Source organism: Emys orbicularis, chromosome 10 (genome assembly GCF_028017835.1).
Source record: "Emys orbicularis isolate rEmyOrb1 chromosome 10, rEmyOrb1.hap1, whole genome shotgun sequence".
NCBI lineage: Eukaryota > Metazoa > Chordata > Testudines > Emydidae > Emys > Emys orbicularis.
In genome coordinates, this window is record NC_088692.1 from 51,809,754 (window position 1) to 51,881,452 (window position 71,699).

General features: G+C 47.7%; 2 protein-coding genes across 2 annotated transcripts in view; both read right to left on the reverse strand.

Annotated features, from left to right (window-relative positions):
• Window positions 1–5,662: 5,662 nt before the first annotated feature.
• Window positions 5,663–56,124, reverse strand: PTPN9 (protein tyrosine phosphatase non-receptor type 9). Its single transcript, XM_065412421.1, has 13 exons — window positions 56,075–56,124; window positions 31,308–31,451; window positions 27,333–27,422; window positions 26,228–26,352; window positions 20,754–20,859; window positions 19,249–19,359; window positions 16,672–17,000; window positions 15,767–15,860; window positions 13,454–13,523; window positions 9,062–9,140; window positions 7,454–7,604; window positions 6,600–6,807; window positions 5,663–5,877 (listed from the first exon to the last, which is right to left on the reverse strand). The coding sequence occupies exons 1-13, from the start codon at window positions 56,105–56,107 to the stop codon at window positions 5,663–5,665; spliced, it is 1,755 nt and encodes a 584-aa protein (XP_065268493.1). The 5' UTR covers window positions 56,108–56,124.
• A 5,804-nt stretch (window positions 56,125–61,928) lies between these two features.
• The window catches only part of SNUPN (snurportin 1), a 10,393-nt gene continuing 622 nt past the window's right edge, over window positions 61,929–71,699 (reverse strand). The window contains exons 2-8 of the mRNA XM_065412038.1: window positions 71,110–71,251; window positions 70,412–70,516; window positions 69,934–70,030; window positions 68,268–68,365; window positions 67,983–68,060; window positions 66,497–66,577; window positions 61,929–62,953 (exon numbers count right to left, since the gene is read on the reverse strand). Of these exons, the coding sequence (XP_065268110.1) occupies window positions 62,624–62,953; window positions 66,497–66,577; window positions 67,983–68,060; window positions 68,268–68,365; window positions 69,934–70,030; window positions 70,412–70,516; window positions 71,110–71,251 (931 nt within the window). The 3' untranslated portion in view covers window positions 61,929–62,623. The remainder of the gene's footprint in view (window positions 62,954–66,496; window positions 66,578–67,982; window positions 68,061–68,267; window positions 68,366–69,933; window positions 70,031–70,411; window positions 70,517–71,109; window positions 71,252–71,699) is intronic.

The window sequence follows — 71,699 nt, forward strand, 5'->3', positions numbered from 1 at the left end:
TATGATCGTGTAATTAAGGCTGGGGCAGAGCTAAGGCTGTGGGTGCCAGCTGTGTGCTGGCGTTCCCTGCCTTTGGAATGCCTATCTGTTGCCTCCTCAGTGTTCTCCAAACAAGCTTTTTTTAAAAAAAATAGAATTTCTTAGGGTTTATACAGAAAAAAGCAGCACTTGCGCCTCCAGCCCTTGGATGTTCTGCAGACTTTCCAAAACTGCAATTAGTAAATATCAATCCCCTCACTGAGAAATATGTGGAGAGACCCCACCTGAATGCCCCTGCCCCAGGCATCCTAGGAGGAGGCAGGGTTTTCACCTGTGCTCCACAGGAACTCTGCACCCAGCTACTGAGTTCCCAAGGTGAGCCAGAGCAAGCATCCCTGCCACACACCTTGAAAATTCATCGGAGCTCTGTCCTCGCCTGGACACCGTAGGGAGTCCACAGGTGGTGAAGGGGCTTTGAATTTTTATCATTGACACAGCTGATGAGATGCATCAAAGCAGGGCTCCCTCCTGCACACCTGAGACAGGCTGCAGGGCTCTACTTTGCAAGTTCTACAGACGCTGTGGCAAGGAGCTTGCATTTGCCTCGGCCCCCATGCACTTTACAAGAGCTCTTTTCTCAGCTCGAGTTCTCCCCGCCAATTTCAGCGACAGAAGACTTGCCAGGACCTGACGCAGCTGTGCACAGAGCAGCCTGCTTCAGGTCTGCACTTCAGGCACAATCCAACGCTCACTGTAGTCAAGTGCAAGATTCCTGCTGCCTCAATCAGCCCCTTGACATCAACGGAATCTACTTGTGTGGTTAAAGTCAAGCATGTGCAAAAGTGTTTGCAGGACTGGGGCCCTAATGAACTTAGTGAAAACAACGTACAGCATTTGCTCAGAATGTGAGTTTCAAACGCTCATAACACAGTTAAAATCAAACCCTGTCACCTTTGGAAGAAGGCTGCACACTACTCCTCACTTAAGGCTAGTTCCAGACCAAATTTCAACATTCAAACCTGTCATTTTGACGGCAAGGCTGTGTTAAACAAACAAAAAGTTGCAAGATTTTTTTTTAGAATGGGAAATGTGCATTCCCCTCCTTGTACTCAAACCCAGTGGAATGGGTATTGCTCAGTTTAGAGACCACGCCTAGAAAATCTCAGCCCTAAAAAATTATGAGCAACCGAAAACGGGGCATTTGAATGGAAACTCTTCTGCAACCTTCACTCTGATAAATCAAGAGCAAAACCTCACTAGAATGTAACACAAGAATAGGTGAACTCGAAGGAGTCAGGGTTCTGATAACACACGGCTACTAGGCCCTTGTGTACTCCATTTGTAAATCAGTGGAGAGATCCGGATGCCCAAGGATGGCAGAACTGGCTTCCAAGTTCCATGATATCAGAGTGTGTAGATATGTAGATTTATCAAGCTTTGCAGCTCACTGTTAACTGTACATGGTGCCTGGACCAAATCCTGCTCTCTGTCACGCTGGTGTAAATCTCAGGTAACAAGTGAAGTCAAGCGTGTTACCCCACATTCACACAGGTGTAATGGGGAGCAGAATTTGGTCCTGCCTCCGTATAAATGCACATGGCATCAGGAAAGGAGGCATCCAACTGGCTGGAGGAGGCTCTGGCTGCTCTTGTAACTGTCCAGCTCTGGGTTTCTCTGAGAATGCATCTCCTGGGGGTGGTACACCCACAGAGCAGAAAAGTTTTCTTACTGCTCATTTCCAAGGATCCCAAAGGCTAAAGCTGTTTTTGCAAACCAGGATTTATCTTACTCAGTGGGCAGCCAGCAGCTGCAATCCTTCAGCTGCCTTTCCAATCTCACCTGTGAAGGGAAGAAGGAGGGACTAGCAAACAAAGGGATTTAAAGTCTCCTATTTTGGACTGATCCAGTGTCCATTTCATTTCAACAGAATCATGAGCTGACCAACTGCAGATGGAGCTACTGGTGCTCTCTCCCTTTCCATAGCAAAGGGGCATTGGAATGGCAAAAATAAGATAAGGGGCGAACATCCTGGCTCCATAGACTTCAGTGGTAAAACACCCATTGACTACAATGGGACCAGAATGTCCCCTAAGCTGTTTTGGCTTTTTTAATTAATGAATCCCTTGTGCGGTTTAGTGCATAGGGCACCAGATCGGGCCTCAGAAGACGTGGGTCCTGGTCCCAGCTCAACTACAGAGTGACCATGGGCAAGTCACTTCCCCTCCTGCTGCCTGCCTGGCTTGTTTCTTTACATTGTACACTCTTCAGGACATACATCCAAGTGAGCTTCTTCCTGAGCTTGCTTATTTTTTGGGCTCCTCGCTACACAGCCCCCTCTGTCCCTGCCCCTAGTTCCCTCAGCCGTAGGGAAGGGCTCAATACCTGTATTCTCCTGAGTTGGAGCTAATGAGACCCACCTGGTCTGGCTGTCAGGCTGCAGAATGACTCTACAGCTCTCTGCAGGGTCCTAGCACCTGTTGCCCTGGTGGTGACACAGAAACGGGATTGAACAGGCATCAACAGCGAGCACTGGGTTTGCAAAAAGCAGCTACAGACGTTAGAAGCCTTAAATTAAAGAAACAATAGCAGTGAGGGAAACGCTTGGAGGCTGTAGTACCTCAAATGGGGGGGAGGGATGGGGGGCAGAATTAAAAATAGTCACTTTAAAAAATGTATTTCTAACCACCCTCCCACTTAAAGTATTTAAAAAGGTGAATAAAAGCAATATGGACCTTCAAGTAGCATGGTTATACTGGATAGCAGCAATTCAATGGTTGAAGGCCCATGGCTGACACTCTCCCAATACGCGTGTGTCTGATGTTTATGCGGACACAATGGTCTATGTGTACGCACACCTCGGCATACTCCAGTAGGTAAGCATATACCTTTATGCATCTGTATCCCACCTTCTGCATCCAAGGAGAACAGGTAACATTAATCCTGTTGCTTTCATTGGACTGGGTGCATAAATACACTGGTAACACGTGCAGCTCTTTGACGTCATCTTTCGGGTGGCCATTGAGGAGGGAGGCTGTGCGTGCCTGCATCAGATAGGCAACGTGCTCCAATGCATAAGGCACTAGACAGGGCCAGGAGATCTGGGTTCTAATCCAGGCTCTGCCACTGCCCGGCTGGGTGACCACGAGCAAATCACTTCCCTTCGCTGTGCTTGTTTCCCCTCCCTTGCTGTGTCTCGTCTGTTTCAGTTATAAACCCCTCCGGGCAGGGACTATGTATGTGTTCAGCACCTAATGCAACAGGACTCCGATCATGGGTGGGACCCTCTAGGTGCTAATATAAAGGACATAAATAATGGGTGTCTGGGTGTCTCTTTATTTACCTGAGCAGCTCAAAACCCTGCCCCACGTTTGTATTGAGCCTGAGTGATCTGTAATTAATTGTATAATTGAGGCTTCTGTATTAAATTGTGCAGAAAAATCAGCAAATGAAACCCTTAAAGGGGCACACACAGATTACAGAAAAGAGAGCTAGCTTTCTTGAAAGGAAAACCCCACCAGCCACACCCAGATGAACATCTGTGCCCGACCTCTTTCAACAAGGCTATTTAGCGCAAAGCCAAACAACGGAAAAGTAAGAGGAGACTCATTTACCTGTGATTTTTCTGGCTGGCTGTGGCCCTAAGTAACGGACATCCTGAGGGATTATCTGGGCAAGTACTGTATACATGAGAAGCACAGTAAATTAATCCATAATTAAAGCATGCATAACCAAAAACAGCAGCCTGGTTCTCTCTCTGCTACCACAAAAGTTTGTGTGAAGTTCTACCATTGAGTCCAAGGTCTACCTAGGAGGTCCTTCTCCCATGGAGCCACAAACTCCCGCTGAGGCCAACAGGAGCAGAAGAGAGGTCTGCACTGATTAACTCCCTGCAGGCCGGATGCTGCCCCCACTGGACTTAAGGACAGACTCCCATTGACTTCAGTGGACACTGGACCAGGCCTGGGTCCCCCTGGACAAAGCTACATTTCAGGCTGTCAGACCCACAATCCTAACCCAGTCCCCCTTTCGCTCTGTGTCCACAGACTCCTTCACTTCAACTCCCCCTTCCCATCCCCCAAGCGGCTGCATTGACGAAGCTAAACGTACGGATTGTCTGTAGGTATATTTATACGTAAATACAAAACCGTCTCGCCATGCGACAGCGCATAGGAACATTTACAATGATTTCCAGCTCTGGCTCGATCAAGTGAACGTTAAATACAAAACCAAAAAGGCTGTAAAAATAAGAATGTACACATTCAGAGAGCTTATTACAGTATAAAGTTACTGAGGTCTGCTCAGCTGCCAGCCTCACCTCTCTGGGAGGGGAAGGAGGGGCGTGATGGTCAGATATCCCAGCAGCACTTGGGAGGGCTGGGGTTGCGCAGTCTGTGCGTTGAATGGCAGGCCGGGCACCGCCTGGGCAGTAAGGAAGGGGTAAGCAGCTGCTCCAGGTTTTTGGCTTCTATACCTTAAGGTGGTCTTGGCTTGGCACTCGGCAGCCACAGCTCATCCTGATGATGTCTGCCTGGCAGAGATAGGCGGGAGGGGGACTCCCTGGAAAAGCACAGCTTCTAGCGCAGAAGTAAATTAGCCCCATCAATTGAGTTCAGACTTCCTTGGTAAAGCCCAATTACTCTGACAGCACTTCACAGCCCTCTGCCTTGCAGCACTTCGTACCTACTGCCACCCATCGCTGCCCCCTAGTGAGCAGGTGAGTCATCTCCATCCTGGGAAGGAAGGGTCCTCTCATCACAGTGAAGGTCTGCAACTCCTCACTCAAAGGAAAAGATCAGCCCCAGGACCCCTCCTCCAAATAAAAGACAGGTAAGACAGTGTAACCCCTGCACGCCACCCCTGGCACGGGGATGTAGCATGCGCTCTGATCTAGCTGGGCCGAGCGTAGCTTCTCCACACCACTCCGATCCAACAGGAATGTATCAGCGCAACACGCGCCGTGGTCCGTACACCGCCGGGCATGTATACTAGCGAGCGTGCGTCTTCTACAGCTGCAGCAGAGGAGTGAAAAGAAAAAAAACAAACAAAACAGAGCCAGTAACATCACAGCGCCATTAACAAGGCAAGGCTATAACTCGCCAATGGAGAGATCACAGCAGTGAGACAACATTACAACACTGAGCCCCAGGAGCAGCCAGACCCAGGTGCGTGTATATATGTATCTATATAATACTTACGTAGGCTAGACCTGAACAAATGGAGTATATATTATATACACACATACAGACACACACACCTCGTGGCAGGTAAGACTGACGTATGTGCCTTTTCTAAGCCCAAGGCTAGGCTGGTACTGGAAATGGATATTTCTTTAAGTCAAGTCCTCCAGGTGGATTTCAGGTGGTCCCACAAAAACGAAATCATATTGAGGAGCAGATCCTCTTCCCACTTATCTCTAGTTACCCCTGGCAAGTGGCAGCCACAATTTGGTTTGAATAAGGCACAGTTCAACAGCAGGTGCTAATAGTTAAGACCACGAGCCGCTAGTCAGTGGCTACTAGCTGCGATTCATCAGAACCAGCTAGCCAAGGAAAGGTTGGAGCCCTACGACAAAGGAGTTTGGTTACTGAAGGCTCTGCTGAATCTGGACTGGTCGTGAAGAAGGTGGGCTGGTCGTGACTGACAGGAGAGCCAGTCCCTGCCATCGGGTTGGGTTGCGTCCCCATTAGCTCTTCTCCTGGCCTGCCCGTGTGGGAGTGGAGAGCAGCAGGCCCTCTCTCTGCACATGCTCAATGATGGCCGTGTAACAGAAATAGTACTGCTCGGGGGTCTGGATGCTGAAGGCTCTCTGCGTTCTCATCCGCATCACCGTCTGGTACACGTTCAGCGTGCCCATGTCCTGCAGCTGGGAGAGGCAGATGTCCAGCGCGCAGAAGGTACCTGAGGGATGGGACAAACAGGCAGTCCATCAAAACACTGCCTCTGCAGCAGCCCCACCCCACAGAAATGCCTGACAATCCTGCTCCCCGCTGCCACTCGTAGACTCCCAGTTACCGTCCTAAGGAATCCTAAAATCTCAGCTACCCTTGGGGAACTTCCTGTCCTAATGCCACAGATTAACACTGAATTCTTGCAAGGGGGAGGAATTCCATCCCTGATGGACATGCGGGGATTTAAGGCTCCAAGTGTGCGTGTCCTTGTCAACGTGCCCAGGCGGATCCCACAGAAAGGAGTTCCCGTGTGAGTCTCCCATGAAGGACCAGCCCAGTGAAGAGCAATCTACCATGTCAAAGAGCCGCTCTCGGGATCCCAGCTCTCAGGCTGAAGGTACATGGTTCCCCCCGGGAAGGGACTAAGGACTGCCTGAACCGGAAACAAATCGCAGCCAGCCCTCAGTGTGTAAAAAGCCCCATGGGGCGCAGAGCTGGAATTGGAAAGTACCGGGGGAGGGTGACAGTCTCCGTGGCTTCACAGTGGGTCAGGAGAGCATCCCATGGGGGAAAAAATACAGTAAGCAGAAAGAGGAGCTATTTTCCTCCGAACTATGGCGCCTCCTAGGGGTTCACTAGGAGTGACACCAGCAGGGTTTCACTCTGTTCTCTCGGTCTCCTATTTACAGGGGCTCCCCCAGCAGCCTGCTCTGTGGAGTTGGAGAGAATTACCTGTCCTGCCGATGCCAGCGCTGCAATGGACCACCATAGGCGGCCCTCCTGCGTGACCTTTGAAGCGAGGCCCCAGGGCACTGGCCGCCAACCTCTGCTGCTGCTTGACCGCCCCCAGGAAGTCGATCAGAGTGGCAGCTGAAGAAGGAACGCCATAATCCGGCCAACTCAAGTACTGGAAATGGGACACCAGTCGCCTCTCTCTGTGCTGTGTGCAAAAGCCCCACCGTCAGTGCTTTTCACTTCCATTCCACTCCCCTGCTCCCGTCCTCCTGGGAGTGCCCCTTTCCTCCCCATGTACAGCGTGGGACTCCAGGCATTCCCTCTCTTCTTCCTGGAGCAGCTGCACACCAGCCATTGCAAGCCCTGCAGCATGGGCCTTCCCTCACCCGCCCATCCCCTTCTGTGTCCCCGCCCCTTCCTTCTGTCACATCACCCGCATACAGCATTCCCAAGGGTCCCGTCTCCCAACCGGGGATCAACAGGCTGCCATCAATGCCAAACAACCCAGATGCAACCTCTCTCCAAGCCAGCGGAGTTCATCAGCACAGTGGGGTCCTGCGGCAGCTCCCGAGCCCAGCTGGCCCACATCACAGTGCTGCTGAGACACCATGCTCCACCCCGCGTCTCTCCCTTCCGCATAGATGGCCGTACCCCTCTCCCCGTGCAGCTGAGATTCACTGGCATAGACCATCCCGCCTCCACAGGCAGCCGAGCGGACAGCAGCTGGGGCTCACCCACGCTGCCTGCTCCTCCATAGGCACCAGTGAGGACGGCATCCTCCTTCCCCCATGGAGCCTAGTCCTCTGGCCCCTTTCTGGAGAGGTTCCTTGCAGCGAGGGGCGGGGGATTACCTCAGTGTTATAGATCTCCAGAAGGGTTTTCTTGTAATGGTTCAGGTTCTCCACCCCAAGGTTGGTGACGGTGAGGGATCCGTAGCACACCTGGAAGTCTTTCTCCAATGGCCAGTACTGGCCACACTTCCTCCTGCCTCCCTCCTCAAGCCTGTAACATACGAGGGGTGGGGAGAAGGGTAGGTTCTTCATCGCCTCCTCCCTGAAGCAGATTGGGGAGGTCATTCCATCCCGGCCAGGCCACCTACCAACCTGCAGGGCAGCTGGGTCACAGACGTGCTGACGGGCTTGCACCTGCCCTGACCCTACACTCAGACCCTGCTTGGTAACGGGAGAGGAGGGAAATGGGGGACAGAGTCCTCCCGTGCAGGAGGGGTGAAGGATGAGGCGAGCCAAGCACCTTAGAAACAATTGCCCTGACAGCATCCCCCAAATACTGGGCGGACACATGTCAGACTGGTAAACACTGCACTGAGACAAACTTAATCCATCGTTACAGGGGCCATTTTGGGGGTGTCTGTCAATCTGATAGGTCATTTCAACATACACCAGAACTCTGAGGTTGGGGGTCACAACCATTCTTCCTTTCTTGTCTTTTAATTAAAAATAAATAAAAAAATAAATTAGCTTTTCAGCCATAATGGTTGTAGAGGGAACCCTGTAAACCTGATCAAAGCGTAATTGGATGCAGTGAGTCCTGCCTGACTGGGCGGTTAACAACAGTTCAGGGGCTCTCAACAGGGGTGGTGGACACCAGCAAGCATCAGGGGTTGAAGTCATCCTGCCCTTCCAGGTACGGAAAAAATGGAGACCCACTGATGTACGCTATTCCCCAGAATGCTAAAATCAAACTCCACACTTAAAATAATGATATTGCTTTGCACATCTTCAGTGTGTTTCACAAACATTAAGAGACTCAAAACTCCATGGAGGCTGATATTAATAGACTGATTTTACATATGGGGAAACTGAGGCAGGGAGATTAAGTCACCTGACCAAGGTCACAGAAGGAACGGGCTTCAGAAATGGGAAACAGGATCCCAAAGTACTATACAATCTCTCTCTCTCTCTCTCTCTCTCTCTCTCTCTCTCTCTCTCTATATATATATATATATACACACACACACACACACACACACACACACTAAATATATATATAGTGTGTGTATGTATATATATAAAATTTGTATGGCACTTTGTATATGTATATACACACATATGGTACATCCACACCCCTACACATATACACATGAACTTTTCATATACATATATACATGTATAAATTATGGCCACCAACAACCAAAATGCAGCCACTTCTTGGGCAGAATGTGGCAGATGCTTTAACAGTGCACAACACCACTACAAATGTTTAGGGCAGTAAGTGAAGAAAGCAGCAAGCTATGCCATATCCTGTGCTGTATGCTGAAGTCACAGGACGTGAGACTTAAGGAAACAAAATGTGGTTATCCAAACCGGACTTCAGCCTGCACCATGGCACTAACTCTCATTCTGTGAAAAGGGACATAGGATCTTGAACGTCCCCAAGTGACCAGGACCTCTCATCCAAGAGGCTGAGTGGGTCTCTGCTCTCTGCGCACACACACTCACCTGGTTGTCATGACAATCACCAGAACGTTTTGCTCCCACACCATGCGCCAGAAGTCACAATACGTGTTTTCCAGAGGTCCTGATGTGACAGACCACACATGAGAAAGGTCATAGGTGTTGGACACATCAATTCTCATCCAGCATCTCAGTGAACGCGGGGATACACAAATTACACCGCCCGCTGGATTGCTCAAACCAATCCCCTCTGGCCACACCCTCAGGAACAACCCAAGAAGAGGGTAGCACCTGGACCATGGGTGTATGGCAAATCAGCACCTAGCAATGACAACAGACCATCTAGAGCTGCCTCATCAAATCATGTGGATCGCTGAGACGCTACATGGAGCTTCTAAGAGTATTAGTAAATGCACATATGGTAGCACCTGTTTTTCACTGCCCAGCACTGCAGTGTGATTAATGGTTGGGTGGTTGGTGTTAGTTCCCTTCTCCTCCCAGCCACATTACAGTTGCGGTCACTGGTACCAGAGCCAGCACACACGGCTAGAGAACATGGCTAGAGTAGGAAGATATTGAGGAGAGATGACCCACTGTAAACACTACACCCATTCCTCCTGCAGACCAAACATGATACAGGCCAAGTGCTTAAAATGGCCGACAAATTTCTAGCTGGCTATGTCTGCCACAGATTTGCACCCCATTCTTTTGGCCCCGCTTAGCTGCTGACCATGTCTCAATTGCATGCCACCAGCCCAGGGAGGTTTGTGAAGAGCAACGTGGTGACATGAAAAGCTTTTGGGTAGGGCTGGAGGAAAGGTTGTGAATTTGCTGTCGGCCCCAGACCCTGTGGTGGTTTTGTGTAAAAGCTGAGAAAGGTGTTAACAACAAAACAACAGCTGAGCCTTCTGTGGTACAACCGCTGCCTCAGGGCTGGGCTGGCCCCTGTAAATGAGGCAGGTCCAGGGCCCCTGTGACAGAGCAGTACTCCCAATTGGCCAATTAAGAGGGTGGGGCAGCACCTGGAGGCTAGAAAAGATCAGGGAGAGACCCAGCGAGTCAGTCAGGAAAGGCCAGGAGACTGGAGGGGATCTCTAGGGACAACTGCCGAACACTCTCTGCAGGCACTCCTTGGGAAGAGGGAGGAATTGGCTAGGGGCTTGTCTACACTACGCAGCTTTTAGCCACAAGGCTGTCAACACAGCCTTGTCGCTAAAAGTCAGCGTGTGTGAACGCTCTCTGTCCGTATTTTGTCAGCACTTTTGCAGACAAAATACTTCCAGCCCCACACACTGCCACTTGCATCTGCAAAACTTTTGTCTTTTGCGGGGGGACTTTTTTAAGTACCCGTGAAAGACAAAAGTTTTGTCAACAAGGTCACAGTGCAGACAAGCCCTAGACTGTAAGTTTGGGAGAAGGCTGAAGAGCAGCAAGATGGGTTTGTTAGCTGGCTAGGGCCAAAGAAGGCTGAAGGCAGGAAGAGCAGCAGAGGACGTTACCTGCTGACATCTCCAGGGTTGGAGAGCTGGACCCAGAGGAACCATGAGAGGGCTTGTGGTAGTGAGGGATACTCCCAGGAGAGAGGCTGTGGGGAAGCTGGCAACAGAGGGGTTGCACTCCAGCTGGAAGGGCTGGGTAGGCTGGCTTGCTACAAGGACAGGAGAGGGCTGCGCTGGAGATCCAGGGCATGGGGAGGGACACCAAGGCTGCGCTGGAGAGCCAGGGTGTGGCAAGAGATGCCGGGGCTGTATATTGCATGTACTCTCTGGACCATGCTGGGGAATTCTGGACTATGGTTGTGGGACTTGTTATGGGACTTTTGTAATGAATTAATCCCACCAGAGCGTTTGGATTGTTTCGAGGGACTCTGAAAGGGAAACTGAGGCAGAGTCATCTGTCAAGCCATGGCCTGCTGCAAAATAGGGGGATCCGGGGGGGGGGGGGGTGCTGCTCCACAACAGACAGCATTTCTGCTGCCACATGCACACCAGGCACATTGTGAGCTCAAAGGGATTTGACAGGGGAGCTTTATGCTGCTACGCCACTATTCAGTTGGAAATATTGACGGGGATTTTGTTTGTCTTGTAGAAGACCATGTGGTCATCTTGAAACACTTTTTTGGGGAGCAACAGGGATGTAGGTACGAGAGAGAGAGAGAGCTCTGTAACTAGGCAATGGCACTGGAGTGATTTGATACATACTTTGGCAGCAAATAACTTGGGTTTTTTGTTGTTGTTTTGTTTGTTTAAAGTTTGACCACATGGCTGGACATGGACAAATCAAATACAACCAGCCAGTCTGTCCCATCCCTGCTCTGCCCTGACCAGTGGCTCAACTGCTCCTCAGAGGAGTAACGGGGGAGGTTCCTGCGAGATGATTTACCAGGACTGCTCCATTCCCTGAGACCCCCGGGCACATGAGAGTTATACGAGCTCTGGCAAAAGGGGCCTTGGATCATTCCTTAAATGCAGGCAGATGCTCTGCAAGCCCCAGCACAGCGAGACGGATGCTTCTATTGCATGGCAGGTCCCTGATTCGAAAGGAACCAACGTATGTGGTGCCAAGTGCCATAGAGATGGAGGCTGTGATTGTTCCTGGGACAGGGCATCTGCCTTAGCCAGGACGCTCATTTCCAAACAGACACGCAGTACTGGGTGAGACCGTCGGCTGCCGCACGCTCATATGGCTGAGGGGAGAGGGAAGCTATGTTTCAAGTAAGACGCCATTCCCTGCCAGCAGGGCCCACGGATACTTGGCCTGATTTTCCCATGGACTTGAATGGGTGTCAGCACCTTTGAAATATCCACCTTAAATGGTATGTCTGTGCTGCGAGTGGGAGGCACAGCTGCAGCATGCGCAGCCGTGCCCGCACTACTTTGGATGCAGCTAGCTCGCTAAAAATAGCAGTGAAGCGGCAGTGGCACGGGCTAGCTGCCCGAGTACAATCCCGCCTTGTACCCTCGGTACCTGCTCAGGTGGCCAGCCCACGCAGCTGCAGCTAACCTGCTGTTTTTAGGGTTTAGCCCAGGTACATCCACACGTGTTGCACTAGTGCCTCTGGATCGCCTGTGGTCACACCCCCTCTCTGCCAAACTTCTCGCTCCCCCACCCCCCCAAAATCCCTGCTCTCCCTTCTCAATGGGCATTGGCTTAGCTTCTTCCCCGGCCCTCTGGGCTTTGTGCCAGCCTGCAGGGAGGGATATCTGGTGTCCTCGGCCAGTGCTGCTCTCCACTCTGCAGGAAGCAGTTCTGCAGCACTTTAGCTTTACACAGAGCTCTCCATACATTAACTAACCCTCACAGCACCCAGCTATTAGGGAAATAAGTAGGGCCCTAGCAAATTCACAGCCATGAAAAACACGTCACAGACCGTGAAATCTGGTCTCCCCCCATGAAATCTGATCTTTTGTGTGCTTTTACCCTACGCTATACAGATTTCACAAGGGGAGACCAGAGTTTCTCAAATTGGGGGTCCTGGCACAAAAGGGAGTTGGGGGGGGGGTCACAAGGTTATTTTAGGAGGGTCATGGTATTGCCCCCCCTTACTTCTGCGCTGCCTTCAGAACCGGGTGGCCAGAAAGCAGCAGCTGTTGGCCAGGCGCCCAGCTCTGAAGGCAGCGCCCCGCCAGCAGCAGCACAGAAGTAAGGGTGGCAATACCATACCACGCCACCCTTACTTCTGCGCTGCTGCTGGTAGCGGTGCTGCCTTCAGAGCTGAGCAGCTGGAGAGTGGCGACTGCTGGCCGGGAGCCCTGCTCTGAGAGCAGCGCCGCCACCAGCAGCAGCGCAGAAGTAAGGGAAGCAGTATTGCAACCCTCCCTACAATAATCTTGCAAACCCGTCCCCTCCCTGCCCCGAACCCTACAATTACAACACCATGAAATTCCAGATTTAAATAGCTGAAATCATGAAATTTATCATTTTTTAAATCCTGTGACTGAAATTATGGACTGTGAATTTTGTAGGGCCCGAGAAATAAGCATGCCGCCCTCCAGAAGGGGAACAAACCGGCCCAGAGAAGCGAAGTGACTTGTCTAACCTATTGCTTCACTTCCCAGACTTGTCCTGCACACAGCTGACGAATAGCCCACTGAAATCAATGAGAGTCTTTCCATGAACTCCAACGGGCTTTGGATCAAGCCCTCGCTGTACAGCTCCCCTCTCCACCCCTTTGAGTGAGCCCCTCCCACAAGCCGCCATGCTCTAGGGTTGCTTCTGACACCGCAGCTCCACCTGCTCCTTCCAGCCACTTTCCAGCCCCTCCAGAGGCAAGAATCACTCTTTACAGGACTCTTACGAGCACAGACTGGATCGGTGCCGAGACTCCCCCCGCCAGCCACGTCGGCAGCATATGAACAGTGACATGCCAGCTCACTGCCCCGACACCGCCCAGCGTCATGGCGTACTGACCCCATTCTAAGCAGAGTATGAGCTTACCTTGAGTACCAATGTAAGCATTCCTTTGCTTATAGCCATCCATGAAGCTGGCATTGATGTAGTCTGTCATCTGGAGAAAGAAAGGTACACAAACCATTACCCTGCGGAGCATAACACCACAACATGCTGGAGGAGGAATGCCCAAGGGCAGGGGAAAGCTGTTAGTCAGCTGAGCAACAGAACGAGTCTGATGTACACAGGTTGGGACAGACAGAAGAGGACTGGGCACCATGCGTTACCAGATCCCTGAACCTCATCTGGGGCATCTCCTGCAACCCAGCTTTCGTGCTGGGACAGAGCTCAGGTTTGCATCAGTTTTAAAACACTTTGACACTAGCCTATTTTAAAACAAAATCTGCCCATTGCACAGCCATGATGCTGCTTACAGCAACTACGCTAACACCCCTCAGGCCAGTTACACTTGGGGCAGCGGTGCCATGGGACCTGCAACCTGCTCCCACCAGGCTGGGTGGAGCTTAGGCTATTGCTATTTCCAAATACCCCTGACAAATAACCGGGGGAAGGACTGCAGGGAAAGAGGGGAGCCCAAATGCCCACAGAGATCAAATAGCAACGAAAAGCAGGGGAAGGGAGTGAATTGTGATGGAGCAAAACTCCAGACCTTCCAATCACCTGGAGGCGTCTTAAAGTAACAAACTCAGCAGAGAAGAGAAACTGTCAAGCTTGACCGGATTCAAATCAGAGCCCCTAAATAACCTCCCACGATGCCTTGCTGTCCATGCTGCCCAGGGACGCAGAGACGGGCTCTCTTCACTCCCTTCCTCTCATAGAAAGCACAGACATGCAGGAAGCTTAAAGGAACAAAGATCCCTTTCTCTGCAAGGACCCGAGTTGGGGCCCTCAGGGTTCTGTGTTCCTCCCTCCTGGTGCAACTGAAAACTTGACACCCCCCCCAAAGCGGTGCCCAGAGCTGCATCCCTCCGGGATTTAGGGGTTAATGTCATAATCGACCATTCTAGGAGAGGCGCCCCGAGACTCCAGCCTGGGCAGATGAACGAGGCAGGGGCTCACTCCAGCTATTTTCACCTGCATGCTCACGTAGCCGTAGTTACACCGAAGTCTCCCTGTGTGCTACGTTCGGGTTCAGAGCTCTCCAGGCTGAACTATTTTTTTTAAATGAGAGCCACACTGCTGCCCCTTGAGCAGCCAGCCCGGAGCACCGTGCTTGGCTCCATGCTCCTCACATTCACACTGGCAGGAAGCATTTCTTGCCAGGGAGCACATGCGCTGAGAGTGACAACAGAGGATTGAAAGTGGCATTTGGGAGCTTCCAGCTAGCAGGGGCCGTAGCGGGAGACGCTGGCTGGCTGTCGGGGCTCGACGTCACACCCGGCGAATGAGTTCCCATCTCGCTTTCAGAGGAGAAGCTAATACTTAGAGCCAGACGCTCAGCAGGTGTAAGTCAGTGTAAGCTGACTGAAGTCAATGGAGCTAGGCAGATTTATTCCAGCTGAAGATCCAGCCCTGTTAAAGAGCTATGTTCTTCTGAGTGTTAAAGCAGGGTGGGACATGGGGTGCCCCTTTCCGGTCACCCCAGCACAGCCAGGGCTGCACAGGATTCCCCTTGCCCAGCACTGCTAGACACTGTCCAGGAGAATGCTCCACTACCGCTGTAACCGGTGCTGGTGTTTCCAACACAGGCCCATGCTGTTGCTTAAGCGCAGGGCAATACACGACCAGCTGGGAGATGTGGGTTTGAGACTCTGATTCGAGGCACCACAGGCTGGCAGAGCGCGTAGAGGTGTCCCCCGACTCCGAGGGAGGTATTTTCCCGCCAGCCACACCAGTCTGCGGGTTTCCCTACGTCCTGAATGCACAGCGTAGGAGACAGAGGGACCTGGCGAGGCGCGTAAGGCAGGACCCGAGGACATTCCTCAGAGGTGGGAGGGAGCGGTGAGAGGGGAGAGACTTGCCAGCCTCTCCTGGGGACCTGGCCTCAAAGTGCCTCAGGGTCCCACCCTCCAGAGCCTCTGCTCTCTCAGGGCTGGCTGCCCCAGGAGAGACCCTGCTGTGAAGGAGCAGGCACATGTGAAAGCCTGGAGCAGGTGGTGGGTTGGGTCTCTGGGCTGGAGACAGGAGTCCCCAGCCAAAATAAACCCACGCTCACAGTCTTACGCGGTGCTTTCAGAACACCAGGCTAGGCACCGCTCTCACACTGCCCCAGCTGGCAAATCACTCACCCTAGCACACAGGCATGTCCAGCATGCGACTGCCACCCCAGGAAGGAGGGGGAGGGGCCGTCCGGATGGCGGAGAGTCAGCGCCCCAGGGAAAACGGCCTCTGCCTGCTTACCTCGGCGCGGCTGTACTGCTTGGTCAGCTTCACTCGAGTTTGGTCCAGGCACGGCACGTCCCCATAACGGTTCTTCTCCTGGTTATACGGAGCCCTGTGGGGCACAGAACAGGCAGGACAAGTGAGGAAGAGCGCGCGGACGGGAAGCAGTGACGGACTCTGTTCTAGTCACACCATGTGCTGGTGCCCGGGTTTGGGCTCTGCCGTCAATCAGACCCAGGGCTTTCCTTATCTAGGGAAAAGCCCGGCTAGCAGATTGTTATGGTCAAACTGACACCCAGTTCTCGTCTCTGGTAAGTTGGGCCGTGATGTTAGGAGGGTTGCTTTGTTCTCCCACCTGCTCTTGGACAGCACTGGTAAGTCAGCAATCCAATAATAAACCAGGCTGAACCTTCCCGGGCAGCTAGAGCGAAGGATCACCCGTCCCAATGCACCTGATGGTACCTGCAGCTGAACTGTAACCTTCTCAACTGGAGGCACTGCCTCCTTCCGGACGCTGCTTCACCCAGCCACAAAGGAAGGGGCTGGTTTGGTGGCACTCTGCGTGCAGAGGCGCACAGCAGAACCAGGTTTGCTCTCCCTCTGTGAGGCTAGTAAGACGTGGACACATGCACAGTAAACACGTCCTGGTCTTAGGAGTCCCTTTGTTAAACCTTATTGATGATTTCTAAACCATCCCTTTGCCCTCCTGCTGCGGAGCCTGCCATGCAAGGAAAGAGACTCAGGTCAGACCCGCTGCATGGACTAGCCAGCCTGGGATGAAGAGAATGGAAGCAGATTCCCTATTGAAAGAGATGGATTGTTTCAAGCAAGCCCAGCTGTGGTTCTGATTTTGCAGACCCATTGGTGATCTATCCCTCCGACACCGCTATCACCATGCCTAACGGCTTTCCTAGCATACTTACAGGGAGCAGATGAAGGTCCCCGCAGGACTCCTGCGCCGGATGTCCTCGTACTCCTCATAGATTCCCCTCTTCTGCTTTCGGTTCACATGGTCCTTCAGTTGATGGACAGTCATGCACTTTGGTCCTGGAACATGCACTGAGCCGTTATCTCGTGGGGAAACCAGCGGTACCAGGATCAGCTCATCCAACGGGTCTGGATGGCCATTCTGCTGGGGGAGGAACCCGCAGTTCCAGCTGAGAGGGTCCAGCTTGAGAGATCCCCCCAGGTATTCGGGGAGACATTCCCGGGGCAGGTGTTCCTTCAGCTCTGACATCTTCACCATCTGAACCTGGGGGAACAGAGCGAGATGGGATGGGGTGAAACGCACACTGAGCATGGACTTGACCCAGCCTGTACATGATGGGAGGAGAAAGGGGGGGCTTGCTTGAGACAGTGGACACCTAGAATGGGATGTATTCTGCTTGACTGGGGCTAAGAAGTGAATTGATCCACTTCCCTCTTGAAGCTATTACAAGGCCTGGAAAATTCCTCACAAAAAGGTCTTTGAGTAGCCCTTTCCCCTCCATTCTCTTGTTTAGAAATCTGTTTTTTTCACTGAATGGAGCTGTTCTGACATACTCCAGTAGGGGGCGTCTGCCTTTCCTCTGCTGGAGGAAAACAGAGATCTGGTCTGTGAACGTCTGGATAGAAACAGCTCCCTTTCCGTGACTACAAGGCTGGATTTGTGACTACTGGGGAAAAGTCCACAGTTCGGGTGGATGCTTTTCATGTAAGTCTCCAGCTGTAATTAGGCAGAGTGGGGAGGACAGGTGCAATTCAAAGCCAAGCCATCATAGGATCTGGGAACATTAAACTCCAAGGACATGGTTCCATCTGAAGTTATTTAAGGATACTGATGAGGTTGCCAGCTATACATCCTCTTTGGTTAAGAAATATTCACACGATGGTCATCGTTTTGCTAGTTATCTGAAAGAGGACCCTTTCAAGGCATGGACTTGGTCTACAGAGCGTGGCACACTGTGGGGCCATAGAAAGACCGTACACTCTGATTAAATTCCTTTCCTTGGAAATGCTGCCCAGTTTCAAAGTCTGAATATGATCTTTTGGTTGATGACTAAAAGGGAATTAAAAAACTGTCCTTATTTTCCAAGAAGGAAGAAATGGTTTCAGACCCTAGATGGCTAACAGAACTCACGGGCCGCCCTAGAAATGGAATGTGAAGAAAGGATTGTTTTAAAAATTAATTTTATTTGCCAATACCCAAGGTCAGGCTTCTGAGTGAGATGATGGTGCCTCAATCCCTTCTTTGAAGCGAAAGCAGGAAGCTGCATTCCTTACATTTTGATGACAATATAAACACCCTAACCACTGGAAGGAATGCAAACCCCTGCTTTGCTTTACTACCTGTAGCTTCTGTGGTGCTAAGTGAAAAGGGAAAACCTAAGACAGACAGCAGGTGGATGTGATACAATCCACTTTTGCAGGAAAAGCCCAGAAACCTGATCAAAGGACTTTGTAAATTAAAGCCCTTTTCATTTAGCCTGTTAGAGTATGATCTGCAATATGTTGAGTGCCCTAAACCCTGCCCAAAAAGTCAGGACTGGGCCTTTAATTTAAGGCTAGCTATGAGTTCTGGTAGACCCCAGACCAGCAAAACGTGTACAGTTGAGTAGTTATGCTCATTTCAATGGCACTATTCATCTACTTAAAGTTATGCACATGTTTATGTGCTTTGGTGCATTGGGACCTAAATCAGATGGTGGGTTTTTTTTGTTTGTTTCTTTTTTACATACACCCTCCCACACATGTTAAAAAACAAACAAACATTTAATTTCCCCTTTAAGCATCGATCCTTTACCACCTTTTCCCATTGTTGCGGACGCTGGCAGCTACACAATAAAGGACGAGATCAGGGGTGGGATTTTCAAAAGGGCTCAGCTTTGGCTTAAAGTTCTTCCTCTGTGTTTCTGTAGTGCCTAGCACAACGGGGCCCTGGATGGGACCACGACTAACGGCCACAGTTATCATACACATTAACAATAATGAGATTCTCAACTGGAGATTCTCAGCCAAGTGCAGCCTCAGAAGCTTTGGCTGCAAGAGAGCACGTCGCTGTGCCAGGAGGGTAACGGTGCGACCGTTTGCACAGACACAAAAGCACTTTGGTGTGGACACACGCAGGCACAAGTGAGCTAACATTCTTGCAAGTTCAACAGTCGTTTTTGAGTGCTCAGGGCTAAGTCAACCCCGGGTGTGATGGACACAACCTTGCTGGCTTCAATGCAGCTGCTCCTGTTTGCACCCTTCGTGCATTTAGCCCTTAGCCTCATGCTTCTTTAGCAACACTGGGAGAAAGGTCCAGCTGCCATCACTGGAACGCGTCGGCCAGCGTGCTATGAAAAGGGCTGCACAAGAGGCTATGAGATCACCTATCTGTCACGCAACATCAGGCTTTGCCTTACAGTCTCCCTGCATGACGCCCTGTTTAAGGAGAATTTCCCCACGGCAGGGACTCTGATTCGGGGCTTTTTCCCATGTGCCAGCACCTCCTCAGCCCTGGCCCATGTTTTACTCACCCTTTCTCGGAGCTTCTCTTTCAGCAGGAGGCTGATGATGGAGTAGGGGACTCGGAACCACATCGGGGCACCCACAATAAACACCTTTTTGAGACGAGCCGGGAAGGCTCCCTGTGGATGGCACACGGATGCATTTTAAAACCTCAACCTCAACCCATGCCTTCTCTTTCCTGCCTTCCCCACTCACGGCCAGCAGGGGGAAGCTACAGCACATGCCTGGAGAGAAATTAGGCAAAGGGTCCAACAGCAAGAGGCAATTTAACTAGAGGAAAGCAGAAGCTGCTTTGACTCTGCTCTTTAGGAAGTGACAGGAGTGGAGCCCAGAGGCCATGCTGATGAGCACATTAGAAATGCCTAGCTGTGTTAACACCCAATTGGAACTTTGGGATCTTTTTTTCCTTAAAGCTCAAGAGTTAATTTGTTCTGGACTATTTAACTTTTCTGTATGTACATAAAATGCATTATGGTTACAGCTTAATTGTCTATGCGCTTAAAGGGAAAGTCTTGTGGTAAAATTTCCCTGTGTAATGCTTCCTTATTTCTCTTATGTTTACTTTGGGCAATCAGTAATTGTCAGGATACTAAAAACAAACAAGTCAAAAAACCTTGGTTCTGTTTTAATTGAAACAGTTCCAGTCATTGCACCATGAAGCAGATACATTCTAATAGCAAACGCTTCACATTATATAGTACTTTCCAGGCCTGATCTAAGCTCACTCCAGTCAGTGGTAAGATTCCCACCAATTCCAGTGGGTTTCAGATCAGGCCCTACATGTCCAAAACATTTTACGGTCATTAACTAACTGATCCTTACAATACCCACTTTGAGGTAAATGGGGGAACTACCGTTCTCCCCATTTTACAGATGGATAAACTGAGGTTGACTAACCCAAGGCCAAACAGTGCACCGATAGCAGAGCTGGGACTAGAAATCAAATCTTGAGTCTTGTGCTCTACCCACTAGACAGCACTGCCTCTCGGTCTAGGTAGCTTTGGATAGCAAGCTAAGTAGAGCAGAGATATTAGTGTTTGAAAGAAGTCACTGCAGACATGGTGACTTCCCACAAGGACTCTCACCCTTTCCATTTATAGCACTGGCAACAGCTTTGACTCCTGCTACCATGAAGAGTGGAGACAGCCATGTGTTCTGAACTCTCAGGGTCTAAGGGAAAGCGGGGTTCAGAGAGAGCTGCTTCACTCTGCAGTCTCTATCTAGGTACATATAGGGCCCTCTTCAGTGTCTTTAAAATGGATTTTATCCCCATGACACCTCGGTGAGGTAGCACAGCGGCACAGGACGGATTAAAGGATTCGTCCAAGTTCACACAGGAAGTTTATGTCCAAGAACGGAATCGAATCTAGGTCTCCCAAGTCCCATTCCAGTGCCCTATCCACTGCGCTATCCTTTCTACCCCCTACAGTAGGTTGCATAGTCTCAGAAAGATGCAGCGGGGAAAGCCTCCGTTCCCATCAGCTCTCCTCCACCCACCCCCATTTTCCTTTACCTTCAGCAGGTTGAGGATTTTCTTGCTCAGGTCCAGCTCGAAGTTGGTATAGTGGGAGCCCGCCATGTCGTAGATGAACACCAGGCCGTTTCTCTGCGTTTCAAAGCTGGGTAAATGGGGGAGAGAGAAAGAATCACCTGTTGCAGGTGATGTGGAATCCTGGTGCACAGAGACGCACAAAACACGGATTCTTTTAACCCCTTAAGTACCACCTTTTTTTTTTTTTTTTTTTGGCAATAAGAGTTAAGCAGGATATTTACTTTGAACAACAGAGGCCAGATCCTCAGCTAATTGACATCACTGAGGTTCTGACCCCAGGTTTTTAGGAACAGAAAAATCACAGAACCTCAAATGGGGTATTTGCACTATCGATTCTCAGCGTAGGTGGCAATTTGGCAAACTCCTTGCTGAACTCACACTGACGTCCGTAGGACTCAACTGCATGCTTATGGTGTTTTGCTGTATCGGGTCCTTACTACAGGCAAGACACAGTAATCTAGCATTCAAAGTTAAGGAGAATAAAAACAAGATGGATGCTGGGCTATCAAGTGGTGTAATCCTCTCCCCTGTAAGCAGTTTGGAAATGGCTCTTTCAATGTAGCATTTCTACTACAGAAGCACCAGGTCCAAATGAATGGGGGAGCTGGCCCTGTTGCTTTAAACAGGATCTGGCAGTAAAATAGCACAGAAACATACCACCTGCAATGCAGCAGTTCCAGATGTAAGGGGGCCAAATTGTGCCCACAAACTGCCTGTTATTTTCTGAACTGAAGCCCTAAGTGCCAGGTGCACATCAAAAAAATCATTTGTCTAAACGTTGTGCAGTTAAGTGATCCATTGGGCAGATTAGAAAAGCCTGGGGCTGGTTTGTGCACTAGGAAACTGATCAAGGTGCCCACTGCTTGTTAATTACGCCTTGCTTGTAATTAACATATGCACCACCCTGTACAAACAGCTTCTTGCCTCTTGGTTCAAACAATCATTAGCTTCGGCAGTGAAAAAGAAAATCTGTAGCAGGTAAAAACCTTTTTTTCCCCCGTTCATTCTGAAACCAAAATTCCTGTTCAATTGAAAACAGGGAGTTTGTAAACCAGGGATCAATGTGACCCCTTCTCTCTCATTTTTGCAATGCATGAGACAGAGATGGGGAATCAGGATGCACATAGGCAGATATGGCTTCAGTTACGCATCTACTTGCGGCGCGAGACAATGCCTCTATCTGGGGCTCTCTGAGATCACGCTGGATGTTTCTGAAGTAGGGTGCACTGGCGAATCGGGCATAGCTAAGAACTTGGTTCATTAAGCAGAGTTCACAGTGCCCTCTCGAGGTTTTTAAACGTTTATTTCTGATTACTTCGTTCGCTTATTGTTGGACGTGTTTAGTTATTTCAAAACTGAAATTAAACTGAATGTGCAACATTGGCCTGCTAAGCAGGAGACAAAAGCCATCTTTTCTATAGGGTTTCTGGGGAGGGTAGAGGCTGGGGCTCCTCTATGGAACGGAAAAGGAAGGGGATTTTCTGCTGCTTTGATTTACTAGCTCATTGAGTTAATCTGTCCCTCCTCCCCCATATGGATTATTCGTGTGTTGCTGGGTGGTTATAAGAACGACAACAAAAAAATGCTGGTCTAGATCAAGCCAGCACCAGCTACTGCCAGGTTCCTTGTTATGGGATAACCTGCCTGAAGGGAAAATTTCTACCTACCCCTCTTTGATAAGAGACTGGTTTATGCCCTGAAACATGAGGGGAGGGACCGGCTCTTTGTCATGTATCTGTACAGCACCTGGTACAGTGGGGCCCTGGGCCATGAGCAGGGATCCTAGATATTCTGGCAATACACCTAACAAATAATGGCGAGTTACTCTGCCTTCCAAAACTCTTTTAAGGGCAAAGTTTCCAAAAGGGCCTCACTGATTTAGAGGGCTAAGTCCCATTGATTTTCTTATGTCAGTCAGGGGCTTTTGGAAATGTTACCCTTAACCCTCCTAATATTAACTCTGGATGCTCTTGTTATCTATAGCCATGTCCAGTCCTTTTCGGAGCTCTGCTAGCATCTTCAAACTGTGAGTTTAACGGTCTGCTTGCCTTCAGCCTGTGTAAAGGCATCTTAATTAATTTATCTTTAATTACAATAGAGAAAAAAAAAAACAGCCAAAAAGAAAATCAACAATAATTCCAGTGCTTTGCTAGCTGAGATTTAAACTTTGTAACACTTTTAGCCAAAGGAAATTTAAACCTTCACTAAGTACTTTCTCAATCCAATCTATTCCCCCAGTACTCAGAGTCACAGCAAATGGATATCAAAGCATTTCAAGTTGAGCTCTTTTCAGTAACTCCTGATTTTTATTTTATTTTTTAAAACTTACAAGCACTTTCACTCATAGACTTTAAGGTCAGAAGGGACCATTATGATAATCTAGTCTGACCTCCTGCACAACGCAGGCCACAGAATCTCACCCGCCCACCCACTCCTGTAACAAACCCCTCACCTATGTCTGAGTTATTGAAGTCCTCAAATCGTGGTTTAAAGACCTCAAGGTGCAGAGAATCCTCCAGCAAGTGACCCAGTTTAGGACCCAATTCACACTCACTGAAAATTCTGATGCTGATTATTTCTGCAGTGCCATAGGTATGTATGGCACTTCAAATTCACTGGCACCCCAGAGCCATTCCCCCAGGTCAGCTCACATGTTTTACAATCTCAAATGGTAGCTGACTAGATGCACTCACAGGCGGAGGTGCAACTACCTGCCCATTTACAGACAGTGGCCCTGATCCTGCAGTTGAATCCACGCTGGGAGTCCCTTGCATCTATACAGATCCATTTGCAGGACTGGGGTTCATGTTTGTAGAAGTGTCAGGTTTTGAGGCCATGTCTACACTACAGACTTCTGCTGTCAGGGGTGTGATAAGTTTTGCCAGTATAAGTTGCAGCTGCCCTAGCTCTTTGCCAATCTAATATATTGCTATAGCTCTACTAGCAAAACCTCCCAAGCGTAGACCTGGCCAAAGATTATAAGCTCTTTGGGGTGGGGACTGTGTCATCCTGTGTGTTTGAACAGTGTCTACCATATCATGGGTGCTACTGGAATGCAAGTTATGAACAATGATAATCAAGAGAGAGCTGCGATCGCGATCGGCGGCATTTCGGCGGCAGCTCAACCTTCTTCTTCGGCAGCAATTCGGTGGCAGGTCCTTCCCTCCGAGAGGGACTCGCCGCCGAAGAGCCCCTTCCCCTTGGCCGCCCCAAGCACCTGCTTGCTGAGCTGGTGCCTGGAGCCGGCCCTGTGCATCAGGCATGGTAACACTCCGAACTAGCCTTGTATTTAAATGCCAACAAAATGCATTCATGTCATATGGAGCAGTGTTTCTCAACGGGCCAGTCCCCGATATCTCCCTGACGCAGTTTAGGAAGGCAGCAAGCCCAGTCCCTGGTATCCAAGAGGCTGAGAAACACGGATACGGAGCACCGACAAGCAAGAAAATTCAGAGGTAAAGTAGCTCTAGTTTCAGCCTTCCCCACTATGTTCTGACACTGCAACTTATCGGAATCAGAATTCTCCCAACGCAGAGTGATTGTCCATGCCCTAGGCACTGCAGCCCCCAGGGACGAGCAGAGTGGGGAAGGGGTGAATAGCTGAGAATTTCCTTTCACTTTTGCATCAGGAAATGAAAGCCCTGAAAGTGGGTCAGCCTGTCATGTGTCTCACAGTACGCTCCCTGTTTCGTTACATTAACCTTTGTGCATACTAGCTGCTCCAAAGAATGGTATTGTTACATATAAAACGAGTATACTCCCTGCTTCCAAATGTGGGTGCCCAGATAACATCCTGCCTCACCCCCTACCAAAAATCCTCCCTGAAAATCTTCAGGGGAGACCATGGTTCTTAGCTCTTTAACGCATACCAGAGCCAATGACTCAGTCAGGGATTAAGAGGCCATGGCTTCCTCGAATACAGTCAAAAGCATCAGGGGTGCGAGATAGCAAATTTCTCAGAGAAGCCAGCTGGGCCTAGGGATTTTCCATAAGCTTTCGCAGGCCGTTGGCCTTTCTGACCGAGCCCCGCACAGACAGCTCTGAAGAACAGAGATCATTTTGAAAGCTGGATGAAAACAAATAAATAAATAGCAGCATTAGGGACATTCAACCAACCGAGCACTGGGATTCAGCTGGATATCCCCAAATCTTAGAATTCAACATATTAATGCACCTCGTGTAGGAGAGTTTATATTGCCTGGGGGCAGCTGTACCACAATTACAGCTTGGAGATTTCAAATCCCTGCTTTAACAGCACCGATTCAATTAATACTGCTCAGCGTTTGGGCCAAACACCCCTTGACTTCTCTTCTTTACGGACCCTTCAAAGGCAGATTGAAGGACATAAACCACATATGGGGCATCTTCAAAAACTAATCAAGGGCTTGTGTAGCTGTTAGTGCAATCTCCTAAATAGACGTAGTTATAACACGCATGCAAACTACATTCAGAGAACATTGCTAAGGTTGCAAAGTCAAGCACTCAAAAGATAGGAAATGCCAGACTGATGGTTGCCGGTGCACTGAATGAGGCAGAGGCCCTGTAGATAAAATAGTATGTGACCACGACACCAAAGCCTATTTCACAATGCAGCCGCGCAAAGGGACCAAATTCAAGTTTCACGGGGTACCCGAATTCTGGCATTGCCTCTTTTGCGTGCTGGACTTTGCAACCTTAATAATGTTCTTTTTGTGTGTGTAAGTTCTTAGGTTTTTAAGAAAGCAAACTGGAAAAAAAAAACTAAATTCCATCATGCGGCATCATATCGACACCACAATGAGATACAAAGGAAAAATCAGCCCAAGTAGCAGCACTTACCCATCATGTGATCACCGATCATGTGGCCAATACAACTTAAGACCCCCACTGCACTTTCCCACTAGACAGAAATCCTACCCTTGAGTGCCGCAGGCCTCCACCAGTGTCTGCTCAGACAGGCAGGCTCTGCGGTAGGCCTGGAAAATCAGCTAATATGCAAGTATCCTTTATATTGTAGAAGTTAGGCCAAGGTCATTCAAATGAATCAGCTCAGGTTTAGTCTCTTATCCCAAATAGCATGGGAGCTGAAAGAGACAGATGTGGTGGGTTAGAAGAGTCATGAACTCAGGGAGCAGGGCTTAAAAAATAAACCTTCTGCCTTGGTCCCCAGGCCCAGTCCTGCATGCACTGACATCTGTCTACAACAAGAGACACAGGCTGGAAATGCTGCAGGGATTGGAGGCAGAGGGGAGGGAAGCCAAGATTTCTCCAAAAAAATCCATGCTACAAATGCCTGCCAGGTAGTGCGTACAGACGGACACCCTGGATTGTGGAGTTCAGCAGGACAGGGAAAACCATCCCGCCTAGATTGCAATGGAAATTACAGGTATTAAAGCCAGTCTAGGAACAGCAAGCTGAGCAGTCAGGAGTTGCGTGCCGCACACATCTGTACTCACCTCTCCACAGCTCTGTCCAGCAGATAGAACAGCGCCTGGAGCACCACATGTTGGACGCTTTTATTGGGATGATGTAACTTGGCGGTGAAGAGGGCAATAGAGGCTCCGGAGGGGTCCCGCGCACTCTAGAAGGTAATCAGGGGAAAAGCATAAAGACCAGACAGGTGGCAGAACATGGATGGTACAAAGCTCTTTGGGACAGGGACAGGGTCTACTTGTGTGTTTGTACAGCACCTTTGCACTACAAACAAATAGTAATGATGGAGGTTTCATGCTGCAGCAGACTGGAGATGCAGAACTGCGAGTATGAATGTAGCAGACATGTGCAGGACACCCCATACAGAACTGACCTGCACAGCCCACTTACTGGTTTATTTTAGAGAGATTAATTTCCGCTTTCCCACTGTTCATTACTTGTGAGATTTCCTTCTCTGATCCACAGGGGACAAGAAAAGCACGACTTACATCCACGGAGGAGAAGACAATTCTATTTCCTTACTCATTCCGTTCTACGAGCCTCCCAATAGTCTACTGCACTCTTAAAGTGAGCCAGAGGAGCCCCAGAAGCTGAGCATCTTTAGCTGGCATTTTCCCCAAACCAACCAGATTACCCAGGAGAAGGGGATAAGCCCAAGGAGTAGCTAATGCCAAACACTGCTGCGCAGGAGAACTGGCCCAGGAGCTCCCTTAGGACCCTCACTGCTCAGGACGATGATGAGCTAACTGCGTCTCTGAGACACTGCCATCACGCTCAGCTTGGAGGTAGGAGCAGTCCATTGATGCAGCCAATGGGAGAAGGAGAAAGGAGAGACTAAGAGGGGGAAAACAGCTGTTGTGGGTGAATAAGCACAGCCCCCACTTCTTCAAGGATCCCAGCCGGACCACCCCAAAATCCTGAGTCCCTGCCTAGGGGTTACAACCTCATGAGACATAATGGTGAAAATACCACCTTGTATTTCGCCTTCCAAGACCCGTGCACACTTAGTTTTTCCCAGTGCTGCCCAGCTGTCTCTCAAGGTTGCAGGCCCTTTGGACATGGAGAGGACTCCGCTTGCACAAATCGGGCACATTGGCGAGAAAGGCCAGGGCGTGATCTCACACTTACTAGGATGGTGAACTTCCCACTGAGCAGCTCAGAGCGCAGAGGTTCTTCATGAGGTTTCAGCTTCACAATTCCTTCCTTCAACCGAGTTTCCTAAGGGTTCAGAGGCATACAACAATCACACAGACAGCACAGGAAGCAGCCTCCAATCAGCTGCCATTACTATTTCCTGCTCAGCTGGGAATCATTACAGGTATATGGCCACCATCATCACCCACCTGCTCAGTGACCAAGCCTCATGCAAATCTAACCCAAACAAATTTCCAGATCTGGCTACAAAACTTGTGCCACCTTCTCACATCCTGAGGCTGGCCAGAACCACCAATTGCCAGGCTGGGCCACCAAATCTAGCCAGCTAGCCCAGGTCTGGGGCTGGCGGAGAGGATGGGAGGCAAGCCAGCTTGTCATGTGTGTCCAGATGCTGCACATAGCTCAAGGTGGTTTTCGATTTGAGGTTCCACTTTAAGGAGGGTCTGTATACAATGGCACTTTCTTACTCAATAGCCCCTGCTCCGGGTGCTTGAGCAGAGCTAGATCTGGGCACATTTAGTGCTCTTTTCTCGTTAGTCCTGCAAAGCTAATCCAGCATTGGGAGAGCGAGCTGCAGTCTATTCTTCCTTGTGCATGGACAGACCCAGTTACTAAGTTCTAACCCCAAAGCAGTTCCATCTGGGCAAACCAACTGCAGGCAATGGAGCTGACAGGCGTAACTCAAGGGAGAATTTGCCCTGCAGAGCTTTTTTCTACTGGTGGTGATGCACAAGATGGAAAGAACCTGGCTTGACTCCCAGAACACAAGTCAGATTTGCAGGGTTGGTGGATAGAGAAAACATCTTTTTACTTGTCAACCAAGTACATTTGATGTGGGACCACTGAGAAAAAGGAAACATGGAACCCCAGGGTGGCTTTTCTTCAGTGACCTTCCAGAGCAGCAACACACGTTAAGCCTTATCAGAAGGCCATTGTCAGCCATGGTTGGTGGGCAGGTAGCCTGACCCAAGACACTGAATAGGCAACAAGTTCTTGGAGAAAGGCACTAGGGCTGTCCCCTGTCTCTCATATTCCCTGATTCAGCAAGCTACTTAATCACATGCCGAACTTAGTCCCATTGACGTCAATGGGTCTAGTTGCATACTTAACATCAGGCATGTTCTTAAGTACTTTGCTGAAATCAGGACCATGCTGGTGGAGCTTCGCTGCATCAGAGTTCGTTACAAGGAGGTTCCACTACGTATGTGTATTTCACAGGAAAAGTTGCCAGCCCAGGCACCAAATCTACTGACCCTCCTTGAACAAGGTGAGGATGTTACTAATGACAATAAAATCCCTGGCCAGGTGACAGAACGTGTGTGGAATTCTGCAAGGCTGGGGCCAGCGTGCCATCCGTGCCCTCTCACCTTTGGCTCTGACCTGATGAGATGTGTCTCCTGGGGGGTGCGGCATGCCTTCATTTCCCCTGGACTCAGATCCTGCAGGACCAAGCCCTTGTTTTGGTTTCTAGCCCAGGTTCACTCTAGCACCTGAGCCAGAGGGCATGTGAAAGAAGGAGAAGTGATTTAAATGCCACCTTTGTTCAGTATCGGGTGCTCAAGCACAGCAGCCATTGGTCAGAGAAAATTGTGTTTTGGGATCCCTTCCTGTTTGCTTGTCATGCAGCTGGGGAATTGTTTGTTGTCAGCACCATAAACGTTCTGCCTTTGGTCTGTCCCACAAGAGGAAGAGAGCAGTGACTCAAGCCAGTGGAGACACTCCAAACCCGATTGCAGGTGAGTGTGGGTAGCACTTGAGTGTTCAGTATCATACAGTTCCGGTTTCAGCAATTACCAGACGAGCCATGAGCCAGCTAATCTTTCATTATTCTGTGGAAGCGTGATCTAGTGGCTAGAGTGGCTAGGACTAGGTGTCAGTTCTCTCCCCGGCTTCACCTCGGACTTGCTCTAGAACCTTGAGAGAGCCACTTAAACTTGCTATGCTTCAGTGACCCCAGCCTATAACTTCACCGCCTGCAGACAAGCCAATACTCTTCTGGCATTTAGAGCAGCCAGGGCTGCCAACTGACTTTTTACATTCACCCTTAGCCAAGGGAACACATTACCTCAGAGACACTCAATCACCCCTTGGTATGATCAAGGTCTTACAAGCCAGGACCGACATTTCCAAAAGGTCTCACATGTACTTATATCTAGACAACTAGGGCCTTGTCTACACTACAGGGGAAATTCGATCTCAGCTACGCCATTTAAGTTATATGAATAGCGTAACTCAAATTGAAGTAGCTTAGATCTACTTACTGTGGGGTCCACACTACACGATGTCGATGGGAGACGCTCTCCCGTTGACTCCCCCTACTCTTCTCCATCCGGTGGAGTACAGGAGTCCACGGGAGAGCGATCTGCGGTTGACTTAGCGGGTCTTCGCTAGACCCGCTAAATTGACCGCCAACGTATCGATCGCCACTTCTGGATGTAAACAAGTGTAGACAAGCCCTGAGCCTACATTTCCAAAAATTACTAGGGATTTTGGAGGCCCCACTTGAGAGACCTAAAAGGGGCCTGCTTTGCAGACAGCACTGAGCACCTGCCTCTTGAAGTACATGTCCCTTTAAAGGATCTCAAATTGGGGCCTCAAAAACAGGCCCCCCAAAATCCCTCGTCACTGAAAAAAGTTACACCCCACTGTCTTGATGTAGATACCACTGCAAGCCGCAACGAGTGATGTGTGCTACCATACTGCCGGGCATTTGATGAACACACCAGAGGCTGCTACCTGCCCAAAAGGTATTACATACCACATCCTGGTAGCGACAGATGCTCAGCTTACAACCAAGCTACCTCCCGTTAGCTGCTGAAAGAAGCAGGGTGCTGTGGCACAGAAGCAGCAGACTGGGGTTGTGACATAGTTCCTGGGTTTATATAGGGGGGACAGACACACTAAGAGTTTGTGGGTGTGGTTAACCCACTAGCCAGATCCCAGGGCAGAGGATTATGGGTGTGTGTGAGACTCCATAGAGAAGCCATCTGGGATTCTCAGTCTGAGGTTTGTTCAGGTTTCATAGACTGCATAGAGGACACAGGGCCCCTTTTTAATCCAGAATAAAAATACCAGCAATAGAAACCTTTGTCCCAGTAAGGCTCTGGCACTGGTTCTATAGCTGCTTTGGAAAAGGGAGCTGTGAAGATCTGCTAACAGCATCGCCTGAAAAGGATTAGAACAGATATGGAGTGAAGTTGTTCAATGCAGGACCAGAAGGCACTCGGGTACTATGGTGATAGGCATCAGATAATAACCTCTACAGCAATGGTTCTCAAAGTTTTGTACTGGTGACCCCTTTCACATAGCAAGCCTCTGAGTGCGACCCCCCTTATAAATTAAACACACTTTTTAATATATTTAACACCATTATAAATGCTAGAGACAAAGCAGTGTTTGGAGTGGAGACTGATAGCTCGTGACCCCCCATGTAATAACCTCGCAACCCCCTGAGGGGTCCCGACCCCCAGTTTGAGAACCCCTGCTCTACAGAATCCAATATTGTTCCTGAAAAGGGATGGGGAAGAAGGCTGGATGTTGGCATGGCCTAGAGCTATCCAGTTCAATAATTCCTAGGACACATTCCTGTAAAAAACTGTGACCAAGCAGTGGAAGACGAGAAGTATCTGAAAGGGAACAAGTTTGGGGGATGGGCAAGTTTAAAACATTGTCTGTTTTTTTTGCTATCATCATCCTGGCAGGGTGGTTTGAATTGATTTTGTGCCTGGGCGACTCGCAATGATTTTGCATGGCTGATTTATACGCTTGTAGGTTTTTCATCAAAGCAAAAAAATATCTGAGGGGAAAAAAAAAAAAAGACTTTGAGGGCATAACTGTTCCCATGGAAACGAGAACAGCTTTTGCAATGCATCACATCACTTAACAGCACAGAAAAGCCCAGCCTGACTCCAGCTCCCCCTTTCACCAAGACAGCTCCGGCTCACGTACTCTGTAGGAGTGGAACAGCTCGATCGCTCGGAGGACATCAAACTTCCTAGCCATGAGGAACTTGACGGCCACGTTCCAGGAAAGCGGAGACACATTGTACTGCACAGTCCACTTGTTAATCTCCTCTAGGAACTGCTTCGTGGCCTATTTGAAAGAGAGAGAGACAGACACATGGTAAGGCAAGAGGGAAGAGACACATCAGTGTTTGCACACACTAAATACCAAAGGATGGAAAATAATCTGGTACAGAAGCTATTCTGAAATCCACTCTAACCCACTGTGTATCTAAAAGCATTAGATGGATCAGATAAGTAGGTGACACATGGTAAGGCAGAAACAATGAAATGAGAAGCAAAGGAGATGCAAATCACCAGCTCAAAGCAGCCTGCACAAATCAGCAGAGAGAAAGAGATGGGATGATTGGATAGCTGGCAGTGCAGCTGTACAGTATGATGCACCAATCACTGCAGTCTCACTCTTTTCATCAATCCCAGCAGCCAATGAGAGCGGTGGGAACAAACGAGCTCTGGCTGATTAAGCAATAAAAGAACAGGGATCTTTCATTGGAGCATTGTTAGCTACAGCAGCAAGTCACTTTTCTACTTAACACAGGCCTCCAGAGTTTGCATATTGCTTTCCATGGCAGCTTTGAAAGGCACCAGGAAGCCATAAGAGTGCTGGGTCATAGCTATGTGTGGTTAGTTAGACAAGCCTCAGAGGCTGAATCTGGAAAGCCACTCAGTGCTTTTGGAAACCCCGATAGCTGGCAATCCAGAGGACGGGAGATAGATCTCCTAGCCTCCGCACTGCTGGATACCTGTGGAGAATGAACTGTATCACCTCCAGATGATACCAGGTATATTGGAATCCCACCAGCCTTCACCTTACCAGAGTCATGGCCTTTTACTGTCTCAGCTATGCCTCACTGGAGACACATCCCTCACTTTAGACCCAGATTTGTCTCCTTCCAACACCAACCTTGTGCTCTCTTGCTATTTCCCTGAGTTATTTACATCAACAGTACTGACTGGGATAACGAGGTTGTAGATCAGTTACAGGGAAGGAATTCTGAGAGAGACAGAAATATGGGTGAAATTCCATGGCCTGTGATATGCAGGAGGTCAGCCTAGGTGATCATAATGGTCTTTTCCGGCCTTGAAATCTATCAATCTATTAAATTTATTCCATATCAGGCAAAAGCATCCTTAGTTACCAGTCCTCTTTGTGTGACTCAAGCTGGGTCTTCGTCCCACATTAGTTATTTATGCAGCACAGTAAGTACATGCATTTCCATACAGTAAATGCCAAACTTGTAAACCCCTACAAAAGCAGGTACAATCCAGGACAGAATACACACAGCATGGGATGTGCTAGCGGTTACTGTGGAATAGGCAAAGGTTTGCATGGTTTATGAGAGAGAGAGAGAGAGAGAGAGAGCGCACTTAGTGTGATCTGGCAGGGAGAGAAGGCACAAAGGGTGAAGACAGAACAGTTGGAGAGGAGCTAGGGCACAGCACAGAGCAGGTGATGCCAAGCCACAGGGAGAGGAGGTGTTTTGGAGAGCCCTGGAAGCCAGGAGAGGACACTTCGCATGGAAGAAGAGGTGAAGCCAATGCAGAGAGACAAGGAGAAGGGGGGGTTCGGTCAGAGTAGCAAAGTTTGGGATGTAAGAAGGGTACCAGGGAGGGATGGAGCAGAGACCAAAGGAGAAGGAGTTGGAGCCATCAGAGTGGGAGGCTGGCGAAGGATGGAATATCTTGGTGACCGCGATGGAAAGGAGGGGGAGGATGAATTCTGTTGTAGATAAAGAAGCAAAATGGTTTGGCAAAAGCCTAGCCGTGGGGGCAGAGGTAAGAGGAGTCTCATGGCTTGAATGAGGTGTAGGATAGTGCTTCTGTGAATAAGACTAAGAAATGGAGCAGAGAGGGGATTCTGCAGGAAATACAAGCTCTGGTTTGCATATACTGAGTTGTTTGAGGCAGCAGCAAAACATCCAAGGAGAGAAATTAGTGGGACAGGCAGGGTTGCAGGTTCAGGTTTCTGACAGGCTGAGGAGCACGTTCAAAGCAAATGAGCTTTGTTGTGTACCAGCAAGAGGGCTTTCTACGGTGTTTGAAAGGAAACCTCAGAGGTCTTTGCCTTTAAATATGACAGTGAGACAGCTGCTGAGGGCAATTCTCCCAACGAGAAGAAACTCGGGGTTAAAATCCAGCCATACCTATGAACCTGATAGTGCCCCTACCCCAGGCATTCCTTCCTGCAAAACCCACCTGGAAAGCTGACAGACGGAGACCACCAACACTGGCTAGATACCAGAGCACTCCGTACAGGAGGGTGGATGACAAAGACATAAAGGCCACCACCAGCCATGGCTTTAGTAGCTATATCCCCACCTGCTTTAAATACCACGTTAGCTGGGAACCAGCTGGCACCAAACCAGAGAAAAAAAGCTTTAGCAATGCAAGGAGGACTGAAACAGCAAACAGCAAAGTGACCAAGAAGGAAACAGACTGCTGCCTTGGACAACCCAGGCCAGGCGAACAAAGAAAGCCCAGGGCAAAGGAAGGAAGAAATTAAACCACAACCAAACATATAGGGCAGTATTCTGCTCTCCGCTATACCTAGCATATCCATAGGTGTAACCCCAGGCAGGAGCTGGAGGAGTGTCAGTTCCCCTGAGCGCTCCCTAAGACAGTGGTTTTCTTCTCTAGCCAGGACAATGCTTTTTTTGCTAACCTCCTAACGGGATCCTCCAAAGATCCTAGCAGAACAAAACCCCAAATATTCTGCTGTGAGGACACACAAAGGACCTTTTCATCCCCTCTGGGCTGATAATTATTTCAAAAATAAATAACTGACAATTAATCTCTAGATAGAAGAAGCCAAGAACCCTCCGTAGAATGGGATGCATCACCCGGCAAGATATAAAGATGGCTCTGCATAAAATAAACCACATGTATGATTAATTCACACTATTTGCCTTCCTCAAGCTATAGCAGCATTGCCATCGCTCATCATTTAAGTGCGAGGCTTGTGATATTTGGTGCTTTCCTCATAGCCTCAGCACCGGGAGTTGTGTAAATATAGGAGAATCTCAGCTTTCATTAAAAACATGAGATGATTTTTGAGGCTAGACAGCTCTAGTTGTCGCCATGGAGGCAATGGGATCTAGGGTAACATTTTCAAGCGTCTAAGTCCCAATTTTGCTTTTGAAAATGTTACCCTTAGTGAACAGGGCACAGGGTGGGTGGGATTCAAGACAGTTGAGTTCCCTCGCTGGCTCAGTCAGTGCCCTGCTGTATGACCGTGGACAAGTATCTTTACCTCTCTGTGCCTCTGTTTCTCTCCCCCTCCCCTTTGTCTGTTTAGATGGTGAGCTCTTTGGGGACAAGGGCTGTTTCTCAGTAGGTGTTTATACAGCACCTCGCAGGATGGAGTCCCAATCTTGGTTTGGCCTCTGTGCCCGATGGTAACACAAACATCAGATAACAATAATCTCTTTAAACTTAGCTCCTCCTCTGAAATGGCCTTAACTCCAGGGAGCAATTGCCTGACTCTGCCGCCTGCTGGCCAGGATGTGATTCTTGGCTCAGAGCATAGGAACAGTTCTTTCGGGTTTGGCCCGGACATCGGTCCTTGTGAGAATAACCTGGTCTATATAATGGTGGGATCTTTCTAGATATGATGGATACAAATATGCCACTTGCTCTGCTCCATCCCTAGCAATGGCAGCATCAGTCTTGCAATTTCCTCTCTAGTTTTTGTACCGTCCCTTTGAATAGAAGGGAGGGTGGCTGCAACCAGCCCAGCTCTATGGGGCAGGGACGGTCTCTGACAATATGCTTATACAGAGCTAGCACAATGGGGTCCCAATAGTGTTTGCTGCTTCTTGGCAGTCCTGTAACACAAGTAATGATAGCAGCCTTTGGGGTGGGAAATAAACTGTTTTTCCCAGGGGGAAAAAAACCCAACCCAGTAGGTCTCACCGCCCCCACCCCCCCATGTATTATTATTATTATTTTTTAAATGTGCTTCTACATCATTCCAAAGCACGTCCAGGGACAGAGATAGATTGGAAAGCTTTTAGATAGTAGAAATTTTAGTCAACTTGCAATCGGAGAACTAAAACTTTGATCCTACTGAGTTACACGGGAAGTGATGAGAACAAAGTTATTGTTTCCAACTAGGCATAACAAGAAAGTCACAGAACTGCCTAGAAGGGAAATGGGTGGAGTCGCTACTGACCGGAGACAGGGGCATGGAGAGTGGATAGAAACAAAAGGAAGACAAGACAACTCAATTTAATACTGTGTCAATTTTAGATGCCCGGTTCAAGCAGCTCAACATTGGTTGAGGAAATGTTTGCAGGGTGCAGAAAGCACACACACACTTTACTTGAAGCACATGCATAAGTATTTGTAGGATCTTCGCCTTAGATTTGTTTGGTTGAAACTTCATAGTAGGCTAGGTTCTGAAAAAGCAAATCAACTGGTAAAAGTGACTAGATATCAAAGGGCTGATCCAAAAAGAGAGCGAGGCTGAACTAGTTAGTAGACTGAGAACTTGCTCATTGTGTTTTGCTTATGGAACTGCAAGTTTGTACACCAGGGGCCCTTTTATGTTTGAAGACTCCATATGCGTACAGCGTGAGTTACCCACTTGGGGTTCCTTGGTGTGGTCTTTTTGGGTTGGTGGAAATCTTGCACCATCCTGTAGCTCTTTCATCCACCTCACTAAAGCCCCCATCACACACATCAACTGGGATAAAGCAGTCGCTTTGCAAGGTAGCTGCCAAAGAGACAACCAAAAACTCACATCGTGATAGTCCAACTCCAAAGTTTTGATAACACATGTAAACTTACAAATAAAAGTTAGGTTAGGATCCCAAAGGCAGTTCAAGAAGAGGGGCTCTGAACCAGAAAATCCAAAGTGACACCATTTGTTTCAGTGGAATTACTCTGGATTGTCACTGGCATAAATCAGCTAGAATCTAGCCCTCTCTGGGTGTCCCCTGGCACTGTTTTAAGCCTGGGTCAGCAGCTGCAGAGGATTAGCGCTACACTCCTGAGCATAAGCACTTTCCCAGTGGCATGAAAACTGACTAAGAACATGCATTCCTAGTCAGTTTATCTATCCATACAGTCAATGCAGCTCCAACAGCCAGGAAGTGTAAAACCCATTACAACCACTGGGGGAAACGGTCTTGTTACTTGCAGTATGGAACTCAACACATGCATGAAATACAACTTTTCTCTATGGGAAAAACTTCTCTTCCCCATGAAGGGGAAATTAATTGCTTTTTCAATAAATGAAAATAAATAAATAAATAAATAAATAAATAAATAAGCAAGCGCCTAAACCATTCTCAGACCATAGGGGTGAACTTACAGCTTATAAATACATTATTAAAGCAAATATTTGCTCCCATGCATGAGATGGTGACAATACAACCCCCCCTAGTGCTGAGAGATTAAGGGGCTGCTCCCTTTTGTGAACTAAGGGGCTAGTGAGGTCATCTGCTTTCAAAGGAGAAACACAAGAACTGTTGAACCAGAGTCTTGGCAGGTTGAAATAAATATTTCAGTTTCCTTTTTCCAATGCCTTTATTTGTACTTTCAACGCTACACACGTATTGCGTGAATGATTTCAAGCCAAATTCTGCAATGAGCCATGCACGTACAATTCCCATTAAAGTCAACGGGAGTGGACCGCACGTAGCAGAGGACAGAATTTTATTTATTTCGGTTTGTAAGGAAAGTGCCCATCTGGTCCCCTGAGTGATCTCAGAATGACTAACTTCAGCTATCAATATTACATGCTAGAATGACTCAAAGGATCTATTAGTAGGAGGGAATTACAGTAGCACCAAGAGACTCCAACTAAGATCGGGGCCTCATTGTGCAAGGCCCTGTACAGACACATTATAAGAGACAATCCCTGCCCTGAAGAGTTTACAGTCAAAGTACACAAGACAGACAATGGGTGAAACGGAAGCACACAGAAGTGAAGTGATTTTCACCAGGTCACAACTGTCTGAGTGGCAGAGCCAGAAAAAATGCAGGTCTCCTGACTCCCAATCCAATGCATTATCTGCTGCAGTGGTTCTCAACCAGGGGCACATCAATTCATCTAGATATTTGCCTAGTTTTACAACAGGCTACATAAAAAGCACTAGCAAAGTCAGTACAAACTAAAATTTCATACGACGACTTGTTTATACTGCTCTATATACTGTACACTGAAATATTTATATTCCAATTCAGGGGTGGGCAAACTACGGGCCGAGGGCCGCAGCCGGCCATTCAGACATTTTAATCTGGCCCTCGAGCTCCCACCAGGGAACGGAGTCTGGGGCTTGCTCCGCTCCGCGCAGCTCCTGGAAGCAGCAGCATGTCTCCCCTCTGGCTCCTAACCGTAGGGGCAGCCAGGGGGCTCTGCATGCTGCCCCCACCCCAAGCGCCACCCCCGCAACTCCCATTGGCTGGGAACCTTGGCCAATGGGAGCTGCAGGGGCGGCGCCTGCGGATGGAACAGCGCACAGAATCACCTGGCCGCGCCTCCGCGTAGGAGCTGGAGGGGGGGGGGGGGGGGACATGCCACTGCTTCCAGGAGCTGCTTGAAGTAAGCGCTGCCCGGAGCCTGCACCTGACCCCCTCACATGCCCCAACCCCCTGCCACAGCCCTGATCCCCTCCCGCCCTCCACACCCCTCGGTCCCAGCCCAGAGCACCCTCCTGCACCCCCAACCCCTCATCCCTAGCCCCACCCCAGAGCCCGCATCCCCAGCCGGAGCCCTCACCCCCGCCCAGAGCCCCCTCCCAGAGCCTGAACTCATTTCTGGCCCCACCCCAGAGCCCGTACCCCCAGCCAGAGCCCTCACTCCCTCCCCCTCCCGCACCCCAACCCTCCATTTCGTGAGCATTCATGGCCCGCCATACAATTTCCATACCCAGATGTGGCCCTCGGGCCAAAAAGTTTACCCACCCCTGTTCCAATTGATTGATTTTATAATTATATGGTAAAATGAGAAAGGAAGCAATTTTTCAGTAATAATGTGCTGTGACACTTTTGTATTTTTATGTCTGATTTTGTAAGCAAGTAGTTTTTAAGTGAGGTGAAACTTGGGGTACGCAAGACAAATCTGACTCCTGAAAGGGGTACAGTAGTCTGGAGAGGTTGAGAACCAACCATTGATCTCCTGGACCTAGCTAAAATTAAGTGTCTTAGAAAAACTTCAAGTGGACACCTGTCTGTCTCGCATGGTCTCCAAACTCCTTCTTCAATAGCTTATTGGATTTGTTGTTAAAAGCCTTTGAATTTCTTGCTATGGGCACATATAAATTCCTGTTAAATGTGCCAGCATGGATCCACCTGTAAATACAAACCTCCCCCAGCCACCCACACAGTCCCATATAAACCAAACTACTTTTAGGTTTAGAGAAGCCGTGAAGGAGCCACAAGTAGAGGACACTGTTTTAAAAACTGGAATTCTTTCTAGTTCCATCTCACCCTAGGATTTTCTTTGTTCTCCTAAGTCTGTTTTAATAACTCATGAGAGGAGAATTGGGTCTCTTGTAGTTTAAGAAATAATTAAAGGTTAATGTTTTCAATTCAATTCCCCCTCCATTTTTTTCAAAACAAATGTTATGTATTCCTTTATCATTTTTGTAATGCCGTGTATTTATCAGACTCCACTGTGCAGTCATGTGAAGGTTTTATTCATATAGCAGCATGTGATTTTCCTGTTTTGAAAACTTGATGAGAAAGAGAGAGAGAGAGAGACAGGAATCACTACTGCTTTTAACACCACCACTTCATTGCTTAAAAGGTGCCCACACAAAGGACACCCAATCCCTCCGACTCCTTTGCTCTAACCCAGAGACCATCTGGCGGGGTATGTATTAGTCAACTGTTCAGGATTAAATTATGCTTCCTACCCTCTCTCCTCAAACAAACCCCTGTAGAAAGGATACAGCCAAATGAACACAGACAAAGAACTGAAGTCACCCAGCCCGTGACATAAAACAGGAAGAGCAGTTCTGAAATTAAGGAATTTTCCATTATCCCTGGCATTGTGCAAGAGCAACAAACAACAAGCAAAAGCAGCTAAGCTTGGCTTTCGAGAAATGCCGCCGTCGCAGTGGGAACAGGAAGAATTTGGAAGCTCAAAGCGGCGGTGTAGGATGTCAGGCCACTCTGGGGAGCCTGCAAGCTCCCAGCAAGGCAGAATGACTGGAATGATTCGGAGCTAGTCAGCATGAAAAGGTCCTGGTGTTAATGACTTCCTACAGGAGGAAGTGAAGGGCCTGAGTTTATCAGCACTTCACCAGCCATGTGTGACTGGCCTGGGCCTGGGAACCTATGTATGGCTTCACCTCATGATTCCAGCTAAGGGGGCAGGATATTTGCCATGTCCCTTCCATTTGCACTGGCTGCTTTAATATGAAGAAGTTTGTTATCTCACCAGCCATCATGGAGCAGCTTTTAAGTTATCCATTAACACCACCATTTCCACAGCTGCATGCTCCCAGCAGGGCCTTGCCTGAGCAAGGATGGTAGGGGAAAGCTCCCCACCAGAGGTAGCAACAGCAGGTGGGAGCGTTTGCATAGACAAGGTGATGATGAATTGCACTCCAGTGGTGCCAATCAAAAGTCAGCCCCCCCCCCCCCCCCCACCGCTCATTGTGCTGGGGGCTGTACAAACAAAGCCGGCAGTGCTTTTAAACACAGTCTTGCTCAGAGCCTGGAGCTAGAACTCCCACTGTTGCTATTGCTGGTGGAACTGTGCTGGTGGTAGAGAGGGGGGAATTTCCCACCATGTATGTAGACATGACCACACGGGCTGTAATTAACTAGTTTCTTTGTGCTACAAAATCCCCAGCGTGCAGACCTACCTAGAGCCGAGCCCTCTCAGCACTGAACTAAGACTCCAGCAGCGTGAGCTTCCGTACAGCAGTTTCCTATCAAAGTCTGCTAGGATTCTAGCAGCGTGAACTTCTCAGAACAGTGCCTGACCAACAGCAGCTACTACTCCAGCAGTCTGAGCAATCTGATAAAATGCTATGAGCAATGCCCACCCCAGCCATGGCTTCTGGCAGCTCCCTGGCCAGGTCCCCTGAGATTCCAGGTTGTAGGAGAGCAGCCTGCATCCTGCCACACTCAATAAGCTTTCAGATAACATGAAGTCATCTCTCCAGGGGATGCCATTTGCAATGGCCATCAAGTGCTAAGACACTCTCTTGCCATCAGTTCTTTTAATGATCCCTGTTCCAATTTCTTTTTCTCCCAAGGGAATTGCAGTGCTTTGTCCTTCCTTCCTGTAAACTCTCTACCGCCTACAAAATGATCTCAGCTGGTCTCTCTTGTTAAATACACCAGGGACTCAAACAGGTGCTGAAGTGTCACATTCTAATGCAATTATTAACACAGGCACATCCTGTTTCCAGCAGATGGTACTTGTGTTTGGGATACTGAAGGCACCAAAACGCATGAGCAGGAGGAGGAGCAGGGGAGGGGATAGGGTTGCCTTGGTTCTAATCTCTAGTCACACAGCACATAACACAACTCAGCAGCACAGTCCCCGCCAGCCACGACACCACAACCACAAGAAGAGAGATTGCAGCGTCAGAGCTCCATCCAAACCCCTCGGCTCTGGCGCTTGCTCACGTAAATTACCTGAAACTGATCACACTCTGGGCTCCAACCAGCAGTGACTTTGATGGAAAATTTGAAGGGAAAAAACCCCTTTTCAGTTATTTCTGAGATATCTGGGTGGGGAGGGAAATGACATTTTTTCAGCCATTAGGAGAACAGATGTTTTGTGTCCCGCTTACTCAGACTTAAATGAAGGCAATAAACGTGCCATTCTTTTGATCTTCCATTCCAGCACTGGGTGAAGAGGGGCAACACTGGCTTTAAGTGTCATTTCAACCTCCTGAATTCCAGGGGAGCGGGGGGGGGGGGGGGGCGCCCAACCCCTGGCCTAAGGGCTGCTCTAGTTTATGCTGATTGCAAGCTGAGGATAGCCAGAGTGCAGTGTGCTCATGCTACACCCCTGCCCTTCCACTCCCTGCTCCCATACAGTGAGCCATTAAGGGAAGGCAGATTAGAGCTATAAGTAGGGCCCTACCAAATTCACGGCCATGAAAAACATGTCACAGACCATGAAATCCGGTCTCCCCCTGTGAAATCTGGTCTTTTGTGTGCTTTTACCCTATATTATACAGATTTCACAGAGCAGACCAGCGTTTCTCATACTGGGGATCCTGGCACAAAAGGAAGCTGCGGGGGGGGGGGGGGGTTGCAAGGTTATTTTAGGGGGGTCACGGTATTGCCACCCTTATTTCTGAACTGCCTTCAGAGCTGGACAACCAGAGAGTGGCAGCTGTTGGCCAGGCACCCAGCGCCTCGCCAGCAGCAGCACAGAAGTAAGGGTGGCAATACCATACTATGCCATCCTTACTCCTGCGCTGCTGCTGGCGGCGGCTCTGCCTTCAGAGCTGGGCTCCCAGCCAGCAGCTGCCGCTCTCCAGTTACCCAGCTCTGAAGGCAGCACCGCCGCCAGCAGCAGTGCAGAAGTAAGGGTAGCAGTACCGAGACACCCCCCTCCCCAACTCCTTTTTGGGTGAGGAGCCCTACAATTACAACACCATGAAATTTCAGATTTAAATAGCTGAAATCATAAGAAATAAAGTCACAGACCCCTGCCTTGAGCGTTTTACATTCTATGGGCCCCATTCTTCAGTCCTGCTCCTAGGGAATCCCCACTTGATGTAGAACCATCCTTATAGCTAGGGGGTCCTACCAAATTCACAGTCCATCTTAGTCAATTTCACAGTCATAGGATTTTAAAAATCGTAAATTTCATGAAGTACCTTAGGCACTTTAAGAATAATAAATGTTTGTTAAACACGCTCAGAAAGAAGTTTCCCTGATCTCCCAGTGAATTGCATCCCTGGAGCGTGTTGTCCGTCAACTCAGATTATAAATTCTGGGCTCGTGTCTTGCTCCAAGTCTCTCACAGAGCAGACCACACTGTCCAACCCTAAACCACTTGGAAGCAGTTTATCCCTGAACGAAGTATAGGGCTTTGCCTTGGTCTAGGAAAGTTGCTTTGGAAATTAAGATACAAGCAAATTGAAAATGATTTGCTGAGCATGCTCAGCCCAGTGCTTTCCTTACCGAGTGAAACACGTTTACGTGCATCGCTCTACGTGAAGGCAAAGATATTGTATAGGAGATCATTTTCCTAGCCCCCTCAAGTTGTAACTGACAAGCGGTGGTTTGAAACAGTGGCTCTCAACCTTTCCAGATTACTGTACCCCCTTTCAGGAGTCTGATTTGTCTTGCATACCCCCACGTTACGCCTCATTTAAAAACTACTTGCTTACAAAAATCAGTGTCAGAGCACACTAGTACTGAACAATTGCTGACTCTCTCATTTTTACCATATAATTATAAAATAAATTGATTGGGATATAAATATCGTACTTACATTTCAGTGTATAGTATAGGGGTCAGCAACCTTTCAGAAGTGGTGTGCCGAGTCTTCATTTATTCACTCTAATTTAAGGTTTCGCGTGCCAGTCATACATTTTAACATTTTTAGAAGGTCTCTTTCTATAAGTCTATAATATAGAACTAAACTATTGTTGTATGTAAAGTAAATAAGGTTTTTAAAATGTTTAAGAAGCTTCATTTAAAATTAAATTAAAATGCAGAGCCCCCCGGACCGGTGGCCAGGACCCGGGCAATGTGAGTGCCACTGAAAATCAGCTTGCATGCTGCCTTCGGCACACGTGCCATAGGTTGCCTACCCCTGGTCTAGTATATGCCAGGGGTGGCCAAACTTACTGACCCTCTGAGGCGCATACGATAATCATCAGAAGTTTGAGAGCCGGGCGCGCCTGCTGAGGCTCGGGGCTTTAGCCCTGCGGCAGGGTGGGGAGCTCAGGGCTTCTACCTAGCTGGGAAGGGTGGTCTAGGGGCATCAGCCCCGCGGGAGGCACCTGCCAGGGTCCGGGGTTTCAGCCCTGCTCCTGCTGAAGCCCCCAGCCCCAGCAGGTGTGCCCCACGGGGCTGAAGCCCCCAGCCCTGGGAGGTGCCTCATGTGGGGCTGAAGCCCCTAGACCGCCCTCTCCAGCTGGGCAGAAGCCCTGAGCTCCCCACCCAATTTGGTAGATGGAGAATGGGGGCAGGGGGGAGGAGTCATGAGGGGCTCCACGAGCCGCGGTTTGGCCACCCCTGGTATATACAGCAGTATAAACAAGTCACTGTCTGTATGAAATTTTAGTTTGTACTGTCTTCGCTAGGGCTTTTTATGTAGCTTGTGGTAAAACTAGGCAAATATCTAGATGGTTTGATGTACCCCCTGGAAGACTCTAAGTTTGAACTGGTTTGAACTAAGCTACTTTATGCAAGTGTTTATAGGATTGGGACTTTAAACTGTAACATTAGTTGTGTAAGAAAAATCAGATGATACAGCAGTTGTATACTTCTATCCTGTGATGAATAAATTACGGGAGTCACAGAACGGCAAAATTGGTAAGTAATTTCTGAGAAAAGAATCAGTGGTCTCCATTCCCAGTAGATGGGGCCATCACAAGACAACCACCACCATAAATGACAGCCTTCTTGGCTAGCAAATTGGGGAGAACACGGAGTGAATGGACATGGAAAATAAACTATTTTCTCATGGCTAGAGCCAATCCCTCCACGTCATGATTGAGGCTAATTGGCAGAGCAGTGTGGGGAAAGCTTACATTGGCCTTGCCTCTGCTCTTCAATATCAGTGCTGTGGGTTAAACAGAGGACTTCAGACTCCAGCAAGGCTGGGCCTGGGCAGCACTTGGATGGAGACTTCCACAGGGGGGAAAAAGGGAGTCTGGACATGTGTCTCTATTGCACACTGAACTGTTTAAGGGCCTCACATAAGGTTACTACTGACAGCAACACAGGTTTGCCTTTAGCTCAGATAGATACACCTTTCGCTTTTGGACACAGAGGTCCCAGGGTAATTTCTTGCTGAAATAGATCCTTAATTAGAAGGAATCTATCTAATTCATTACTCAATGTTTGTGCAGCCTGCTACTTTTCTGTTTTCCACTGTTCCCATCATGCTTTGCAGTTTGTAGTACATTCCGTCAATAATGAATTTCTCTCCATTTTGATTATAGTTTTCAAATAGCACACACTGCACTTATGGTGCCAACTCACCTTCCAGGATAGCACCCCCTGCTTTCAATCACAGTTCTCCTCAAAGTTCTACCTTTGGGACGAACCTTGCCCTTGCAGCTGATGTTAGGCGTAGCTGTGTGTGTTTTTCTCTGAGCAAAATTTGTTCTGCCATTGTTTAGTTACAGGAACAAGGAGTTAAAAACTTGCTCATTAAAATAAATAAATAAATAGACTCAATATTAAGGCCTGGTCTACACTAAAAAGTTACATCAACTCAGCTACATCATTCAGGCATGTGAAAAATCCACACCCCGAGCGACAAAGTTAAGCTGACCTAACCCCTGAAGGCAGCACTAGGTCAGTGGAAGAATTATTCCATCACCTACCTATGGAGTACTCCCCATGTAAGTACTCTCACACTTCTTATCAAACTGTCTGTACTGGGCTATCTTGATTATCACTTCAAAAGTTTTTTCCCCCTCTTATTTAATTGGCCTCTCAGAGTTGGTAAGACAACTCCCACCTTTTCATGCTCTCTGTATGTGTATATATATCTCCTCAATATATGTTCCATTCTATGCATCCGAAGAAGTGGGCTGTAGCCCACGAAAGCTTATGCTCAAATAAATTTGTTAGTCTCTAAGGTGCCACAAGTACTCCTATCACCTACCTACTGTATCTCAGGGAGGTGGAACCCCTCCCGTCAGCGTAGGTAGTGTCTACACTGAAGCGCTGCAGCTGTGCTGCCATAGCATTTCAAGTGTGGACAAGCCCTAATTTTCATGCACGCATGTTAGCTTCGCAGAACTCAATTTGCATTTTATCAGTTCAACGGATAAGATCAATGTTTATTTTTAAACATTTTTTTCTCCTAATTTATATCTATTTAAATTTTCACAGTTACGGGAAATTATGATGGGGATGGGGGTCAGACAATTATTTAATGACAGTCTCTAATAAGTTCTCAAACAGCATTTTTCTTATTTTTACCTTTCTGTAAATTTCTATTATCAATGGAAATATGTTTTCCATCTGTTTGTGTGTGTACCATGAACTTGATGTTTACTGACTTTCACCAATGCAAATCTAATCTTTCCAAGTCTACACATACACAATGCTGCATCTGGTCTTTTTCTGTATCCACATACCGGTGTGATATAAAACCTGTGAAGTTGCAAGAAAAATGAAATTGTGTGACAGCAGAGTCTTGGAGGTAGATTAGATGTGAGTATCTAAGGGCTTGTCCACAAAGGAAATGTTTCCAGTTAGGCCAGTATAGTTAAACTACAGTGTAACTCCACATCTGAACACTCCGATTCTGGAGTAAGAGTGGCTTTTTTTTTGGGGGGGGGGAAGGGGGCTTAGTTTAAACTGCTGCCAAAGTGACATAAGATAAACTGGCAATAGCCACGCTTGTGCCAGAACAAGAGTGTGTATCTGGGGAATTATACAGATATTGCTACAGAGCTTTACATTCATCCTCACTTTCTATCGGTATAACTTTCCCATGCAGACAATGACGAACAGGCTGCTGGAATTTATGGAGCTGCGCAGTTCTATTTTGCACAATTCCATAGTGCTATCGCTATTTTTTATTTTTAAACAAGGAATTTTGCATTTAATTTCCTATCATTGCTTTAAGTTAGGTAGGTGCTTTTATTAGTCAGGAAATGCAGTTGTTAAGGATAAAGTTAATTCACCAATGCTGTACTTGAGAAATCTGGATTACAAGGGAGGCTGTTAATTTAATACTTTAATACAGAGAAGGCCTGATATGCAACCATGCCTTAACTGGGCCTCCCCTTTTTGTGAATGTAATTTTCTGGGCACAGTTTTAAGTTCTATAGGCCGGGAACTTGCCAGAGTCTCCCATGCACAATCATTTGCAGGGTTGGGGCTGTAGACGCCGCAGCACTGCAGATCAGGTACTTAGATGTCCAAGTGACAGAAATTGTGGCCACAGATAACTGCAGGCCTAAAACTTTACCAGTAATTACGTGTGGATGCAAATGGTGAAGGCCAACTTTTGAAAATTTGGTTCATTTTCAAAGACAGATGAGGAAACACGGCTACAAGGACTTTAGCTTTTGTTTCCTGACTTTTTCGCTGTAAGTGTATTTGCATTTATTTATAGTTGGGGTTTATGAAGCCTGTTTGCCCTTAAGGCTTCTCTTTCACGGTCTCATAACTTTCCAAAACACACACTTTTTAGGGCTTATCCTAAAGGCAAGTACTTTTTTGTGGGGGGAGGAGGGAAGGGGAGGAGAGTATGAAGAAAACATGTTCAGCTTTTATTTAAAGACATAAAATGTTTCATGTTTTGCAATTAAGACATTTACTCCCAAGTATTACAAACCTCAGATATCCTGACCATTGATCTAAACTAGCACCTGGGTTACAGTAATATTAAAATAAAAAATAAGAACTAAAACCATAATTTTAAATAAATTATGGACTTCATCTAACCTGGAGAGATGTGCTATTTGATTAACATTCTCTATCACTCACCTGGAGCAAGCGATCTCTATCATGCATATGGAGTCTTCTATTATAATTCTGCTACACAATCATTTAAAACGCAATAATCCACTTGGCTGCTTGAGACTCAAACATTCTAATAGAAACAGATGGGATTTTTTAAAAAGTGTAATAATTACTGACATGCTATTCACATGGTGGTAGCTCCCAACACGTGGTAGGTGCTGTACAGACCGGGGTGGACTGATTTAAATCAAAAGGATTAAAATGGGTGATTTAAAATCAGCAAGCACAAGAATCCTTGATTTAAAACTGATTTTAATCTTGTTTTGCATTTGTACTTTTTAATTATTTTCCTAAAGAACAGTTCATTCGTATTGGTTGGTAACTATTAAAACATGCCAATTTGCAACTAAATACAGCCTTTACACTACATTTGGTGCTTCTTTTTGATAACCAGGAAGATACAAAATAGCCATACGTGCTTATTTAAGCTGTTTAATAGCTTAACTTACATTTATTCAGATTCTTAATTTTTATTACGTTACACCACAGTGACTGATGCATTTCTTATTTACTAGATTATTAATTTTTGTACTTGTGATTTGTGTCAAACTGCATTTGGATGGAATTTTAATTAAACTCAAAATACACAAAACCAGCATTTTTAAATTGATTTTTTATTAAAGTCAATTATCTCAATTATACTGGAATATGACAGAAAATATAAATTTATCAAAAGATGTTTTGCATTTAAAACTAACTGATATATTAAACAAAGGAAGTATTCACTAACCTGTAGTTAGTGAATTGAACTTACTGTTTCAAGTCACCACGTCCTTCAAGATTTTAGAACTAGTAGATCTTATCCTCTTACACCTCATTTTTATTCACAGATTAGAAGAAAACATGCTTTCTTACTTTAATCGGCTCCCAATTGCTATCTCAACTTTGAATGAACTAGTCATTGAACGGAAATAGCTGAATAAACCTAAATGAAGAAAATATTCTTTCTGCATCTACAGAAGAGGCGACTGACGTCAAAAGCTGGTTTAGCCTTTTAGCAAACTCTGGTTCCAGGTGCTTGGCCAATGATTTCCACCAGTTCAGTGGTTTGACTCTCTTTAAAATTCTGGCAGCAAACATGGACTGCTTGAATTTTGTTAGTATAATCTATTAAAATAACTTAAATTAAAGTAAGTTTAGGCCTTAACATGGGTTGTCATAAATTTTAAATAGGTTTATTTTTTAAGAAAAAGATGTATTTAATTTAGATCCTAAAAAAAGTGTTTTGTTTTTTTTAAACTGATTTTGATCTAGACAGAGTCCCTGCCCCAGCAAATAGACAATCAGGGGAAAGATGTTCCAGTGGTCAGGGTTCTAGCCTGGTCCACGGAAGATCTGGATTCAATTCCCTGCTCTGCTACAGACTTCTTATGTGACCCTGGGAATGTCATAGTCTCTTTGTGCCTCAATTTCCCATCTCACAAGGGTTACATTAAAGATTGTGAGGCACTCCCATATTATGGTGATGAGGGTCCATATATCTAAGAGAGACAGAATTAATTGCTGGAGCAACAGGATAGGCAGAGAGGTCTCGGTAATGACCAGCACTCACACATACCGCAAGCTCGGCTTCCCTCCCTTCTTCCCACAACCCTGCCATGACTAATCTACTCCCAGCTTCACTTCAAATTAGCTGACTAATTTCTTGTATCCATCAGAGCAGATGCAAAGTTTGGGGGACTGGGGATGGGGGGAGAAATTTGAATAAGAGGAGGGTAGGGGCTTTGCAGACATGCTTGGAAAGAGCATTCCAGCGCATTCTCTTTTCAGCAGCAGATTAAATCCAAAACATGTTTGTGTTGACATTTTAATGGCACAAGAATCAGATAATCCAAAATTGAAGTGTAAGTAGTACTTGTAACTGTACCCTTTTTTTACGCATTGCAGTAGGGTCTGATGTTACAGGGCCATAAATCAGAGACTCACATGATAATCAAACAGTATGACAGAAGATAAATCATTTTTCCCTACAGTGTTCCTCCAAAAAAATCTATGTAAATAGAGTGAATTGTACACTTCTGGGGTGAAATACAGCAACTCTTCAATGGTATGCTTATGACTGCATGTTAGTTTAAAACAGGAAGTGAACAATAAATTCTACTGAAATTCCAGGAGTTATTTAGGTCAACAGAATGCAATTAGTCAGTTTCACCAGACCACTACAGTTAACTTCCCTACTCTTGTGAAAGGTACCCCAAGATCTCCAGTGACCACAAGCTGCCAGGTTTTAACTCTCGTCTGGGAAGTGACGCATCCAGAAGCACAATGCCAGGCTAGATCACTGGTTCAGAAATGACTCAGAGGGAAGAATACCACCTTAATCAACAACATTTTAGACAGCACTTGGATGTTTCTTAAGATGTCTCACCCAAGTGCTAACTAAACAAAGCTGACCCTGTTTAGCTGGTGAGATATGGCAGGCTCATAGCACAAGGTGATATTCCTGCAGGTGTGTTCTTTTATGTAGAAATTGTCTCTTCACCTAGATTTTTAAAGGGACACCATTATCTTGAAATATAATCAATGTCTAAATAGGAGGTAAAGTTATTTCAGGTCTCCCCAATCCACCTGCCTTGCCCTCAATTCTCCTGTCAACTGTCATGGTTGCAGTTATGTTTTAATATTAGCCAAAGGTAGGATTTTCAAAGGGCTCACAGTGCTGGTCTAACTGCTCCACTCTGCAGTGATAAAACTCCCAGTGCCATCACCGGGAGCAGAGTTAGGACAACACTGAATGCTCCAGAAAATCCCTTTCTAAGAGTTTGTCTTTTCCTATTGCTGTGTGAAATACCCACACAAACAAACGGGGAAACTGACCCTACGGGGAAACAATAAAAAACCTACTATGGACCAAAGTGCTCAAATTCACAAAGTAAACAAATAACAGGGGGGGGGAAATAATTCTTGTTGCTATACTCTTTCAATCAGCATCATTTTGGGCCCCAATCTTGCCAAGATTTATTCACATGCTTCACTTTAAGCACTGTGAGTAGTCCCATTGAACTCAATTGGGATTACTTACATACTTAAAATTAAGCATGTGCTTAAGTCTTTACAGGATCAGGGCCTTAAGCATTACTCCTAGTAGTAGGTTACATTTATAGAAAGAAGTCTGATTTGTTAAGTTGACAATATTGCTTTAAGTGAAAGTGTCCACAGAATTTTTTAATCACTGCATGCCTTTTATGTGGTTATGTCAGAAGTCCCTCATTTATTGCAAGAGGGTAGAATTAAAAAAGTATCGATAATTCTCAAAACATTCACTTCCTGACATTTGTGCTATTGAACGTTGCAGCCCTGGCCCATTAGCCCACCATTTTCAGGGATGGAGTATCCAGTGACATCAAGAAATCCTCACTACCTTCTCAACAAAAAGTTGTGAGATCATTTTATTCCATACAAATTACATCAGGATATAATGGATTTAGCACTTCTGATCCATCCACATTACATTAGTGGACAAGACCTCAGAGATCTCCAGTCCTTACTGACTGAACAATTCTTTTCAAGTACCTCGTTTTCCAGTGTACCATGTCACCCCATTTGACCACAGTGGCCATTTCTTTTTCAGAGAAAAGAGCGAAGAATGTTTTGTCCCCACATACTGATTCATGCATCCGGAATAGCAGCAACACTGGGAAAGAACTAAAAGCTGGCACCGGTCATATAAACAGTTCCTATTGCTTGCTTTAGGTGACATGGAAGACTAGAACCCTTCCAAACTAACGGGAGGTTGAAGGAGGAAATCCGGGGATCAAAGTGGGAATATCCATTTATGTGAGGGCATGTGGAGAGAATGGGGTGAATTGATAGCACTACCCAGCATTTCTACTGTAGCCTAAACAGCATCCATAGATCACTGCACAGAAATTACAGAATCATAGAACTGTAGGACTGGAAGGGGCCTCGAAAGGTCATCTAGTCCAGTCCCCTGCACGTATGGCAGGACTAAGTATTATCTAGACCACCCCTGACTGTTGTGTAACCTGCTCTTAAAAACAAACAAGCACACTGGATTTTTAGCATAAAATCTTTAGACAAACTATCAAGGTCAAAACTGGAAGAATTTATTTTTCCATCAGAAGAACTGTTAGTTCTTTTCCCCTAAAGGCCTCTGCTTGGATTTTTGAGCCATGAGTATTGAATTTGTTCCTGCTTCCTCAGTGCAACATTAGTAAACAAAGGTTTCAGATGTCTCCCCGGTATTACCTATCAGCTCTGTGTTCTTGGGGAACCAGGGCGCAGTGTCCAGCCTGTCTGACTCACGAAAGACCTTCCCCCGACCCCTTTGCTTGAACCAAAGCCAATCAGAAGAAAGACTTACAAAAAGCAATGAAAAGGCAGTGGGAGACACACCTAAATCCCTCCAAACAAGGATGACAGGATTAAGGAAACACCGCTAGCCTCATTTGCATCGAAGATGGGGCAGGGAGGCATTAGCATACAGAATGGAGAACAGATATTCCAAGGCAAGAACCACACAAAACTCTGGGACCAGAAAAGCAGGGAAGCACTGCATGATGGGAGATCTCTGCTCCAGATGTTAAAGAACCCTCGCCTGCACACACCCAGCTCAGTAGTTATCAGACCAATTCTAGTAATAAATCCTTTATTGGTATCCAAAATACTGAAGCTGCCTAACTGCATTGTGAGCTCCCTGGAAGGAACACCACCCAGAGCCAGGAATGATCAGCTCCCATCGTCTAGCCTGTACAAAACAACTTTGGTATACTCCTTTGAGCCATCAGTTTACACACAAACAAATCTAGTGTTCTCCCTTGAACCATTGTTCTTTCCTTACAAAAGCCCCTGCCCACGCTCAAGTAAGTGTTCTGACGCCAGTATCCAACATCTGCATCAGTTCCATTGGGACTTCATCTTCTCCTGACTGATCATGCTGGGGGCTCTGCCTGTCTCCAGCACTCCGGACCCTCAGTTACCACAACCACCTGGGAACCCCGATCAATTCAAGCTTCACGGAGCATTGAGAACCCAACCCTCTCTCCCTAGGTATAGCCTTCTGACCCTGACTTGTTTGATCAGTTATAGTTTTCTAAATCTAACTTAAATTTTATTATAAAAGTCAGATTTAATATTATAACTGTTTTGTTTGTTTGGCTCCCCTTGTATGGTTATTACCTGGCAATAAATAATTTTCATGGTTAAGGCGGTAGCTTCTCTCTTCCCCCCCTTGGGGATGTTTTTTGTTTCCCCATTCACTCTGCAGCAATGCTCCTCATACCTACGCTAAAGATCCCTGCAGCACCCAAAAATCCTGTGGGGTTTGCTCATCAAGTGGGTTACTACCAGAACAAGTGTAACGTGAAAGTGGGGATGAGGACATGCTGAACCTGGGACATATGAGGGTGGCAGATTGAAAGTGCTGCTCGATCCAGCCTGCTCAGGTGTACTCTATTCCGGTGCGGTGCCCATGGCATAGGAGGGTGACAGCTTGGAGGTGCTGCTCGACCCAGCCTACTGAGTCCAGGGACATATAAGGGGTCAGCTTGGGAGTGCTGATTTACCCGGTCCTCTCAGACGTGCTCGGTTAATGTGTGTCCGCCTGATTCTGGGGCTGGAAGAACCCAGCCCTGGGGAACCTAGGTCCTGCAGGATAGCTCCACTGGGAGGGAACTTGCAAAAGGGAGAAGTAGAGCTCCGTATGAGAACACAAATGACAAGCAGTACATTGATAGAATTACAGAACCTCCCCCCTCCACAGAAGAGTAACCCTAATAAATGAGCGTATCCCAAAGCAACGGGCAAATCTGGTAACACTGGAGAGATTGGGATAAAGGAGTTTACCCGTGACTCTCAGTGTAAACCAGGCTTCCTCCACAACTGTAGAGTTTGATGTTAACAAAAAGAAATCTACATCGGGTTTAATGTGAAGCCTTGATTTACACAGGATCAAGTTCAGTTTCTTTACAGAAAATAACCCAAGAATCATCTTGATTTGTAGAGCAGTTCATGATATTTTAAGAGAATATGAAGTTTAGACAGGTGATGAACCAGCCAGGAACTCAGAGACAGTGGAGGAGTAAGACATGATGGTAATTAACCATTGGCACAATTTACCAAGGGTCAGGGTGGATTCTCCATCACTGACCATTTTTAAATTAAGACTGGATGTTTTTTCTGAAAGAGATGCTCTTCTAGGATTTATTTTGGGGAAGTTCTCTGGCCTGTATTAGCTTCTCAGCTCTCTGTGAGCTGAGGGGTGAAAACATTATACACAAGCTCACATTAGATGATCTCTTCTGGCCTTAGAATCATGAATCTATGAACAAAAGATTTGCCATATCAGATTGGAGCACTGGTCTTTCAAGTCTGGCACCCTGTCTGAGACAGGAGGCACTAATTAAGGATTCAGAAGACGACCAAAAAAAAAAAAAAAGAATGCCCCGGACGAGTTGTGCAATGATGTGACAAGGGGAATTAATTCCTACCTGACCCCTGCAGGAACAACCTGCATGGGATCTGATTAACCTCACTTTAGATTTCATTCCTACAAATCTCTCATTTGACCTATAAGGAGAAAGAAAGTTGTGGTGAGTGCACATCGCTAGGAGCTAGGAACTGTGGAATTCCAGTTCCAGCTCTTATACTGATTCCTGCGGCCTTGAGCCAAGTCTCTCAAACCATCTGTGGCTCAGTTTCCTTAGCTGTAAAATGGTGATTACAATTCCTACTTCACGGGGTGGTCTGAGGATTGATTTATTAAAGACACTTTGAAAATATAAAGCAAAGTATATCTTTTTTTTTAAAATCCAGGCCCTCTTTCCCCACTGTTTAAAACCTAGCTATTGTGTTTTACTCTGATCTCATACAGAAGCCAGTTGCTGAGGCTGACTTCATGTTGTAATGACCAGCGGTCCCATAATGAATGCCCATGGGGACCCATGCCCTTGACTTCAATGGGGCTCTCAGCACAGTGGGGCTACCTGCCTGCCTGGAGCTCACTGCAAGTGCAGGGCACCAGGCTTTATTTTCCACTGAAACCAGAACCTGGCAGAGCCCTGGATTTTATACAGCTCCAAACCAAGCATATCTGATCTATACATCTATGATGGAAGCTGCATTTCCCTTCCCCCACTCCCAGGAATACCAGATAGAGATATTTTCTTGGCTGGATTGAGGACCACTCTGGACTGCTCAGAGGACACCGGTCTTAGCTTGGGCAGAAAAAGGAGCTGCTGTGAGTCCACAATGGTAGCAGCGAAGAGTGGGAACAATGAGGTTGGGGAAGGGGGGCAAAGACAGCTGGGTATGGGAAGGGGGGAGAGCCAGGCGCAGGAGGTGGAAGCTGTGGACATATAAGTGTTAAAGCTACAGACTATAAGAGTTCTCATCTTTAAAGAGCACAGGAGCATGGGAAAATCAGAGCTGGCTTGAATCAGCAGCACGACCCATACCCACCTTCCCCCCATAACCAGGATGAGGTTAACACTCCCCCATAAAATTCACAGCACAGTCCCTATATTTATAAGTATGCAACATCCTCCTGCAGTGACGCAACCCAGTGACAGGAAGATACAAACGTCACGGGGAGGAATGGGGCGTGGGAAGCATAAAATCTTAAATCCAGCCTTGGAGAGAGTGAAGTGAAGAGGGCAAAACAGGAAAAGGGGGTGGTCCCAGTTTAAAATGGGTGAGGCAATAATCCCAGTCATCCCCTCATATCACTGCCACAGCACATTTGCTTGGGGGTGGGAGGATGGGGAGGAGGACAGCACATCACAAATATCCAGTAAGGCTCCCAGCACACCTGGCGAGGTGGACAGCCCCATTTTACACTAGAGGAAACTGAGGCACAAAGACACAGCCACAGAGCCACTCCCTCCCAAGGTCATACACTGAGGCAGGTCCGTCCAGGAAGGAGACGCCAGCTTCCCTGAGCACAAGCTGCCCTGCGGGATCTCTCGGGAGCTGACGGGGACAGGAGGCAGAACCTACTGAGCAGCAGCCCCTGGAGCAGCTGGGGACACACGGCCTGGGGGAGAGTTGAGACTTTTCTCGCCCGCCCGCCCCATTCCCTAAAACATTACGGGAAGGAGGAGGAGGGAACTTCTCTGCACAATTTTCAGTTTCACATCCCCGCCCCCACTCAAAAGAATAAAAAGGGCCGGGGTGATTTGGGGGGGTGGGGTGATAAAAGATGGAAAGGGGCACAGATTGGAGACCCCAGGAACACCCCGGGCCTGCCCTCCTCCGCCGGGTCCGACACTGAGGCCCCCACATCTGGCTGGGGGTTGAGTCCTACTACAGCAGCCCCTGCTGGGGGGCTGGCCCCCCATCGCCCTCCTACACACCCCATGCACCACGGGGGACCTGGGGGGCTATTGGGGATTGCGGATGGTCCCGACTGTTTTTGCCTTTCGGGCCCCTGGGCGGCGGCTGCCTCCGGAACAAGGGGTCTCCCCCACCAACTCCTCCCCCCGCGCTGCTCGTCCAGGGGCGGGGCGGCGCCCCTGCGGGAGCCCTATGGGGTGGGGGCGCTGGGGGTCCCCATGGGACCCAGCCGCCAGGCCGGGGACTAGGCCGCGGCTCCCCCAGCCCATCCCCGCGCCGCCTCCTCCCCGCCCCCGCGCACCCTGGAGCCCCGGCCCCAAATCGGGGTGATCCCCCCCGGAGGGGATAATACCCCTAGGGGAGAGAGCCCCGGGGCCGTCAGAAGGTAACCAGCCCCCCCAGAAGGGAGGAGGAGACCAGGCTATGGGGTCCCCCCACCACGACCCTTTCCCAATCGGAGGGACTGGGAAGCCCCCCCAGTTCAAGGCGGGGGGAGAATAAAGAGGATGTAGCGAACGTGGGGGGCATCGGGGGCACTGATCCAGTCCCTCGAGACACCAGTCCCCTGCCTCCCGCAACCACCCCATCTCCACAGAGCTCAGAAGGAAAACACTGGAGGGATGGGGAGCAGTATGTGCCCCCCACTTTCCTGCTTCCACAAGCCCCGTCCCCCCCGGGAGCCCTCAGTTAGGATCTGCGCGCGCCCACCCCCTGCCCGCCCTGCTTTGGGGCGCCCGGTGTGGGGTACGGCTTTACCTGCTCCTCCTCCGGGCTCAGCTCTGCGGCCATCCTGCTGCCGCAGCTCCTCCTGCTTGAAAACTGCTGAGGAGGAGGCGGCTGCTGCTGCTGCTGCTTGTTTCTTCGGAGTTTTTAAGCCCGGGCTTTCAAACATCGACCAGCCTGACTCAAAACCAGCAAACCGGCCCCTTTTCCCCCAGCCAACACCCCGGAGGGGGCAGCTGGCCTCCCTCCCAGCCAGGGGCCCCTCAAGTACCCCGCTCAACTAGGGACGCTGCTCCTGAGGTCCCAGGGAGCACCCATTAGTCTCTCTTGCAGATTAGCCACACACTTGGAGGGGGAAAGGTTAATGCAGTGATCCCTTCCCCCGAAAAGCTGATGCAACTTGAAAGAAAAAATAAATTAAAGTTCAGTTTTGTCTCCTCTTAAATTGCAACGATTCTTTTGGTTTCTTTGCAAACATCGGGCTCTTTTAGTTCTTCCTCGGTTTCATTAAAGCTTTTGCAGGGTACAGAAAATTGCACACTCAAGAAGGGAGTAAAAAAAACAGCTGCTCTGGAAGTTTCATCCCCCCCACAAGATCTGCTTGCAATCTCGCCACACTGTGGCTCAATCCGCCTGGGCTTTTCTTCTCTGCCTTTGCAAGATCCCCCTGCTGTTGCTTCCTGAATATAGTTAGCATGAGACGATCAATTCCCTCTCTTCACTTGTATTTTCCTTTTAGAAAATGAATCTCCTTCCTGCAGCCTCCATCTCTCGCTTGTCTGTCTCGCAGTCCTTATTCCTCAAAAGCAGCAGAGAGGGAGGAAGGAAGCAAAGACAACCCGTCCCCCTCTCCTTCTCATGGCCAATACTGCTTCCCCTGATGAGCCAGCCAGAGCCCCCAGCTACTCCATTCAGAAACTGAGTCTCATTCACTAACAGCAGCAGAGGACAGCCAGGGAGAGGAATCTAAGGGAAGGAGGGAGGGAGAGAGAGAGATCTGCATAGCAGAGAGGGGAGGGGGAAGGAAGAGAGGCATTCGTCCAAAGGAAGGCGAGAGAAACAGGAAACTATCCATTGGGGCAAGGGAGATAAATGGAGGGGTCAAAAAAGGAACAGAAAGAGGAATCTAGGGAAGGGAGGGAGAAAGAGATTCATACAACAGGGGATATTAGAAGTCACCCTGTTGCAAGAGAACTTCTGCATACCTGTGAACAGTCCGTTAGATCAAGAATCTCTCCTTCCTTGTCTATAAGTGACCCAGTTGAGGTGTAAATTCTTTCCATAGCACCTCTCGTCTACCAAGCACATTATAGCTAGATCAGAAAACAGCATACTTGCCCCCAAAAGACCTTTGTTCTCTTATATGATTGTAAAGTGCCTGGCACACTATGGGCACAGCTGTTTGCAAGAACTAGCCCACACAATCTAAGGCCTGGATCCAGCAATCAGGTTAATGCAGGTGGGGCTCCTGTGCCCCTGCAGATCACTGGTGGTACGGTCTGCCTGCTGGGATCCAGTGGCAGGATCGGGACACAAATAAACAACATGCAGTCAAAGGAGGGTGGAAGGGAATTACAAAAGGTGCTCAGATCTATAGCGAAGAGAACAAAAGACAGTGTGACTGAGTGGGTAAATTTAGCATGTCTTACAATTATGGATGCTTTCTTCAAGTAAGTCCCATGGGTGTGGAGGTGAATGGCATAGGGTTAAAAGGCCTCCTTGCCCTTCTCTGTTAAAAAAAAAAAAATCCCCACTCTTATTCCTGCCAGTGCAGCTCTATCTATGGTAGCAGCCCTGGGAGCACTAGCGTGGGGTAAACAACACTGGTGTTTTAACTACCATTTTGGCTAAGCCAGAACAAGTCTACATGACATGGTGGTTAAAATGGCAGTGGTTGCTGCTACCTTATCTACACTAGAGCTCCCATCTTTCCTACCTCCCCTGGAGCTGAACAGATGTGAAAAAGTGCCTTTTGAGGAGGAAAGAGTGGAAGGTCACGAGAAACTAAAGAACTGCTGATCAGGGAAAATTCATGCTGGGCCCAAAGAGCTAGCTCATTTGATCTCAACTTCAGATGCCTGCTTTGTGGCTGTTTTCTGTAATCCAATCTGGATCTAACTACGGTTTTTAAAGTAAATCTCCCCTTCTGTTTTCCTCATGTCCAAATTCTCTTCCAGAATGTACTTGCTTCTTTTTTCGAATGCCTTGCTTGAGCACTCTAATACATTCACAAAGAGATATGATTAGGGTGGACTATTGCAGTCCAAGATCTGACATGGCCCAGACTCCAAGATCTGTGTCACCCCACATCCCTACAGGATCACCCCTCACCAGAGATCAGAGAGCTTCCCCTAATCCACTCAACTTCCACTCTTGCATCTGGCCATTATAGAGGCAATGCAGATAGATAGACTATGTTGTCCTTGAGAAGTATTGCGTTTACAAGAGCTTAGCTTTAGTTCTTTCCCATTGTTTACATTTATCTCTTCCCCTTTCCTGTCTACCACAGTCCATTGTAATTTATTGTCTTTAATTACATTGTAAACTCTTTGGGGCAGGGACCATCTTTTTGTTCTGTGTTTGTACAGCACCTAGCCCAATGGAGTTCTAGTCCACGACTAGGGCTCCTGGGAGCTACAGCAGTACAAGTAAATAATATCTGTCTTAGATGTTCATCTTCTCAGAGCAGGGGCCTAGTCTTCTAAGTGTATAGTACCTTGCCTACCAATGGCCCTTAATGGTGATTTTGTGCTGTATATTGTACTGACCTCTCTGGCACTTGCACTTTGGGCTCAGTGTGACACACTTTGTCAATTGCCTGACATATCAGGATCCATAACAAGCAGTGGTCAAAGAGATCAGCCACTCCTCCTCATTGTAGCATGTTCTGATGGGAAGTGGTCACTGTTATTATATATGAAATAAAAATAAATATTTACCTACTAAATTTCTCACTGGCTTAGGGATTGATGGAAAGAAGCAAAAATCCTCCTCTCCAGTTCACTTACACTGTGTAAGTTACTACACTGATATGCACAATATTCATATCTAGAATGACAGACAGATGATGGATTCCCTTGTAGGGGAACAAGACCAGTAATGAACTAGATCAGCGGTCGCAATTTTTTTCCGTACCATTTCACCACGTCACGACAAACAAGTTTCAGGTCCCATTTCCAAGGAAAGGGAGGGTGGTCACCACTTCCCCGAATCCATTAACTAGATCTACCTCCACCTCAGCGACAGGCATTTAAAAGTCTGGGTAGGTAGTTCTACTTAAATAGCTGAACAGCAGCTGCTGCTAGTGGGGTGTGGGACAGCCGGGTGCTAAAGGGGTTTTAAAAAATGCCTTCAGAGCTTTGATTCAGAGCACTTTTCATGCTAGTCGCCGCACACTGCCTCTGGGGGCACGTCTGGGTACTGCAACAGGGCTTGCTCAGAAAGCTATACCCCAACTGGCCTCAGTGGCTGTGGCAGGGGTGGACATTTTGTTTTGCTGACAAGGGCTGCCCTGGCAACTTGCCGGCAGCTGGAGGGCTTGTATTTAACTTGCAGGAAAATGGAGCACAGGGCAGCTATCTCCATCTTTTCCATGGAAGTGAGGCCCGTGAAGGCTGAAGATCCTGCCAGCTTACAGTGCTCTGAGCTGGGGCTTGATTGTAGGCCACATCTCCACACTAAAGATGAGCACACCTCTAGAAACCCACAGGCCACACTTTAGCTAGCTCTGCTACACTGGGCTCTCCCCACTTGCCCAGCTATCTCCTTGTTGCTGCCTCAGCAGGTTCCTGTTGCACCTGGCAGTAAGTTACATTGCCATGTGCAGGTACAAGGAGCGGAGGCAGCTGCTTGTTCCACCTGGAGCAGGGTGGAGCACGCTCCGGTATCAGCATCACACCCACCAGCTGAGTTATGGAAACAGAATGCTTTGCAGCCAGCAACTTTTGTTTAACACCTTCTCCCCAAACACACCCTTTCCTTTTCAGAGTTAATTGTAATGTAAAGATTTACTCCTGGAGCCTGCTAATATTTTTAAAGCAGAACTATGCAGCACTATCTGCAAGGGATCCTTTACAACATATAAAGACAGAAGGGGAAAACTGAAGCTGTCAGAGAAAAAGCCTTTTTCCTCCTACTGTATTTTATACCGATGACTCCCCTTTGCTGGAGGACCTTGGAAAGCTCTGTGAAGGACAGCATATAAGGTAGTAACCGGAGCTGCAGCTTTCCCTTTCCCAAAGCAAGCGGCCAGGGATGCTTAGCCTTAGATTTGGATTCCTGGATGATTAAATAAATTAGCACTTTATTGCATCTGAAAAGCACCTTGATTAGGGGCCCATGCTTCCAGCATGCCTCTTGCACCAATTTCCTCCAACCAGTTGAATTTTGCCATCAGAATCTGAGATTCACAGAGAGCAATAGCAGTATTATTCATTTTTTTACAAGTAGAGCCTGTCACTGGTTTAGGCTACAGCAGGTCTTAGGACACTTATTACGTCACATACATTCTCCATCCCTCACTGTGCAGGGAAGGGGTGTGTGTGGGGGGGAATAGTACAGACCTCCCACCCCAAGAGTTGTTTCACACTAACAATAAACAGCAGTTTGAAGAAGCCTGTAGCATATTCAAGCCAAGTGATAACAACCAAATTCATTCACACATCCAGGGCGTGATTTCCTATGTGTGTGTGAATGAAGGGGGATAATAGGCCAACAGTCTCTTCCATGCTGAGTTTTCACTATAGTTATTACAGTTCCTGCTGCCCACTTGTATTATCAATATCAGCTGTACGATCAAACCACCCACACTCTTGGCATAGAAGCCAGCATTTTCTGGGGAAAATGGGGGTGGGAGAGTATATAAATGGATCTGTCTACACATAAAGAATAATTTCTGGTATCAGGGCACTCATCACCTACTATACATAATATGATTTCTCTTCATAACCAAGCAGAGCTATCATGGAGAATCAGGTACATCACCTGCAGTAGTATTTATAGTATGAAATTTCATCCACCTCTTAACTTGAGTGGGTTGGTTGGAACCATAATTCATTTGCTGTCTATATAACATAATAAAGAGTTCAAGCCTGTGGGTTAACATACTGGCCTTTTATCGCCAGTGAAAACCTAGTTTGGGTAACCAGTCAGTTGAGTTTGGTGGTCTCATCCTAGCAGATACTCATTTTAATCATAAAACTATATAATAATAATAATAGAAATATCCTATCTCCTAGAGCTGGAAGGGACCTTGAAAGGTCATTGAGTCCAGCCCCCTGCCTTCATTAGCAGGACCAAGTACTGATTTTGCCCCAGATCCCTAAGTGGCCCCCTCAGGGATTGAACTCACAACCCTGGGTTTAGCAGGCCAATGCTCAAACCACTGAGCTATCCCTCCCCCCAGGTCTACCTCAAAATTAGATCACCTAGCTCCATGGCTCAGGGCTGTGAAAAATTTCATACCCTGTGTGATATAGTTATGTTGACTTAACCCTTACCGTAGAGCAGTCGGGTTGATGGAAGAATTCTTCCAACAACCTAGCTGCTGCCTCTCGAGGAGATTGGTTTAATATAACAACAGACAACACCCTCCTGTTGCAGTACCAAGTGCCCACACAACAGTTGCACCGCTGTACTGTTTGTAGTGTAGACACATCCTGGTACATATAAATGCAGTTGAAAATCTGTATACAAGGGAGGGCTAGGATTGGAATAGCAGGGAGAGCATGAGATAAGGACGAAGGTGCATTGTTGAGTTGTGAAACTCAACCATACATAACATTTTCCTGGTTTCAGTTAGTGCTATAAAGTGCCTGATCCAAAGATAACCAATTTTGGATTATCATTTAGATAACTGGTAAGAGAGACTGAAGAGTTAATATTTCTGTGAAACATTTTATTCTGCACATTCAACCACAAAGATTCAACATGACTTGGGCATTTCCCCTATTGCAAAAAGGGTCAGAGAATAAAATTATGCTGAGTTCTTTTTGCACACGGCCATTTTTCGATACAGGGGCCTGTTCTGATGCAAGGAAAGTCTGTTTCTCAGTAACATGTGGGTGTCAAACACAGCCTTCAGATTTTAGGCTTATAGTGCAACCCTCTGAAACTAGAATCAGACTGACCACAAAACTTTCTTCGAAAGGGTATTAAGTGCAAACCACTGGATTGGAGGTGGAAATGCCCCCGATTTTCAGCCTAATAAGGTTTGTCTGAGGCCTGGTATTTGGTGTTCAGTTTACAAAGAAGTGTCTGAATCCTGCTCTGAGAATGGAGTTTTGCCATGGACTTCAATAGGAACAGGATCAGGTTCTAAATGAGTAACCATGCAGTTTGGCACAGGCTGCAATCCCAAGAGCAGATTTCCTCAGCAGGTAGGACTAATCCTTAGCATCTCCACAGAAGTGACAGTCCTTGCAAAAACTGCGTTAAAGCTGACCTATTTCCCTTAAAGGCACTTAAAACAGAGCCATCCAATGATCATTATCCTCCTCCCAGCCAGTATGAGCAATAATGGAAAACGAGAAGGCTGCGCTGTGGCCCCTCACCCTCTCAATAAAACCATCCCATTACAGTAGTCTAGCTCTCCATCTGGCTTGCTGTCTCAACTTGGCTGTTGGGAGATTCTGCCGGACGAGGTGTAGACAAGTGTTCCAACTCATAATGTCCGTTCTCAGCCACCTCCTTGGAGCTCAAGCATCCCTCCTCTCCTGCCAGCTTTTTACTCTTCTTATGCTCAATGATCTGCTGGAGCTGGTGCCCGGCGTAGTCTGGTTTGGTAGTTAGCGGATTAGCTGGCACAGTCATCCCAAGGATGTCTGATACCATGTAGGGTCGGAGCCAGCCCACCAGTGGGGTGCTGCCAGGGCTGTAGTGGGTTTGTTTGTGGTAGAAGAGGAGCCCATCTATCTGTAAGAGAGAGAGAGAGAGAGATGGAATGGGCAGCATTTACATCAGGGGACAAAGGTATTTCAGGTGTAAGTGTGCACAGAGAGATCTGAAAGCAAATACATTTGACTTTGATGCTTCCCAGCTTTACTGATCTCTTTTCACTTTCAAGCTAAAACAATCAGACATTTTATTTGATTATTTCAGACAATGAGATAAACCAAGGAAGAGTAAAGTGGAAACCCAAGAGTTCCAATACTATCAGATTAGCGCCCCTTTCGATAGGAATACAATTAAATGCTGAATGGGTCACGTCCATCAGATCATTAAAAACACACAACAAATGGTTAGGCTAGTGTCAGTTGATCAGCAAATATCAGTGTTTGGTTGCTGTGCTCCTGCACTGAAGAAACTCAGGCTGATTTTTAATAAAGCAGCCTTACAGAAAGAACATCTCAGTGGTTTATTATTATTATTATTAAAAGAATAGGACATCTTGGAAGTGATTAGTCAGAGGCAGAGATGCCAAGCAGCCCTGATCAGTCTACTGCTCCTGTTCCGTCAGCTTCCTCATGCTCAATAAATTCTTAATGAATCTCAGGAGGTAATGAGTGTCCTTATCTCCCACTCAAATCAATGGCAGTTAAGGGCCCTCTGTACTTGAAGGATCAGGCCCTTAGCCTTTTGCTACCACTGCAATTCAAGCACTGAAGCTGGCTGATGTTACCTATTAGCCTCTTTTCCATTTAGATTTACCCAGCACACTAAGGATTTTCGATTATCCCTTCCACTGATTCCCATAGGTGCACTTGGTCAGATTACACCTTACCTTGGGATTTCTTAATGTCTGGGCGGGGGGGCTCCTTTTAGCAAAGCCAACTGAGCTCTAAAAAGCAATTTGCGTGTGAGCAAAGAGGCTGACTTTGCAGAGTAACTGGGGAAGAGAGAGGGTTACTTGGTTATCGATCACTGTGGGGCTCTGGCAGAAAAATCCCATGGACAGGGGACTTCTGTGTTAATTGAACATGAACCAAAGCAATGAGATTCATATTCTGCTTGGGCGAGATCCCTGAATATTCTGAATGCAAACCCACACATGGGGGAAGTAAGGGATGACTCAGAAAAAGAGAGCTCCTGACGTGACCACACACTGCCATGCAGACACATGTAATACGTTCCAGGTAACGCACAGCATGCTGTCAATAAGAGGCCATACTAGCCACCCAAAGCAGGACAGAGTCTTTGTAACTTTGGGACTCTGCTAGGTAGAGATCCATGGAAGCTCCTTCAATTGCATTCCTTTTATTTCAAGATTTCAGCACATGGGGAGAGTCCCAAGAAGCTGGGCCAAGAATCAGATAGATCGAGATAAGTCATGTCCTCTCAAGAGTATTTTCTGTAAATTATTTCAGTTTCTATTTTCATTCCAGCCAATTTAATTTGCTGTCTGTCTCTACACTGAATCACTGTCCTGACGCCAGCCAATTCAGAACGAGGGTTAATGTTACTGTTTGCACAAGACTGAACTTGATGGGAAATGGGGATGGAGGGATTTTATTTTTTTGTGGCCAACACTTTCAAACTTGAGTGCCTCAAGTTAAGCTCAGACTTTGATACCTAAGTAAAAGAGGCTTGTGATTTTCCAAAGAGCCGAGCTCCTGCAGCTCCAATTGACTTCAATAGGATTTTCAATTACTTCCATCAGATTTGTGCAGGCTCAGCATCTCTGAAATACAGACTCATAAATCACTTTTATTTAAGAGGCCAGTGGACTGATCGAAAGCCCACTGAAAATCAACAGAAAGACTCCCACTGACCTCACTGGGCTTTCGATCAGGTCCTAAATTTGGAGTCAGAAACTTCACTTTAGGGACCGAGGTTTGAAAAATTTGGCTAAACTCACTGCCATCACATGCAAGAGATCATTTGAATAGCATGAACGCTATACGTTCCTCCATAATTAACAAATGGGGAAAATTCACCTTTGCTTTCTTGAAGCAGCCAAACATGCAAATTCATTTGGTTTTCATAGGATGCAGTCCATAAGCAAGACTTGATCCACCTGTTGCCCGCAAGTTTTAATTCTTTTTGTCCCATGGGTGGTATCCATGCTACATTACAGGGACTTCATGAGCTCCCTCTGGTGGCAAATTTAACATGCAGCAAAGAGTCCTGTGGCACCTTTATAGACTAACAGACGTATTGTAGCATGAGCTTTCGTGGGTGAATACCATGTCACATGCATCTGAAGAAGTGGGTATTCACCCAAGAAAGCTCATGCTACAATACGTCTGTTAGTCTATAAGGTGCCACAGGACTCTTTGCTGCTTTTACAGATCCAGACTAACACGGCTACCCCTTTGAAATTTAACATGGTCATTCAGTTTTCTTTAGTGAATGCTTGGTGACCTATTTCTGTGTCAGTACTGGCTTAGAAAGAGAACTCAGAGCTACAGTTAGAGCCAAATTAGACAAGGGTCAGCTTGATGACCCCAGCATGCTGATGTGCTAGCCTTTCACAGCTGGAAACCTGGGGGCAAATTGTGACTGGGATACATGAGAGAGTGATAAATCTAGAGAGGAAAATTGAGTCTATTGAGAATTTCAGTGTCTCCCTGGTACTTTCTACTCCTCCTTCAGTGGGGTTACATTCTACAGCTCTCTTCCAGGGGGAGATGTCTAGAGGCAGAATTAAGCTTTCAGGCCAAAAATGTCACTAAGGCTGCCAGATTCTTCAAGTTTTGGCAGTCAAGAGAGCCTATTGGCTAAAAAAATCATAAAGGCTTTATAGATGTTCTGTGCATTCTGCTCTTTGCTTAGTACAATTCCAGCACAAGACTTGGCACTGCCATTCAGAGGACTCAGACTTGCTGGCCAAATCTGAGGACTATCTTTGCCTTAACAAGAAGGCATCAGACAATCAACTGTTACCAGCAAATCTAGCATTTGCTTTTCAGTATGTTTCAGTCTGCATTTGTTGTAATTGCTTACATGGGCCTAGAGAGCTCAAGAGATGCAGTTGAGAGTCAGAGAGGCAGTTGGCTTGGGGTAATTGAGAAGGAGTGGTGGTCTCCCTTTCTATCTAGGTTCATATATGGCCCCCCATCACTGTAGGATCTAAACACCTCAGACACAGGTGAATCTGTCCTCACCACATGAGGCAGGGAAGTATGGTTATCCAAGATTACAGATGGAGAAAAGATGCAGATGAATGAAGTGACTTGTCCAAGGTCATACATGGTCTCGGTGGCAGAGGTGGGAAATGACTGCAGTCTCCTGAGTCTCAGTCTAGTGCTTTAACCACAAGACCATCCTTTACTGTTGATCCATTGTATGGGAGCCAGGTTGCAGCTGAGTTGGCTTCCAGCATGTCTGCAGAAGCCACAATTCCCAAGTAAAATCAGACATGTTACCCCAAATGCATCTTCTCTTCTTACAGTACATCCTTAAAACCACTCCCCCCCCCCCCCCCAGCCCCTATACAACACACAGCTCTGTTGTCACTGAGCCACAGCATGGTCCCAAGTTCCCAGTCCCTCCACCGAAGGCAGAAAGCCCTCTTACCTCAAAGGGAAAGTCCATGGCCAGCACCTTGCATAGGCTCTCTGGGGTGCAGGGGAAACTCTGCAGGCCCACAAATTTAAACTGAAAGAGTAAGAGAATTAGAGCAGTTAGTGCATTCTCTCCCACTGGCCATCTAATTGTACTGAGTGTTGCAAAGCTTTGGGTTCTGGAGATAAAGCGACAGGACTTAATTGTTCAGAGGTGCCAATTACCTGCAGTTCAAGTCAATGGCAGACGCAGGTGCCCACCACTTCTGAAAACCAGCCCAATGATCTTTTTGTTACTCCTGTTTCAGCATAAGCACAAGTAGCATCTGTTGAACGTCGATCAACAAATTCGCCACAGACATAAGATGCATATTCACTGAAATCAGAGACGTGCCCACTTACGCCTGCAGTGAGTTTAGCCCCAAATCGCTCTCTCTGAGCATATCACTGATTGCACAACTAGCTCCGCCTGGTTGACGGTTACGAGTTTCATAGCCCCACAGGGGCGCATGGCACCATATAAATCAGAGTCCAGGCTCTGAAGAGCTTACAATCTATGGTTCAATCCTAGAAAGACTTACTACTGAGTACAATACTTGCCACTGAGAAACCCTACTGAAGTGAATTACTCGTGGCGGTGAGCATTACACCTCGTAGCAAGTGTTTGTAGAAACAAGCTCCATGTTTCTGTTTGCTCAGCAGAGACCTGGGCGGCTGGCAGAGTTTTTGTTTGTTTTTTTTAACCCCCTTGAGACCATGGCTCACATATGCAGCAGTAACCACTTTAATAGAACAGGGAACAGATCTTCCTTCAACAAGGTGCTTAAGCACTTGCCTAACTTTAAACTCATGAGTAGCCCCCTGGATTTCAAGAGTGAGAGTATTCAGGAACAACTGTTCAAAATAACAGCTCAGTGATCAGGGGCCTCTGATGTGTTATCTCTCATTGGAGTCAGTGGAAGTTGAGGGCACTCTGTACTGCACAGAAACTGGCCTCATCACAGCCTCAGTCCCTTCAATTTCATGCATTCAGCACAGCTCAGTAGAGAAAGGGCTGGTACTTTATGAATCTCTGGTTCTGCCTCAAACTCAACCCCTCAGACAGAAAGCAAGTTCTTGAGAGCAGGTGAGGCTCTCTCCTAACATCAAAAGAGGATTCCTATTGGAGAGCAAATGCACACTAATGCTGTCCCTGGGGAAACCTTGCTGGTTTTCCTTTACATCTGCATTTCAGTCAGGGAGACAAAGTGGCACTGCAGTCAGTTAATCCCCTGCAGCCCAGATCTCCTCCAGCACTTAGGGTGGAAAGTGCAGGTTTATTGTTTTTAAATGTTTTGTTTACATTCTGAATGTGGGATCTCATTTCATCAGAAGAACATTTCAGTGACCAAGTGGTGACATGTGGAGGATCAAACCAACAAACATGCCAAAACACAGCCCATTCTGAATGGGAGAGTTAAACCGACACTCACTTGGTGCTCTGGATACAAAGGACTTACTGGATTAATTCTGCTTTTCTCTGCCAGCCCTTCCTCTTCTTGTATCTTAGAATGAAGCCAGTAGAATCGGAAATCTGTCTGGAGAAGGCAGAAGACACACAGGGCAGTGATCATCCATCCCAAACACTGAGGAGTCTACTGTGGTGCCTCACGGCATCCACCTACTGCAGATTCCACTGAATCCCTGATATGTGACGCGGTTCAGAGAACAAGCGACACAATGAGGCTCCCTTCAGTAAGGAGGGGGGTTGAATGCACTGGCTAGGGTGAAGAAAGGTCCAGTACCTGACAGTCATAAACAGGATGCCCCCTCCAACACATCACATCAAGGATGTAGTACGTCTGGTTCACTTCGCTGTAGATACAGTCCAAGATCGTGTAGTCTGTACATACAAACACAGGTGATCCATGCATGGAGTGCTACAGACTCAGGACTACATACTACAGCTCTGACACTATCAGGACTTTTACTACAGCTTGGGCTGGAAGAACTCTGCCCAACACAATTTTTTCTCTCATTCCAAGCTTTGGAAGCTACTGCAGTAGAATCCAGCCTAGCTCGGAGGGGCACAGGAAAGACACCATCTGCTGACTGGAGTCAGTGAACATGCAGGGCAGACTGCTAGGTGGAGGAACCGAACTGTGAAGAGGAAGCTATGGATCCACTGAAAAAGTCTTCCATGCATTCACAACCCCTCTTATAGAACAGAATCAATGCAGCTTTGTGTAATATTACAAAGAGTAAGTTAAGGGTCTACACCAGGGGTGGGCAAACTTTTTGGCCCAAGGGCCACATCTGGGAATAGAAATTGTATGGCGGGCCATAAATGCTCACAAAATTGTGGTTGGAGTGCGGGAGGGGGTGAGGGCTCTGGTTGGGGGGCCGGGCTCCAGGGTGGGGCCAGAAATGAGGAGTTCAGGGTGTGGGAGAGGGCTCTGGGCTGAGGCAGAGGAGTGGGGTGCGGGGGGGGGGAGGTGAGGGCTATGGGGTGGGGCTGGGGATGAGGGATTTGGGGTGCAGGAGGGTGCTCCAGGCTGGGACCTAGGAGTTTGGAGGGCGGGAGGGGGATCAGGGCTGTGGCAAGGGGTTGGTGCACAAGGAGAGGCTCGGGGGTCCAGGCTCCGGGTGGCGCCTACCTCAAGTGGCTCCTACCTCCTCAAGTGGCTCCAGGAAGCAGTGGCATGTTCCTCTCCGGCTCCTATGTGAAGGCGCGGCCAGGTGGCTTTGCACGCTGTCCGGTCCGCAGGTGCCACCCTGCAGCTCCCAATGGCTGTAGTTCACAGCCAATGGGAGCTGCAGGGGCGGCGCTTGGGGTGGGGGCAACGTGCAGAGCGGAGCCCCCTGGCTGCCCCTACATGTAGGAGCCGGGGGGGGAGGGAGGTGGGGGAGACATGCCGCTGCTTCCAGGAGCTGCATGGAGCAGCCCCCAACCCTGCTCTCCAGCTGGAGCACCAGAACACGGCAAGCCCCAGACCCCGCTCCCCAGATGGAGTGCCAGAGCATGGCAAGACCCAGACCCTGCTCCCCAGCAGGAGCTCGAAGGCCGGATTTAAACGGCTGGCAGGCTGGATCCGGCCTGCAGTTTGCCCACCCCTGCTCTCACACACACTTTACCCATGGGAATACTAGATAGTCTACCAGTGCAGAAGGACTTGTGTTAACACAGAGACAGCTCTGGCTTTTAAGTGGGAAAAGGATATGGAGGTTGTGAGCCTGAGTTCAACCGATATCACTCTTCTCCAAGAGAAACTGATCTTAAAATAGTGAAAAAATACCCAAAATATTCCCCGTACATCTCACATCACAATGTAAATAGATAGACACGGAGGCTGGGTTACCCTTTAGCCACAAGGAGAACCTAGTCCTGCTGGGGCAGCCCATGACTAAATACACACAGAGAAGCAGGCCAGGTCTCTCATACCGATTTTGAAGGCCTCTTCAGATCATTACCTTTCCCAGTTGCTGAATTGCGCCTGTTTCCCCCTGGCAAGAGGGAGGGGAACCTGTTGACACAAAATCCACTCTTGGTGTAAGCTGCAGTGGAGCCCTGCAGGGAAATGGAGAAAGTCAAAACTGCCCCTGCTGCTGTTAGACCTGTGGCTTGCAGTGTGACTGTACTCAAGGCTTTAAAACACAGATCCAGTTACAACCACAGACCTATCCCATGTACCTTACAAGATGGGGCTGTATTTTAACAGCATCTGGGAACCACTGTATTGAAACCAGGACCCCCAGCATAACTGATTTTAGATATACCCCCACTGACATCAGTAGCAAAACTCCCCTAGGAGCAGGAGCAGCATTGGCAGGAAGACAGCAACCAGAATTCATGGACTAACATCTCATTTTATTAGGATGGACGGATGGGTGCACATATAGAGTTCCACTACTGTGCTTTGTGTGGTTGACACACACTATGATCTCTTACCCTGGATGCCACAATCAGTGCCCTTTTCCCCATGGGACACATCACCAGGATCCATTCTTGTTCCAGATCTGGGGGGACATCAATCAGCCACTCAGAAAGCATTAGCTGTAGGGTTACATAGCAACAGTGTTAATGATGACACTTGGGAACTCAACAAATACTTATAGGTCAAGAAACACAAATAATGGCCCAGCTTTCTCCAACGAGGCCTAGATCTGCATCGGTGACTTCTAGTTCACAGCCCCATGCATCTAAATGGACACTTACGTGGATATCCGACCTCTTTTTAATAGCACTGAATAGTCCCATAGGGAATGACAGAAGGTCTCTCAGTGAATTAAAAGCCGTGGGTGTGAGTCAGTTAAAATGTTTATAACAGTGGATTTATAACAGGGATAAGGAAATGTGTTGCTACTTTGGGAAACACTTTCACTCTATCTTACGTACTATCCCTACTATGATCTCACCATTGGATTGGGCAGCCACCCAACACACCTCCCCCAACGCTGCAATTCTACCCTGAATGCAGATGAGCTTTCACCTGTTGCCTATAAGCACTGTGCATGCATGTACAAAGTGCTCACCCCTGCATGCAGACCACACTCACCCCATGCATGCACTTTCCCGCACAGACACATGCACACGCTCATTCCCAGGAGCAGGCCCATCATTTCCCTGTGCTATGTATCCCTGCTCACTTGGTTAGCATAGCGCTTTGGCAACTTCTTGTCAACGTCCATATCCTCATTGCCTGCATCTTCACTTTCCTCCTCCCTCTCAGCTCCAGTCCAGTCATCCTCTGCCAGTCTCCTGGCATGGTTCACATAGTCCAATCTCTTACTGCAGGAGAGAACAGAGAAATCCATTTCCCTCTTTGAAAGGAGACATGGCCATTTCCACCCTCCCACGCACCCTGGAATGCTGCGTCTGGGTCCAGTGAGTAAGGCACTGAATACATGCGCTTGTTAAGGGAATGGTCCATGTAGCCAATGAGGATTCTCAGCTGTGCCCTTTGAGACTATCTGCACACGAGCCAGCCAGAATACCAGAACAACAACTGTTTTCTAACTTTAACAACAGACTGTGGGTTGTGGAGCTCCGGCGTCTATCCCCCCACACAGCTCAGTGCTGGAGGCATTTGGCCTCTGCCTTAACATACCCAAAGCATGAGTAGAACACACTGTAATCGCAAATCCTGTCACAGAGCATTCTTATTCTGGAAAGACACAGCTATAAGGAACCCAAGCGGGTCATCCTGAAAGCTGCACTTCAGAGCACGTTCCCAGGC

Coding starts and splice junctions, on each gene's coding strand:
- PTPN9 (XM_065412421.1), bottom strand. CDS start 56,107: ATGGCCGCAGAGCTGAGCCCGGAGGAGGAGCAG. Junction 26,353..27,332: donor GTGGGAAGTTCACCATCCTA/GTAAGTGTGAGA, acceptor ATTACCTTCTAG/AGTGCGCGGGACCCCTCCGG. Junction 13,524..15,766: donor AGCAGTACAGCCGCGCCGAG/GTAAGCAGGCAG, acceptor TTCTTTCTCCAG/ATGACAGACTACATCAATGC.